General features: G+C 49.4%; 1 protein-coding gene across 1 annotated transcript; it reads right to left on the reverse strand.

Moving 5' to 3' along the window:
- Window positions 1-29,770: 29,770 nt before the first annotated feature.
- Window positions 29,771-52,070, reverse strand: LOC149428588 (putative G protein-coupled receptor 174). The gene is made up of 2 exons (XM_089667226.1): window positions 51,962-52,070; window positions 29,771-32,398 (listed from the first exon to the last, which is right to left on the reverse strand). Exon 2 carries the CDS (start codon window positions 32,168-32,170, stop codon window positions 31,184-31,186), a length of 987 nt encoding a protein of 328 aa, XP_089523352.1. The 5' UTR covers window positions 32,171-32,398; window positions 51,962-52,070; the 3' UTR covers window positions 29,771-31,183.
- Between the last annotated feature and the right edge of the window lie 9,037 nt (window positions 52,071-61,107).

The raw sequence follows: 61,107 nt of genomic DNA on the forward strand, positions 1-61,107 counted from the left end.
CCCCCACAGTAACATCAGTCTCCGTACCAGAGGAGCTGACGCTCGAATGTCCCCTCCCCCACAGTCCCATCGGTCTCCGTACCAGAGGAGCTTACGCTCTAATGTCCCCTCCCCCGCAGTCCCATCAGTCTCCGTACCAGAGGAGCTTACGCTCTAATGTCCCCTCCCCCGCAGTCCCATCGGTCTCCATACCAGAGGAGCTTACGCTCTAATGTCCCCTCCCCCGCAGTCCCATCAGTCTCCGTACCAGAGGAGCTTACGCTCTAATGTCCCCTCCCCCACAGTCCCATCGATCTCTGTACCAGAGGAGCTTACACTCTAATGTCCCCTCCCCCGCAGTCCCATCAGTCTCCGTACCAGAGGAGCTTACGCTCTAATGTCCCCTCCCCCGCAGTCCCATCGGTCTCCATACCAGAGGAGCTTACGCTCTAATGTCCCCTCCCCCGCAGTCCCATCAGTCTCCGTACCAGAGGAGCTTACGCTCTAATGTCCCCTCCCCCGCAGTCCCATCGGTCTCTGTACCAGAGGAGCTGACGCTCTAATGTCCCCTCCCCCGCAGTCACACATACATGTATATAGCTCTGACATACACCGTGGCGCAGTACAGAGGCCCATCCTTCAGGGCTGATCTCCTGGTTCCGGTCTCCATGGTTGCTCTGGGTTGGGATGGTGAAGGAAGATCAGGGTGGCAGCCGCCATATTTCTCTCCTCTATCCTGTCGGTAAGTACATGAAGGATGGCCGCTCCGGGAGAACGTACAAACTCCATGCAGACGCTGTGGGAGGCGGGTCCAGGGCTCCAGCACTGAATTTCCCTCTGCGGGCCCTTCCTATGTATGCAGAACGTGGCCCCGTACAGATCTCGCCGTTGGAAGTGGAACAGCCCAGAAATAGCTGAGCGTTTGGGCGCCACAAAGCGCAATTCTGACGCAAATGACGCTAGAAAAAGTGATCTCGCTGAGCAGGAGCTGCTATTGGGCGGCAAATGTGCATTGCAGTGAATGGGGTGACGTGTCTGATGAATGGAGGAGGATGAACAATGTGCTGGGGGGGGGGCAGGGGGTGTGACCGATTCCCCTGGAATGGATGGAGGACCAATAGAGGGTGGTCTGCAGCTCCCCCACATTCCCGATTCTGGGGGTGAACGAAACATCGAGTGATGGCAGAAAAAGAGGGGGGGGTTCCATGGAGTCCGCCCTTCTGTGTGTTGGGGGGGGGGGGGGTATTTTTGTTTTTATTGTCTTTTTCTTTGTTTCTCTCTTCTCTTTTTTTGTTTTTTTCTTAACTTTTGGTTTGCGTGATTTATAAAAGGAGGAGCGCCAGCCTCATGACTGCTCCAGAAATACTGGCTGACATGTTTCAGGGGTTGGGGGACGGCTTCATCGGAGCTTGTATAATGCTGAGAATAGGAAGGTCGGGACACAGAAAAGCGAATTTCTAGGGGAAGTCATACGCCGCACTTTTACCTCCCAGTTGTAGCCAAACCTGTTTAACTGCAAACAACCCCCCCCCCCCCTCCCCCCTCCAGGAATTCTGACTTCTGTCTGTCTCTCTCCCAACCCCAACCCCTCGTCTGACATCCATTGGACTGACACATACAGGCGCTCCTCTGTGTACAAACGTGTCCGTGTACCAATTTGTGTCACAATCCGAGCAGATTGATTGGTTTTCAATGCATTTAAAAATGTTGTTTTTTTTAATACTGTCCCTGTATAGTATTTATGGCTTTAACCCCTCCCTGCCCACCGGGCACTTCTACCCCCTCCCTGCCCACCGGGCACTTCTACCCCCTTCCTGCCTACAGGACACTTCTACCCCCTTCCTGCCTGCAGGACACTTCTACCCCCTCCCTGCCCACCGGACACTTCTACCCCCTTCCTGCCTACAGGGCACTTCTACCCCCTTCCTGCCTACAGGACACTTCTACCCCCTTCCTGCCTACAGGGCACTTCTACCCCCTCCCTGCCTACAGGGCACTTCTACCCCCTCCCTGCCTACAGGGCACTTCTACCCCCTCCCTGCCTACTGGACACTTCTACCCCCTCCCTGCCTACTGGACACCTCTACCCCCTTCCTGCCTACAGGACACCTCTACCCCCTCCCTGCCTACAGGACACCTCTACCCCCTCCCTGCCTACAGGACACCTCTACCCCCTCCCTGCCTACAGGACACCTCTACCCCCTCCCTGCCTACAGGACACCTCTACCCCCTCCCTGCCTACCGGACACTTCTACCCCCTTCCTGCCTACCGGACACTTCTACCCCCTTCCTGCCTACAGGGCACTTCTACCCCCTCCCTGCCCACCGGGCACTTCTACCCCCTCCCTGCCCACCGGGCACTTCTACCCCCTCCCTGCCTACAGGGCACTTCTACCCCCTCCCTGCCTACAGGGCACTTCTACCCCCTCCCTGCCCACCGGGCACTTCTACCCCCTCCCTGCCCACCGGGCACTTCTACCCCCTCCCTGCCTACAGGACACTTCTACCCCCTCCCTGCCCACCGGACACTTCTACCCCCTTCCTGCCTACAGGGCACTTCTACCCCCTCCCTGCCCACCGGGCACTTCTACCCCCTCCCTGCCCACCGGGCACTTCTACCCCCTCCCTGCCCACCGGACACTTCTACCCCCTCCCTGCCTACAGGGCACTTCTACCCCCTCCCTGCCTACTGGACACTTCTACCCCCTCCCTGCCTACTGGACACTTCTACCCCCTCCCTGCCTACTGGACACTTCTACCCCCTCCCTGCCTACTGGACACTTCTACCCCCTCCCTGCCCACCGGGCACCTCTACCCCCTTCCTGCCTACAGGACACCTCTACCCCCTCCCTGCCTACAGGACACCTCTACCCCCTCCCTGCCTACAGGACACCTCTACCCCCTCCCTGCCTACCGGGCACTTCTACCCCCTTCCTGCCTACAGGGCACTTCTACCCCCTTCCTGCCTACCGGGCACTTCTACCCCCTCCCTGCCCACCGGGCACTTCTACCCCCTCCCTGCCCACCGGGCACTTCTACCCCCTCCCTGCCCACCGGGCACTTCTACCCCCTCCCTGCCCACCGGGCACTTCTACCCCCTCCCTGCCCACCGGGCACTTCTACCCCCTCCCTGCCCACCGGGCACTTCTACCCCCTCCCTGCCCACCGGGCACTTCTACCCCCTCCCTGCCCACCGGACACTTCTACCCCCTCCCTGCCTACTGGACACTTCTACCCCCTCCCTGCCCACCGGGCACCTCTACCCCCTCCCTGCCTACCGGACACTTCTACCCCCTTCCTGCCTACAGGGCACTTCTACCCCCTTCCTGCCTACAGGACACTTCTACCCCCTTCCTGCCTACCGGGCACTTCTACCCCCTTCCTGCCTACCGGGCACTTCTACCCCCTCCCTGCCCACCGGGCACTTCTACCCCCTCCCTGCCCACCGGGCACTTCTACCCCCTCCCTGCCCACCGGGCACTTCTACCCCCTCCCTGCCTACAGGGCACTTCTACCCCCTCCCTGCCTACTGGACACTTCTACCCCCTCCCTGCCCACAGGACACCTCTACCCCCTCCCTGCCCACAGGGCACCTCTACCCCCTCCCTGCCCACAGGGCACCTCTACCCCCTCCCTGCCTACCGGGCACTTCTACCCCCTTCCTGCCTACCGGGCACTTCTACCCCCTTCCTGCCTACCGGGCACTTCTACCCCCTTCCTGCCTACAGGGCACTTCTACCCCCTCCCCCCCACTTTGACAATTGCGCGGTTATGCAACATTGTACACATATGACATTTTTGTCATTTTTTTTTTGAGACAGCTTTATTTTGGTGGTACTTAATCACCTCTGTGGGGTTTTTTATTTTTTTGCTAAACAAACCAAAAACAACTGCAAATTTAAAAAAAAAAAAAAACTTTTTTTTTTTCTTAGTTTCTGTCATAAAATTTTGTAAATAAGTGATTTTTCTCCTTCACTGATGTGTGCTAATGAGGCTGCAGTGATGGGCTGCACTGAGGAGGAGGCACTGGTCGGTGGTACTGATGGCTATTGACAGACATCACTGATGGGCACTGAAAGGTGGGACTGATGAGGTGGCACTGATGGCCATTGACAGGCATCACAGATGGGCACTGAAAGGCGGCACTGATGGCCATTGACAGGCATCACAGATGGGCACTGAGGAGGAGGCGGCACTGGTCGGTGGTACTGATGGCCATTGACAGGCATCACTGATGGGCACTGAGGAGGAGGCGGCACTGGTCGGTGGTACTGATGGCTATTGACAGACATCCCTGATGGGCACTGAAAGGTGGCACTGATGGCCATTGACAGGCATCACAGATGGGCACTGATGAGGAGGCACTGATGGCCATTGACAGGCATCACGGGCACTGAAAGGCGGCACTGATGGCCATTGACAGGCATCACAGATGGGCACTGATGAGGAGGCACTGGTAGGTGGCACTGATGGGCATTGACAGGCATCACTGATGGGCACTGAAAGGCAGCACTCATATATGGCACTGATAGGCGGCACTGCTGGGGCCACACTGATCATTAGAGCACTGATCATCAGTGTAGATGTCCCCTCTGAGGAATGCGATTACCGGCTCTCCTCTCCTCACCAGCTGTCAGTGTGAGGAGAGGAATGCTGATAATCGGCATTTCTTTATTGAAATGCGATCGCTGTGATTGGACACAGCTGATCACATGACTGAGTCGGCGTCATTGGCTCTTTCCGTTGATCCGCTGTATCCGAGGGACACCGCGCACCACCGATCGCCGCGCTGCACGCCCCCGGGGGTGCGCACACACAGAGTGGGAGGACATCATATGACGTCCTCCGAGAACGAGGAACCGCCGCCCCGCCTGTCTTTTCCTCATAGGGCGGACGGCAAGCGGTTAAAGTGCACCTTATGAGTTTTGAACAGATAAAATGTTTTTTTACTTTTTTCTGACCTCCGGAATGGATTAATTGGTTTTCAATACATTCCTATGGAAGACCGCGTTTCGGTTGACGCATTTTTCACCATACGTCCCGCGGAACGCATTACATTCGTAAACCGAGGTACGCCTGTATAGGGAATATTCTACATGTGCAGTACCCCAAACGTTCCATGAGGTGGCAGCAGTGCACAATGCACACTATATACTAGGTATATATAGATCGATGTACAGTATATATATATATATATGTATATATACATACAGTGGGGATGGAAAGTTTGGGCACCCCAGCTAAAAATTTGTATTAATGTGCATAAAGAAGCCAAGGAAAGATGGAAAAATCTCCAAAAGGCATCAAATTACAGATTAGACATTCTTATAATATGTCAACAAAAGTTAGATTTTATTTCCATCATTTACACTTTCAAAATAACAGAAAACAAAAAAATGGCGTCTGCAAAAGTTTGGGCCCCCTGCAGAGTTAATATCTTGTACTGCCCCCTTTGCCAAGCTGAGACCTGCCAGTGTCATGGATTGTTCTCAATCATCGTCTGGGAAGACCAGGTGATGTCAATCTCAAAGGTTTTAAATGCCCCGACTCATCTGACCTTGCCCCAACAATCAGCACCATGGCTTCTTCTAAGCAGTTGTCTAGAAAACTGAAACTGAAAATAGTTGACGCTCACAAAGCTGGAGAAGGCTATAAGAAGATAGCAAAGCGTTTTCAGATGTCAATATCCTCTGTTCGGAATGTAATTAAGAAATGGCAGTCATCAGGAACAGTGGAAGTTAAAGCAAGATCTGGAAGACCAAGAAAAATATCAGACAGAACAGCTCGCAGGATTGTGAGAAAAACAATTCAAAACCCACGTTTGACGGCACGATCCCTCCAGAAAGATCTGGCAGACACTGGAGTTGTGGTCACTATTCCACTATAAAGAGATACTTGTACAAATATGGTCTTCATGGAAGAGTCATCAGAAGAAAACCTCTTCTACGTCCTCACCACAAAATCATCGTTTGAACTTTGCAAATGAACATATAGACAAGCCTGATGCATTTTGGAAACAAGTTCTGTGGACCGATGAGGTTAAAATTGAACTTTTTGGCTGGAATGAGCAAAGGTACGTTTGGAGAAGAAGGGGCACAGAATTGAATGAAAAGAACCTCTGTCCAACTGTGAAGCATGGGGTTGGATCAATCATGCTTTGGGGTTGTGTTGCAGCCAGTGGCACAGGGAACATCTCACGAGTAGAAGGAAAAATGGATTCAATAAAATTTCAGCAAATTTTGGATGGTAACTTGATGCCATCTGTGAAAAAGCTGAAGTTAAAGAGAGGATGGCTTCTACAAATGGATAATGATCCTAAACACACCTGGAAATCCACGGGGATTACATCAAGAGGCGTAACTGAAGGTTTTGCCATGGCCTTCACAATCTCCTGACCTCAACATCATTGAAAATCTATGGATAGACCTTAAAAGAGCCGTGCGTGACAGACAGCCCAGAAATCTCAAAGAACTGGAAGACTTTTGTAAGGAAGAATGGGCAAAGATACCTCAAACAAGAATGGAAAGACTCTTGGCTGGCTACAAAAAGCGTTTACAAGCCGTGATACTTGCCAAAGGGGGCAGTACAAGATATTAACTCTGCAGGGGGCCCAAACTTTTGCAGACGCCATTTTTTTGTTTTCTGTTATTTTGAAAGTGTAAATGATGGAAATAAAATCTAACTTTTGTTGACATATTATAAGAATGTCTAATCTGTAATTTGATGCCTTTTGGAGATTTTTCCATCTTTCCTTGGCTTCTTTATGCACATTAATACACATTTTTAGCTGGGGGGCCCAAACTTTCCATCCCCACTGTATATATATATACTCACACACAGTATATATTATATAATGGGGCGGTTGCAGCACTCAGGGCAGCGGTGGCTCACAGTGTGCGATGGTTTCACGCTTACATCAGCTCTTAATATTCACTCCGGAAATCCATCTGATTACAAAGCATGCGGCCAGCAATGTCCTCAGGAAGAGGAAGCCGAGCGATTTCAATGGAACTTCAGAGAACAAAACCAGCGAACTGCAATATGACAGATAATGTGCAGAGAAGTCACACAGCGTCCGGAACCACCGCCAAAAAAAAAAAATGGACTAATTCTTATCTCAGGGCTGCAGTGTATGGGGGTGAATGTATCTATGCCCCTCCCCCTCTGCACAGAAATGTGGTCGGTATTCATGAATGTAAAGTGGAGCTCCGCCCTCTCACTCATCATGGACTGTCTGTATGCTGCGTTAGGAAATAGGAAGGTCGATTATATTTACTTGATTTAAACTTCCTGGTTTCTTGCCTAGGCCGACATGATGTCATACATTTATTCCAGGTACTTGTACAGCGCCGTCAGTTTACTCAGCACTTTACATATGTATACCTTAGATTGTATGCTCCTCGGGGGCGGGGACTGATGGGAATGTTCAGTATTTTAACATTGACATGAAATAGTTGAAAGTTCTGTGAGATGATCAGAGTTACATTTACTGTAATATATATATACAGGGGGGAGGAGATATATATATATATACAGGGGGGAGGAGATATATATATATATACAGGGGGAGGAGATTATATATATATATACAGGGGGGAGGAGATAGATATATATACAGGGGGGAGGAGATATATATATATACAGGAGAAACGGGAACAATGAGAATCTGGTGCATTCATTCATTCATTCATTCATTTATTTCAGGGCAGCAACTTAAAAGGTGACACTAATATATGAGACTCATTCCATGCAAAGCAAGATAGTTCCAGCCGTGATTTGTCATCATTGTGATGATTATGGCTTACAGCTCATGAAAACCCCAAATCCACAATCTCAGAAAATGAGAATATTGTGAAAAGGTGGAATAATCTCGGCTCAAAGTGTCCCACTCTAATCAGCTCATTCAGCCATAACACCTGCAAAGGGTTCCTGAGCCTTTCAATGGTCTCTCAGTCTGGTTCAGTAGGAATCCCAATCATGAGAAAGACTGCTGACCTGACACCATCACTGACACCCTCCATAAGGAGGGAAAGCCTCAGAAGGGAATTGCAGAAGAAGTTGGATGTTCCCAAAGTGCTGTATCAAAGCACATTAATAGAAAGTTATGTGGAAGGGAAAAGTGTGGAAGAAAAAGGTGCACAAGCAGCAGGGATGACCGCAGCCTGGAGAGGATTGTCAGGAAAAGGCCATTCAAAAGTGTTGGGGACTTTCACAAGGAGTGGACTGAGGCTGGAGTCAGTGCATCAAGAGCCACCACACACAGACGGATCCTGGACATGGGCTTCAAATGTCGTATTCCTCTTGTCAAGCCGCTCCTGAACAACAAACAACGTCAGAAGCGTCTTACCTGGGCTAAAGAAAAACAGACCTAGTCTGGTGCTCAGTGGTCCAAAGTCCTCTTTTCTGATGAGAGCAACTTTTCCATCTCATTTGGAAACCAAGGACCCCGAGTATGGAGGAAGAATGGAGAGGCCCAAGGACCCCGAGTATGGAGGAAGAATGGAGAGGCCCGAGGGCCCCGAGTATGGAGGAAGAATGGAGAGGCACAAGGACCCCGAGTATGGAGGAAGAATGGAGAGGCCCAAGGACCCCGAGTATGGAGGAAGAATGGAGAGGCCCAAGGACCCCGAGTATGGAGGAAGAATGGAGAGGCCCAAGGACCCTGAGTATGGAGGAAGAATGGAGAGGCCCAAGGACCCCGAGTATGGAGGAAGAATGGAGAGGCCCGAGGACCCCGAGTATGGAGGAAGAATGGAGAGGCACAAGGACCCCGAGTATGGAGGAAGAATGGAGAGGCCCGAGGGCCCCGAGTATGGAGGAAGAATGGAGAGGCACAAGGACCCCGAGTATGGAGGAAGAATGGAGAGGCCCGAGGACCCCGAGTATGGAGGAAGAATGGAGAGGCCCGAGGGCCCCGAGTATGGAGGAAGAATGGAGAGGCCCAAGGACCCCGAGTATGGAGGAAGAATGGAGAGGCCCAAGGACCCCGAGTATGGAGGAAGAATGGAGAGGCCCGAGGGCCCCGAGTATGGAGGAAGAATGGAGAGGCACAAGGACCCCGAGTATGGAGGAAGAATGGAGAGGCCCAAGGACCCCAAGTATGGAGGAAGAATGGAGAGGCCCAAGGACCCCGAGTATGGAGGAAGAATGGAGAGGCCCAAGGACCCCGAGTATGGAGGAAGAATGGAGAGGCACAAGGACCCCGAGTATGGAGGAAGAATGGAGAGGCACAAGGACCCCGAGTATGGAGGAAGAATGGAGAGGCCCAAGGACCCCGAGTATGGAGGAAGAATGGAGAGGCCCAAGGACCCCGAGTATGGAGGAAGAATGGAGAGGCCCAAGGACCCCGAGTATGGAGGAAGAATGGAGAGGCACAAGGACCCCGAGTATGGAGGAAGAATGGAGAGGCACAAGGACCCCGAGTATGGAGGAAGAATGGAGAGGCACAAGGACCCCGAGTATGGAGGAAGAATGGAGAGGCACAAGGACCCCGAGTATGGAGGAAGAATGGAGAGGCACAAGGGCCCCGAGTATGGAGGAAGAATGGAGAGGCCCAAGGGCCCCGAGTATGGAGGAAGAATGGAGAGGCACAAGGACCCCGAGTATGGAGGAAGAATGGAGAGGCACAAGGACCCCGAGTATGGAGGAAGAATGGAGAGGCACACACTACAAGATGCTTGAAGTCCAGTGTGAAGTTTCCACAGTCGGTGTTGATTTGGGGAGCCATGTCATCTGCTGGTGTTGGTCCTCTGTGCTTCATTAAGTCCAGGGTCACCGCAGCCGTCTACCAGGAGATTTTGGAGCACTTCATGCTTCCTTCCACAGACCAGCTTTATGGGGATGCTGACTTCATTTTCCAGCAGGACTTGGCTCCGCCCACACTGCCAAAAGCACCAAAACCTGGTTCAATGACCGTGGGATTACTGTGCTTGATTGGCCAGCAAACTGGCCTGACCTGAACCCCATAGAGAATCTATGGGGCATTGCCAAGAGAAAGATGAGAGACATGAGACCGAACAATGCAGAAGAGCTGAAGGCCGCTATTGAAGCATCCTGGTCTTCCATAACACCTCAGCAGTGCCACAGGCTGATAGCTTCCATGCCACGCCGCATTGAGGCAGTAATTGCTGCAAAAGGGGCCCCAACCAAGTACTGAGTACATATGCAGCTTCTACTTTTCAGAGGTGCGATATTGTTCTATGTACAATCCGTGTTTTATTGATTGCATGGAATATTCTCATTTTCTGAGATTGTGGATTTGGGGTTTTCATGAGCTGTAAGCCATAATCATCACAATGATGACAAATCACGGCTGGAACTATCTTGCTTTGCATGGAATGAGTCTCATATATTAGTGTCACCTGTGTATGTCCTGGACCTGGCTGTGCTGTCTGGCAGGGTTCTGGGATCACAAGGCTGACCGCACAGAGTCCTGATGATATATATATACTGTATGTATGTGGCTGTTCCCTGTCGGATGTGGTGGGGCCCTGTGTCAGATTTGTGTCCCCGCTCACGCAGCGCCTCCTTCCCTCGCCAGCTGCTGTTCTATATCTGGACACGGCAGGAAGTGGTTGGTGAGGTGTCATGGCGGACGGGGGATTCACTGACAGCTCGTGTGGGTTCAATGTGGAAATAACCGTTCGGGGCGAGAACCGTCGGCGACTTTCTACAGAGGAGGGGGGAGGAGCTGTGACACGATAAGAGGGGAAGTCCAGCCGAGATAATTCCACCGCCAACCCAGAACTGAAAAAAAGAAAAAAACGGCAGCGAGCTAAAAATATTTCCATCATCGCGGCAATCCGAGCCGAGCGACAGCGGATCGGGACGTTTCGTGTGAAATCCGAGCGATGCGATTTCCTTTCATGTAACATGACAAAAAAAATGACCAAAAATATGAATGAAAAGGGTTTTTATGCTCCAAATCCCACCAAGAGGCGTCCCTCGGGGAGCAGAACGTACAGAGCCCGGGGAAATCGCACACAGAGGGCGGCTGGAGCGCGGGGAAATCGCACACAGAGGGCGGCTGCAGCGCGGGGAAATCGCACACAGAGGGCGGCTGGAGCCCGGGGAAATCGCACACAGAGGGCGGCTGGAGCCCGGGGAAATCGCACACAGAGGGCGGCTGGAGCCCGGGGAAATCGCACACAGAGGGCAGCTGTAGCCCGGGGAAATTGCACACAGAGGGCGGCTGGAGAGCGGGGAAATCGCACAGAGAGGGCGGCTGGAGCGCGGGGAAATCGCACACAGAGAGCGGCTGGAGCGCGGGGAAATCGCACACAGAGAGCGGCTGGAGCACGGGGAAATCGCTAACGGAGGGCGGCTGGAGCGCGGGAAAATCGCACACAGAGGGCGGCTGGAGCCTGGGGAAATCGCACACATAGGGCGGCTGGAGCGCAGGAAAATCGCACACATAGGGCGGCTGGAGCGCGGGGAAATCGCACACAGAGGGCGGCTGGAGCCCGGGGAAATCGCACACAGAGGGCAGCTGTAGCCCGGGGAAATCGCACACAGAGGGCGGCTGGAGAGCGGGGAAATCGCACACAGAGAGCGGCTGGAGCGTGGGGAAATCGCTAACGGAGGGCGGCTGGAGCGTGGGGAAATCGCTAACAGAGGGCGGCTGGAGCGCGGGAAAATCGCACACATAGGGCGGCTGGAGCGCGGGGAAATCGCACACATAGGGCGGCTGGAGCGCGGGGAAATCGCACACAGAGGGCAAATGGAGCGCGGGGAAACTGCTAACAGAGTGCGGCTGGAGCCCGGGGAAATCGCACACAGAGGGCGGCTGGAGAGCGGGGAAATCGCACACAGAGAGCGGCTGGAGCGTGGGGAAATCGCTAACGGAGGGCGGCTGGAGCGTGGGGAAATCGCTAACAGAGGGCGGCTGGAACGCGGGGAAATCGCACACAGAGGGCGGCTGGAGCGCGGGGAAATCGCACACACAGGGCGGCTGGAGCGTGGGGAAATCGCACACTGAGGGCAAATGGAGCGCGGAGAAATCGCACACACAGGGCGGCTGGAGCCCGGGGAAATCGCACACAGAGAGCGGCTGGAGCCCGGGGAAATCACACACAGAGGGCGGCTGGAGCCCGGGGAAATCGCACACAGAGGGCGGCTGGAGCCTGGGGAAATCGCACACAGAGGGCGGCTGGAGCGCGGGGAAATCGCACACAGAGGGCAGCTGGAGCGCGGGGAAATCGCACACAGAGGGCGGCTGGAGCCCGGGGAAATCGCACACAGAGGGCGGCTGGAGCCTGGGGAAATCGCACACAGAGGGCGGCTGGAGCGCGGGGAAATCGCACACAGAGGGAGGCTGGAGCGCGGGGAAATCGCACACAGAGGGCGGCTGGACGCGTCAGCAACTTTGTGTTCATATAAACGATGGAACAATGGAAAAGCAACAATGTATTGAGGATGGAAAGGAAGTTGCAGGCGGGGGCTGGGCTCATTCTCCAGATGGAGGAAGTCAATGAGTTTTCTCGAGAAACGACGGCCATTATGTCATGTGACCCCCTGAAAGCTCCCCCAGTATTAGCTCCGCCCCTGGCCAATCGTGCTGTCAGTGTGCAGGGTGCGATAAATGCCGAGCGACATCTGAAGGGAACTACAAGGCAACCCGAGGAGAATGTCGTCATCTGATGATTGCACCACATTATTCCACAACATGCAATTACCTCTTGTGAACACCGGGGGCGCTACACACATCCACAAATGTCCGGACCTTCTGCCCCACAACCATAGAGAGATACAAACTAACATTGTTTATAAACATCGATCAGACGGGAGATAGAGAGATACAAAGTAACATTGTTTATAAACATCGATCAGATGGGAGATAGAGAGATACAAAGTAACATTGTTTATAAACATCGATCAGACGGGAGATAGAGATACAAAGTAACATTGTTTATAAACATCGATCAGACGGGAGATAGAGAGATACAAAGTAACATTGTTTATAAACATCGATCAGACGGGAGATAGAGATACAAAGTAACATTGTTTATAAACATCGATCAGACGGGAGATAGAGATACAAAGTAACATTGTTTATAAACATCGATCAGACGGGAGATAGAGAGATACAAAGTAACATTGTTTATAAACATCGATCAGACGGGAGATAGAGAGATACAAAGTAACATTGTTTATAAACATCGATCAGATGGGAGATAGAGAGATACAAAGTAACATTGTTTATAAACATCGATCAGACGGGAGATACAAAGTAACATTGTTTACAAACATCGATCAGATGGGAGATGGAGAGATACAAAGTAACATTGTTTATAAACATCGATCAGACGGAGATGGAGAGATACAAAGTAACATTGTTTATAAACATCGATCAGACGGGAGATGGAGAGATACAAAGTAACATTGTTTATAAACATCGATCAGACGGGAGATAGAGAGATACAAAGTAACATTGTTTACAAACATCGATCAGATGGGAGATGGAGATACAAAGTAACATTGTTTATAAACATCGATCAGACGGGAGATGGAGAGATACAAAGTAACATTGTTTATAAACATCGATCAGACGGGAGATAGATACAAAGTAACATTGTTTATAAACATCGATCAGACGGGAGATGGAGAGATACAAAGTAACATTGTTTATAAACATCGATCAGACGGGAGAGAGATGCAAAGTAACATTGTTTATAAACATCGATCAGACGGGAGAGAGAGATACAAAGTAACATTGTTTATAAACATCGATCAGACGGGAGATGGAGAGATGCAAAGTAACATTGTTTATAAACATCGATCAGACGGGAGATGGAGATACAAAGTAACATTGTTTATAAACATCGATCAGACGGGAGATGGAGAGATACAAAGTAACATTGTTTATAAACATCGATCCTGGTTGAGAATTGCCCCTCTAAACTGATGGCAGCAGTGACAACAGACCAGACCTGATTTCCTCACCACTTCAGTTGGCTGGAGGCCGGGATGTCCCCCCCCCCCCCCTTTTATTTGGATCATAACTCTGGAACTGTTAGGATCGATCAAGACATCACAGGTGTCTCCGGAACTTCGGGGATCCATCAATCTGGGGCTCCCCCGGGTGGATGTTTCATCTCCTGCCCCAACACTTCTCATACATTATGAGCTCCTCACAGTAGACGGTCATTATGGAGCTTCCACCACGACAGGCATTTTCCATTCCATTGGGTCGTACACCAGGTCATACAGATGGGTACCGACACCAGAACCGACCCGTGTGATCTCTGCTCTGCAGTCCTCATCCCACCTCTATAGGATCCAGGAACCTTTAGGAGATGAAGAACCACTTTGGATCCTGGTGCAGGCTTACCCCGAGCCGGTTCGGTAGATGGAAATCCCTCCATATTGTTATCCCACATAGTGGACCTGTTACAGGCCCTGCTGGTCAGGTGACCTCCAAGATTCTTCCCACAGCTTCCATCCATGTGTGGAGCATCATGTGAACCCGCAAAGCTCCCAGAATGAAACATTTGTACCCCAACAGTAGTGGTGGCGTAGGGCCACAAGAACCATCACCTCACCAAGACCGTCCACCGGTACTGTAGTGAGGACTCCAAACAGGGACTCCCCATCCTGGCTTTAGGATTACCATGGATGCCCTCACCTTCTGAGGTCCTGGCCAACCCAAACCTGGTAAGTACCATTCAATCTTCTGCCCTTTCTCCATCCCCCCTAACCCCAACAATCAGGAACCGTCTTCACCCCCGGATATGGGTAACAGAACCCCTCCCAGCCTGTCTGCAGATTCCAACTGATTGACTTCCTTCACCATGGAATTGGCTGAGTCAAGTGGAAGGTGGGGCCATTATTGATCCACCATTGGATTTCTGGAGCACATGCCAGCTCAGATGCTTCCTGGTCACCTCAGAGGTATGGGGATTGCTTTCTGTACTCAGTACATACATTGGGGTTCCCATTAGTCCGCATAGTGTGGGATTGGTCCCCAGGAGCCTGGCCTAAATCTTGTGTAGGCACCAAGTGTCAATCACAATGACAGCCTGCGCATGGACCGCATGGACCCCAAACTAGGCTTCCACGCATGCGCAGGCCGTGCTATTTTCAATTGCCATTTCCATGGCGAGGCCAAGTTGTCACCTGAGTACTGCAAGATTTAGGCAGCAATTCCAGGATCCCAGATATGATGCCGGGGGTGCCTGCAATACAGAGGGAGGGTAACAGAAAGATTCCGGGAACTTCCCATGGGGGGAAACTCTGTGCGATACTTATTCCTGACCCCTGCACTCTGTGCGTTACTTACTCCTGACCCCTGCACTCTGTGCGTTACTTATTCCTGACCCCTGCACTCTGTGCATTACTTATTCCTGACACCTGCACTCTGTGCGTTACTTACTCCTGACCTCTGTCCTCTGCTTTACATATTCCTGACCCTGCGCTCTGTGCATTACTTATCCCTGACCCCTGCACAATGTGCGTTACTTATTCCTGACCCCTGCACTCTGTGCGTTACTTATCCCTGACCCCTGCACTCTGTGCGTTACTTATCCCTGACCCCTGCACTCTGTGCATTACTTACTCCTGACCCCTGCACTCTGTGCGATACTTATTCCTGACCCCTGCACTCTGTGCATTACTTATCCCTGACCCCTGCACTCTGTGCGTTACTTACTCCTGACCCCTGCACTCTGTGCGTTACTTACTCCTGACCCCTGCACTCTGTGCGTTACTTACTCCTGACCCCTGCACTCTGTGCGTTACTTACCCCTGACCCCTGCACTCTGTGCGTTACTTACTCCTGACCCCTGCACTCTGTGCGTTACTTACTCCTGACCCCTGCACTCTGTGCGTTACTTATTCCTGACCCCTGCACTCTGTGCGTTACTTATTCCTGACCCCTACACTCTGTGCGTTTCTTATTCCTGACCCCTACACTCTGTGCGTTACTTATTCCTGACCTCTGCACTCTGTGCGTTACTCCTGACCTGTGTACTCTGCTTTACATATTCCTGACCCCTGCACTCTGTGCGTTACTTATTCCTGACCCCTGCACTCTGTGCGTTACTTACTCCTGACCTCTGCACTCTGTGCATTACTTACTCCTGACCTCTGCACTCTGTGCGTTACTTATTCCTGACCAATGCACTCTGTGCGTTACTTACTCCTGACCCCTGCACTCTGTGCGTTACTTATTCCTGACCCCTACACTCTGTACGTTACTTATTCCTGACCTCTGCACTCTGTGCGTTACTTATTCCTGACCCCTACACTCTGTACGTTACTTACTCCTGACCCCTGCACTCTGTGCGTTACTTATTCCTGACCCCTACACTCTGTACGTTACTTATTCCTGACCTCTGCACTCTGTGCGTTACTCCTGACCTGTGTACTCTGCTTTACATATTCCTGACCCCTGCACTCTGTGCGTTACTTACTCCTGACCTCTGCATTACTTACCCTTAACCCCTGCACCATCTACATTACACATTCTTGACCTATTGCAGTGTAGGCTCAGGTTTTATTTAACCTGAAGTCGCTCCGCTCTGTGGGGGTGTGTGACCTGGGGGGGTGAGTGTGACCTGGGGGGGTGAGTGTGACCTGGGGGGGTGGACCTGGGGGGTGACCCCGCTGTCATCATATTCCCATATAAAAGAACCCCCCCAGCTGTAGGTGATGGAAGAGATGTTTGTGACTGCTGTGCACACCCAGATGCTGGGAGACGGAGGAGCTCGAGGAGTGTTCACTCAGCAGAGAGTAACCAATGGTGTGCCAGGAAAAAGAATGGATTCACCGACACAGGATTGGATGATTGAGGTCAGCAGAGCTTCACCACATTCCCTAAGCTAGGTGACCATAGGGCACTATTCCTCCCACTGACACCAATGATGGGGCACTATTCCTCCCACTGACACCAATGATGGGACACTATTCCTCCCACTGACACCAATGATGGGGCACTATTCCCCCCACTGACACCAATGATGGGGCACTATTCCCCCCACTGACACCAATGATGGGGCACTATTCCCCCCACTGACACCAATGATGGGGCACTATTCCCCCCACTGACACCAATGATGGGGCACTATTCCTCCCACTGACACCAATGATGGGGCACTATTCCTCCCACTGACACCAATGATGGGACACTATTCCCCCCACTGACACCAATGATGGGGCACTATTCCTCCCACTGACACCAATGATGGGACACTATTCCCCCCACTGACACCAATGATGGGGCACTATTCCTCCCACTGACACCAATGATGGGGCACTATTCCCCCCACTGACACCAATGATGGGGCACTATTCCTCCCACTGACACCAATGATGGGGCACTATTCCTCACACTGACACCAATGATTGGGCACTATTCCTCCCACTGACACCAATGATGGGGCACTATTCCTCCCACTGATACCAATGATGGGGCCCTATTCCTCCCACTGACACCAATGATGGGGCACTTTCTACTCCCACTGACACCAATGATGAGGCACTATTCCTCCCACCGACACCAATGATGGGGCACTATTCCTCCCACCGACACCAATGATGGGGCACTATTCCTCCCACCGACACCAATGATGGGGCACTATTCCCCCCACCGACACCAATGATGGGACACTATTCCCCCCACTGACACCAATGACGGGGCACTATTCCTCCCACTGACACCAATGACGGGGCACTATTCCTTCCACTGACACCAATGATGGGGCACTATTCCTTCCACTGACACCAATGACGGGGCACTATGCCTCCCACTGACACCAATGACGGGGCACTATGCCTCCCACTGACACCAATGACGGGGCACTATTCCTTCCACTGACACCAATGACGGGGCACTATTCCTCCCACTGACACCAATGACGGGGCACTATTCCTCCCACTGACACCAATGATGGGACACTGTTCTGTGTCTGTGTTCTGTATATCTACAATGTGAGATCATCATTGCCTCTGACTGCAGGTGTCTCCAGATCTGGAGTGATATTTGGTGGTGTCACTACTGTTCTGCTCTCTGTTCTCCTTGCTGGAGAGGAAGTTGTATCTGAGGACCTGCAGTGCCAGGATCTCTCTGCTTCAGTTACATTGGGCTCTGTGCTTCATCCTCCTCTGCCATTCCTCCACCAAACATCAGGAAGCAAAGCCCCGCCTCTACCAAGATGGCCACCTCCCAGTGACACAATGCATTACAAGGCATGGTGGATCAATGATGGGGAGAGGATCAGCTGTGGAGGGGGGGGGGTTGGCCGCAGACCATGCTGATCATTAACTCTTTGCTTGTCTTTTTGGGCACAACCTCCGGAGTTCCTGTTTAGGATGGAGTATCCGCACTGTTACATGTGACGGGTTCTCCTTAAGCTCCTGCAGATCTATGTGGATCCACGTCTCCTCCCAGGTTCCTGTAGAGCTGGGTGGAGCGGCATGTATGTTGGCACTGGTCTGAATTTCCAGAATTTGCCGTCCATTCTCCACAGCCGAGAAAGGCCATTGGCCGGTCTACAACGTCTTCTATACCAGGGGCTATGACGGCGTTTTGTCTGTCTGCTTCAACAGTCGAGAAAAGACACTGGTCAGTCTACAACGTCTTCTATACCTCGGCTATGATGGTGCCGTGTCCTCCACAGCCAAGAAAGGCCATTGGCCGATTTACAATGTCTTCCATACCTCGGCTATGATGGTGCCGTGTCCTCCACAGCCAAGAAAGGCCATTGGCCGATCTACAACGTCTTCCATACCTCGGCTATGATGGCGCCGTGTCCTCCACAGCCAAGAAAGGCCATTGGCCAATCTACAACGTCTTCCATACCTCGGCTATGATGGCGCCGTGTCCTCCACAGCCAAGAAAGGCCATTGGCCAATCTACAACGTCTTCCATACCTCGGCTATGATGGCGCCGTGTCCTCCACAGCCAAGAAAGGCCATTGGCCGATCTACAACGTCTTCCATACCTCGGCTATGATGGCGCCGTGTCCTCCACAGCCAAGAAAGGCCATTGGCCGATCTACAACGTCTTCCATACCTCGGCTATGATGGCGCCGTGTCCTCCACAGCCAAGAAAGGCCATTGGCCGATCTACAACGTCTTCCATACCTCGGCTATGATGGCGCCGTGTCCTCCACAGCCAAGAAAGGCCATTGGCCGATTTACAATGTCTTCCATACCTCGGCTATGATGGCGCCGTGTCCTCCACAGCCAAGAAAGGCCATTGGCCGATCTACAACGTCTTCCATACCTCGGCTATGATGGCGCCGTGTCCTCCACAGCCAAGAAAGGCCATTGGCCGATTTACAACGTCTTCCATACCTCGGCTATGATGGCGCCGTGTCCTCCACAGCCAAGAAAGGCCATTGGCCAATCTACAACGTCTTCCATACCTCGGCTATGATGGCGCCGTGTCCTCCACAGCCAAGAAATGCCATTGGCCGATCTACAACGTCTTCCATACCTCGGCTATGATGGCGCCGTGTCCTCCACAGCCGAGAAAGGCCATTGGCCGGTCTACAACGTCTTCTATACCAGGGGCTATGACGGCGTTTTGTCTGTCTGCTTCAACAGTCGAGAAAAGACACTGGTCAGTCTACAACGTCTTCTATACCTCGGCTATGATGGCGCCGTGTCCTCCACAGCCAAGAAAGGCCATTGGCCGATTTACAATGTCTTCCATACCTCGGCTATGATGGCGCCGTGTCCTCCACAGCCAAGAAAGGCCATTGGCCGATCTACAACGTCTTCCATACCTCGGCTATGATGGCGCCGTGTCCTCCACAGCCAAGAAAGGCCATTGGCCAATCTACAACGTCTTCCATACCTCGGCTATGATGGCGCCGTGTCCTCCACAGCCAAGAAAGGCCATTGGCCAATCTACAACGTCTTCCATACCTCGGCTATGATGGCGCCGTGTCCTCCACAGCCAAGAAAGGCCATTGGCCAATCTACAACGTCTTCCATACCTCGGCTATGATGGCGCCGTGTCCTCCACAGCCAAGAAAGGCCATTGGCCAATCTACAACGTCTTCCATACCTCGGCTATGATGGCGCCGTGTCCTCCACAGCCAAGAAAGGCCATTGGCCGATCTACAACGTCTTCCATACCTCGGCTATGATGGCGCCGTGTCCTCCACAGCCAAGAAAGGCCATTGGCCGATCTACAACGTCTTCCATACCTCGGCTATGATGGCGCCGTGTCCTCCACAGCCAAGAAAGGCCATTGGCCGATTTACAATGTCTTCCATACCTCGGCTATGATGGCGCCGTGTCCTCCACAGCCAAGAAAGGCCATTGGCCGATCTACAACGTCTTCCATACCTCGGCTATGATGGCGCCGTGTCCTCCACAGCCAAGAAAGGCCATTGGCCGATTTACAACGTCTTCCATACCTCGGCTATGATGGCGCCGTGTCCTCCACAGCCAAGAAAGGCCATTGGCCAATCTACAACGTCTTCCATACCTCGGCTATGATGGCGCCGTATCCTCCACAGCCAAGAAATGCCATTGGCCGATCTACAACGTCTTCCATACCTCGGCTATGATGGCGCCGTGTCCTCCACAGCCAAGAAAGGCCATTGGCCGATCTACAACGTCTTCCATACCTCGGCTATGATGGCGCCGTGTCCTCCACAGCCAAGAAAGGCCATTGGCCGATCTACAATGTCTTCTATACCTCGCCTATGATGGCGCCGTGTCCTCCACAGCCAAGAAAGGCCATTGGCCGATCTACAACATCTTCCATACTTTGGCTATGATGGCGCCGTGTCCGTCTGCCTCCACAGTCAAGAAAGGCCATTGGCCGGTCTACGCCTTCTATACCTTGACTATGATGGCGCCGTGTCCGTCCACCTCCACAGCCGAGAAAGGCCATTGGCCGTTCTACAACTTCTTCTATATCTCAGCTATGATGGCGCCGTGTCCATCTGCCTCCACAGCCTTGAAAGGCCATTGGCCAATCTACAACGTCTTCCATACCTCGGCTATGATGGCATCATGTCCTTCCGCCTCCACAGCCAAGAAAGGCCATTGGCCAGTCTACAACGTCTTCAATAGCTGCTATGACGGCGCCGTGTCCATCCACCTCCACAGCCAAGAAAGGCCATTGGCCAGTCTACAACGTCTTCTACACCCTGGCTATGATGGCACCATGTCCTTCCGCCTCCACAGCCTTGAAAGGCCATTGGCCAGTCTACAACGTCTTCTACACCCCGGCTATGATGGCACCATGTCCTTCCGCCTCCACAGCCTTGAAAGGCCATTGGCCAGTCTACAACGTCTTCTACACCCCGGCTATGATGGCACCGTGTCCTTCCGCCTCCACAGCCTTGAAAGGCCATTGGCCAGTCTACAACGTCTTCTATACCTCGGCTATGATGGCGCCGTGTCCATCCGCCTCCACAGCCGAGAAAGGCCATTGGCCAGTCTACAACGTCTTCTATACCTCGGCTATGATGGCGCCGTGTCCATCCGCCTCCACAGCCAAGAAAGGCCATTGGCTGGTCTATAAAGTCTTCTACACCCCGGGTATGATGGTGTCCAGTCCTGCGTCTATCTCCTATGAAAGCTGAACCTCAGCCAATCGCCAAGAACACATCCACGAGGACCACTTTGTAATACTGTTCAGCTGGTCTTGTGATCCAACCACCCCTGCCAGACTGCAGCCAGATCCGGGACCTTCCTACAGACTACACTGCTATCATTCATTTCAGAGCGGTGTCAGCCCCAACCCTCTGCCCCGGGCACCACGCCGGGCCACCCTTCCTGAGCAAATGCTCGACAGCCTGAGCTCCACCATCCCACCTGGTGTCTGTGGAACGGGGAGCTGGATCAGCACTCAACCTGGGCGGACAGAGATCCCTTAACTGGGCTGTGGATGCTGCACTGAGCCTCTCCCACCCCCTCGCTGACCCGATAGAGCCGGGTATTGCCTGCACAACCCCCCCCCGTCCGCAGCCCTGCTGGCCAATAGAAGGAGGGCGGGGGGGGGGATCTAATTGCCCCACCAATGACTGGAGAGAAGGACGGGGAGCCTTCATTCCACTAACCACCAATCATTGGGGAGAGGGGGAGTCTTCAATCCACTAGACAACCAATCATGGGGAGAGGGGGAAGGGAGGGGGAATCTTCATTCAACTGACCACCAATCATTGGGGAGAGGAGGACGGGAGGGGGAATCTTCATTCCACTGACCACCAATCATTGGGGAGAGCTGGAAGGGAGGGGGAATCTTCATTCCACTGACCACCAATCATTGGGGAGAGCTGGAAGGGAGGGGGAATCTTCATTCCACTGACCACCAATCATTGGGGAGAGCTGGAAGGGAGGGGGAATCTTCATTCCACTGACCACCAATCATTGGGGAGAGGGGGAAGGGAGGGGGAGCCTTCATTCCCCTGACCACCAATGCTTTAGGAAACGGAAGGAAATCTAATTTCAAATGACCACCAATGTTGTATGTTACATACTCCTGACCCCTGCACTGTATATACTATGTTGTATGTTACATACTCCTGACCCCTGCACTGTATATACTATGTTGTATGTTACAAATTCCTGACTCCCACACTGTATATACTATGTTGTATGTTACATATCCCTGACCCCTGCACTGTATATACTATGTTGTATGCTACATACTCCTGACCCCTGCACTATATATACTATGTTGTATGTTACATACTCCTGACCCCTGCACTGTATATACTATGTTGTGTGTTACAAATTCCTGACTCCCACACTGTATATACTATGTTGTATGTTACATATCCCTGACCCCTACACTGTATATACTATGTTGTATGTTACATATCCCTGACCCCTGCACTGTATATACTATGTTGTATGTTACATACTCCTGACCCCTGCACTGTATATACTATGTTGTATGTTACAAATTCCTGACTCCCACACTGTATATACTATGTTGTATGTTACATATCCCTGACCCCTGCACTGTATATACTATGTTGTATGTTACATATCCCTGACCCCTGCACTCTATATACTATGTTGTATGTTACATATCCCTGACCCCTGCACTCTATATACTATGTTGTATGTTACATATCCCTGACCCCTGCACTCTATATACTATGTTGTATGTTACATATCCCTGACCCCTACACTCTATATACTATGTTGTATGTTACATATCCCTGACCCCTGCACTGTATATACTATGTTGTATGTTACATATCCCTGACCCCTGCACTGTATATACTATGTTGTATGTTACATATCCCTGACCCCTACACTCTATATACTATGTTGTATGTTACATATCCCTGACCCCTGCACTGTATATACTATGTTGTATGTTACATATCCCTGACCCCTGCACTGTATATACTATGTTGTATGTTACATATCCCTGACCCCTGCACTGTATATACTATGTTGTATGTTACATATCCCTGACCCCTGCACTGTATATACTATGTTGTATGTTACATACTCCTGACCCCTGCACTGTATATACTATGTTGTATGTTACAAATTCCTGACTCCCACACTGTATATACTATGTTGTATGTTACATATCCCTGACCCCTGCACTGTATATACTATGTTGTATGCTACATACTCCTGACCCCTGCACTATATATACTATGTTGTATGTTACATACTCCTGACCCCTGCACTGTATATACTATGTTGTGTGTTACAAATTCCTGACTCCCACACTGTATATACTATGTTGTATGTTACATATCCCTGACCCCTACACTGTATATACTATGTTGTATGTTACATATCCCTGACCCCTGCACTGTATATACTATGTTGTATGTTACATACTCCTGACCCCTGCACTGTATATACTATGTTGTATGTTACAAATTCCTGACTCCCACACTGTATATACTATGTTGTATGTTACATATCCCTGACCCCTGCACTGTATATACTATGTTGTATGTTACATATCCCTGACCCCTGCACTCTATATACTATGTTGTATGTTACATATCCCTGACCCCTGCACTCTATATACTATGTTGTATGTTACATATCCCTGACCCCTGCACTCTATATACTATGTTGTATGTTACATATCCCTGACCCCTGCACTCTATATACTATGTTGTATGTTACATATCCCTGACCCCTACACTGTATATACTATGTTGTATGTTACATATCCCTGACCCCTGCACTGTATATACTATGTTGTATGTTACATATCCCTGACCCCTGCACTGTATATACTATGTTGTATGTTACATATCCCTGACCCCTGCACTGTATATACTATGTTGTATGTTACATATCCCTGACCCCTACACTCTATATACTATGTTGTATGTTACATATCCCTGACCCCTGCACTGTATATACTATGTTGTATGTTACATATCCCTGACCCCTGCACTGTATATACTATGTTGTATGTTACATATCCCTGACCCCTGCACTGTATATACTATGTTGTATGTTACATATCCCTGACCCCTGCACTGTATATACTATGTTGTATGTTACATATCCCTGACCCCTACACTGTATATACTATGTTGTATGTTACATATCGCTGACCCCTGCCCCTGGATTCCTTCAGCCTCCACTGTCCTCCAGTGTACTCCTCTGGCATCCAGAAAACTGACTTCCATAGAAGTCACACCATAGAAATCATACCATAGAAATCATACCATAGAAGTCACACCATAGAAGTGACACCACAGAGGTGATCCCATAGAAGTGACACCAGAGTAGTCCCACCATAGAAATGACACCATAGAAGTCACACCCCTTGTGACATAAATGTACAGATTTGAGTAGCTGAGATGTGACCTGTAGCAATATGTAATCGTAAATGTAGTTTCATTCCTTGTTATTAAAGAAATATTCAGTCATTGGTACTCAGAGACAGATGGTCATCCATTAGCATCTGAAGGGACAGAGCTTCCTCAGGCTGGAAGTGACACCTTGGCGCCAATATGATTTTGTCACTTATATGTAATCAGACTCGGCCATCTTCCTGAAGCTTAATAGAGAAACGCAGACGTTTCGTCTTCATGACACCAGGGGGCCCGATCTGTCTAGGGAGCTCTAAAAGTATATACACAGATCACAGGAGTATGTTTCATCCCTCATAAAAGCTAAAATATTAGTTGCAGAGAGATGAAAATACTTCCTTCTGATTGGACACTCTGTGGGCTACATCAGCATATAAAAACTATATTTGTGGCCAATGTAGAATGCCAGGAAAATGCAGGAAATGGTTATGTGGCGCTGGAGTGCGATAGTGGAACAGTGATTGGTACTGTCGCGATCGGACTGATGCGCTGGTGTCGGAAATCCAATCCTCGACTTGGTGATTCAAGCCGGTCTTGGTCCAATTGACTTTGGGCAGTTCAGCACCCAGAACAGCCTGTGAGCGGGTACAGGAACACCCCCCAGAGTCAATTGGCCAAGAACTAATGTCCCGCCTACATCCATATCCCCATAAATGTGGTACCCGGACACTGGGACATTTGTGATTCGTATGGAGCCGGTTCGATCGACTGACGAATTGCTGACTTTCCCTGACTTGCTCCAGTCGCAGGATAAATCTCGGTAAAAGTTTTATTTCTGTTTTATTCCCTTTTATTTTATAGTGAAGTCATTTGTGTGTCTTCTTGTAGTTTTTGTATTTTCTGTAACTTGTTCTACTTTGTACATATTTTATGCTCCGCCCACTTTCGGGAAATTAAATCATAAAATTAATTAGTGACTTCTGTGTATTGAAGCTCGGGGTCAGATCTCCGGAGAGACTAGATCAGAGAGATCAGATTGGAGAGATTGGATTGGACAGATCAGATTGGAGAGATCAGATTGGAGAGATCAGATTGGAGGGATTAGATTGGAGAGATCAGATTGGAGAGATCGGATTGGAGGGATCAGATTGGAGGGATTAGATTGGAGGGATTAGATTGGAGAGATTAGATTGGAGAGATCGGATCGGAGAGATTAGATTGGAGAGATCGGATCGGAGAGATTAGATTGGAGAGATTAGATTGGAGGGATTGGATTGGAGAGATTAGATTGGAGAGATTAGATTGGAGAGATTAGATTGGAGATATTGGATTGGAGAGATCGGATCGGAGAGATCGGATCGGAGAGATTAGATCGGAGAGATTGGATTGGAGGGATTAGATTGGAGAGATCGGATTGGAGAGATCGGATTGGAGAGATCGGATTGGAGAGATCGGATTGGAGAGATTAGATTGGAGGGATTAGATTGGAGGGATTAGATTGGAGGGATTAGATTGGAGGGATTAGATTGGAGAGATTAGATTGGAGAGATTAGATTGGAGAGATTAGATTGGAGAGATCAGATTGGAGAGATTGGATTGGAGAGATTGGATTGGAGGGATTAGATTGGAGAGATTAGATTGGAGAGATCGGATCGAAGACATTAGATTGGAGAGATTGGATTGTATTGTATTTTAGTGCCTTTAAACGCTCAGTCAAGCTCATTGCCAATCTGTATGCAATTGCACTGTGTGTGGGCAGATTGCGTGCAGATTGTAAAGGTAACAGATCTGCCAGACGGAGATCTGTGTGTGTGGGGTGTCCCAGCAGACCGTTCTGTGGATAAACTGTTGGGTGGTGGCAGGCTACCGTTTGTGGTGTGTCTGGTGCGGGGGAGGGGGGACAGTGGAGGGGTGATAACACCGGGGTTCAAGCTGTAGGATAGCTGTAGAGATCCTAGAAGGGTGTGATTGCTAAGCTGCTCCTCAACCCTAGTTAGTGCACCAGATTGTATGTAAGATTTGTATCTGCCAGTGTGTGGTCAGCCAGCTGGATTGTAGTGGAGTCTCCCTCCGGTGGTGGGCAGAGGTAGTGCGGGCTGTGGAAGGATATCACGGCTGGTCTTATATGCGGTTTTATATATTCGAAGTTGAGTCCCCTTTATTCCCTCGTACCCCAAGTCACGGCCACACGTGTGCTCCTCGGTTAGCTAGTCGCTGTGGGCGTGGCGTGTGGGGGATCTGTGACACCCTCCCGTGTCTCGGGGGACAGAGGAGTCACAGCGGGAGTGGAGGGTGCGATATTCTGTGAGAAGAAGCTCCACGCTTTGCATTTACAGAAACCACATGAAACAGCTGCAGGAAAACCAAGCCGAGAATCAGTCGGATGAACCGAAACTTCACAGCAGTGAGGGGAACCGGAACCTCGATCATCGACTTCTTACCGGCATACACAGCAGGCCCCGCCCTCATAGGGCTCCCTAATGCACATACATGGGCCAATGCAGACGGGAGCCCAGTGTGGCCCAACGAACCTCCCAGCATGTCCTCGGAGTGTAGGAGCCCAGAGCACCTGGAGGAACCCCACGCATGCAAACTCCATGCAGGTGGTGTCATGGCTGAGATTCAAACCCCAGAGCTGCCAGGCAGAAGTGCTGACCACTGCGCTGCCCCCGACATCCCGACTATAAATCTGCGACAGATCTGCAATGCTGATGGCTGACATGCGGGTCCAGGGGCGGAGCTACAAATCATGGGGACCCCATCACAAAATACTGATATGGCCCCCAGCCACCTCTCCCTGGGGCCCCTGGCAGTGTCATTGATCTTCACACAAAGTATGTCTAGTGCCCGGTCGTACCGCTGCGATTTCAGGTGCGACTTGCGAATTTAAATCACATCTAATGAATGTCGCATCTTAACAAGCGCGATTTGCTGCGATTTCTAAAGTGGTTCTTGCGTGACTTTTTCTGCAGTTTATTGCGATTTCACAATTGGAGAGATTGGATTGTATTTTAGTGCCTTAACAAATCGGCCAGACGGAGATCTGTGTATGTGGGGTGCCCCAGCAGACCGTTCTGCGGATGTTGGGTGGTGGCAGGCTACTGTTTGTGGTATATCTAGTGCGGGGGGGGGGAGGGGGTGTGGACAGTGGAAGGGTGATAACATCGGGGTTCAAACTGTAGGATAGCTGGAGGGACCCTAGAAGGGTGTGATTACTAAACTGCTCCTCAACCCTAATCAGTGCACCAGATTGTATATAAGATTTGTATCTGCCAGTGTGTGGTCAGCCAGCTGGATTGGAGTGGAGTCTCCTCCGGTGGTGGGCAGAGGTAGTGCAGCTGTGGAAGGATATCACGGCTGATTTTATATACGGCTTTATATATTCAAAGTTCAGTCCCCTTTATTCCCTCGTACCCCAAGTCACGGCCGCACGTGCACCTCGGTTAGCTAGTCACTGTGGGCGTGGCGTGTGGGGAATCCGTGACAGGGCCCCTCCCCACCACCTCCATAATGGGGCCCCTTCCACCCCCAGATCCTATAGCAAGCACACCGGCTTCTATGACTATAGTTACTTCAGATATATATTCTACTATCACTGTAATAAGTCTGAGTCATGTGACACCAGTGACATCACCGCCCTCCAGATATAAGATATATTATACAGAGTGACATCACCGCCCTCCGGATATAAGATATATTATACAGAGTGACATCACCGCCCTCCGGATATAATATATATTATACAGAGTGACATCACCGCCCTCCAGATATAAGATATATTATACAGAGTGACATCACCGCCCTCCAGATATAAGATATATTATACAGAGTGACATCACCGCCCTCCGGATATAAGATATATTATACAGAGTGACATCACCGCCCTCCAGATATAAGATATATTATACAGAGTGACATCACCGCCCTCCGGATATAAGATATATTATACAGAGTGACATCACCGCCCTCCAGATATAAGATATATTATACAGAGTGACATCACCGCTCTCCAGATATAAGATATATTATACAGGAGTGACATCACCGCCCTCCAGATATAAGATATATTATACAGAGTGACATCACCGCCCTCCAGATATAAGATATATTATACAGAGTGACATCACCGCCCTCCAGATATAAGATATATTATACAGAGTGACATCACCGCCCCCTGGATATAAGATATATTATACAGAGTGACATCACCGCCCTCCAGATATAAGATATATTATACAGGAGTGACATCACCGCTCTCCGGATATAAGATATATTATACAGAGTGACATCACCGCCCTCCAGATATAAGATATATTATACAGAGTGACATCACCGCTCTCCGGATATAAGATATATTATACAGAGTGACATCACCGCCCTCCAGATATAAGATATATTATACAGAGTGACATCACCGCCCTCCAGATATAAGATATATTATACAGGAGTGACATCACCGCCCTCCAGATATAAGATATATTATACAGAGTGACATCACCGCCCTCCAGATATAAGATATATTATACAGAGTGACATCACCGCCCTCCGGATATAAGATATATTATACAGGAGTGACATCACCGCCCTCCGGATATAAGATATATTATACAGAGTGACATCACCGCCCTCCAGATATAAGATATATTATACAGAGTGACATCACCACCCTCCGGATATAAGATATATTATACAGAGTGACATCACCGCCCTCCGGATATAAGATATATTATACAGAGTGACATCACCGCCCTCCAGATATAAGATATATTATACAGAGTGACATCACCGCCCTCCGGATATAAGATATATTATACAGGAGTGACATCACCACCCTCAGGATATAAGATATATTATACAGAGTGACATCACCGCCCTCCAGATATAAGATATATTATACAGAGTGACATCACTGCTCTCCGGATATAAGATATATTATACAGGAGTGACATCACCGCCCTCCAGATATAAGATATATTATACAGATTCTGGGTAGATGGATGTGGATTGTCGTATAACGAGGACGATGTATAATACACAGGCAGATATTTCTCCATATATACAGATCTCTTCCAGACAAATAAATACAAATATTTTATTTTCTGACATTTTACTATAAAAATAAATATTTGCAGATTTTCCCACAGGGAAGACTGGATGAGTGCATCGGGGGAGGGGGGCACCGAGGGGCTGTCACATGCTGTATGCAGGGAGGTATACAATGTATCACAGGATTGGAAGGGAAATTAGCAAGGAGTGGGTGGAGCTTGGCTCCTCAGGGGTGGGACATGTCAGGGCAATAGCAGCCGACACAGCAATCAGTTCATGTACATCGCTTGTCAAATGTGCAAAATATTTATATAAAACAATATTACAAATATACAGATCTGTGTACAGCGCCTTCCTCGCCAGGTTCAGGGCGGAGTATAGCGCCTTCCTCGCCAGGTTCAGGGCGGAGTATAGCGCCTTCCTCGCCAGGTTCAGGGCGGAGTATAGCGCCTTCCTCGCCAGGTTCAGGGCGGAGTATAGCGCCTTCCTCGCCAGGTTCAGGGCGGAGTATAGCGCCTTCCTCGCCAGGTTCAGGGCGGAGTACAGCGCCGTCCTCGCCAGGTTCAGGGCGGAGTACAGCGCCTTCCTCGCCAGGTTCAGGGCGGAGTCAGTAATTGGAAAATGGCGACAAAATTATCTACTAAATATATTTCTGTAAATTGTTTTCATCGAATCAAAAACCTGAGTGCAGAATCTCCATAAATGGGTAGAAGTTACTGAATTTCCTTCAAGTGTACAGAAACCAACGGAAACTTTGTATCGTATGTCATCCCCGTCCCCGGGGAGGAGGCCCATGTGAATGATCTTTGGCCTCCTTTGTTTTGTATGTCATCCCCATCCACGGGGTTCCTCTGGGAGCTGTGAAGAGAGAAGGCCCATGTCAACCCTCTTTGGCCTCCTTTGTGTTGTATGTCATCCCCTTCCACGGGGTTCCTCTGGGAGCTGTGAAGGGAAGGAGGCCCATGTTAACCTTCTTTGGCCTCCTTTGTGTTGTATGTCATCCCCATCCACGGGGTTCCTCTGGGAGCTGTGAAGGGAAGGAGGCCCATGTCAACCCTCTTTGGCCTCCTTTGTGTTGTATGTCATCCCCTTCCACGGGGTTCCTCTGGGAGCTGTGAAGGGGAGGAGGCCCATGTCAACCTTCTTTGGTCTCCTTTGTGTTGTATGTCATCCCCATGCACAGGGTTCCTCTGATAGCTGTGAAAGCGAGGAGGTCCAAGTGAACCCTCTTTGGCCTCCTTCATGTTGTATGTCATATCCATCCTCGGGGTTCCTCTGAGAGCTGTGAAGGGGAGGAGGCCCATGTGAACTCTCTTTGGCCCCCTTTGTACAGGATGTCATCTCCATCCTTGGGGTTCCTTTGAGAGCTGTGAAGGGGAGGAGGCCCATGTCAACCCTCTTTGGCCTCCTGGCAGCCCATTGGCCAGGACTTGGCAGGAAGCAAGTTATGAAGCATTGTTGAACATTTCCAGCTCCGTACAGTCCACAATGTCCTGCCGGGAAAGTCGTCTCTTGAACTCATCGGTGGTGAAGTAGTAAATGACGGGATCCAAGCAGCAATTCATACTGGCCAGGCACAGCGCCACCGGATGGAAGGTCAGGATGGCCTTCTTGTACCGACACCGCTGGATCTTGTTGGCCTTGGCCAGGAAGTCGAGGGGAAAGCTGAGGTGGTAAGGAGCAAAGCAGAGGAGGAAGACGAAGGCGCAGGTCAGGATCATCTTCAAGGCCTTCTTCTTCTCTCCAAGGTCATGAGAAGCCGAGTGCGGCTCCTTCAGCGACATCACCGTCCTCCAGGAGCAATAGCCAACTACGGCCAGCGGCGTGATGAAGCCAAAGAGCTCGGCAAAGGTGACGGCCAAGATGGAGTTGGTGGTCCCGATGTCCAGCAGCGGCAGATCGGCGAAGCACTTATTTTCGGCATCGCTGTCGGTGGAGTTATTTCCGATTCTCAAGAGGGGAAACGGGAGGCAGCTGACGCAGACGAGGATCCAACCGACGACGCTCACATACACGTCGGACGCGCGCTTCCTGTCCGTGAACTTGAAGGGGTAGATCAGGTAGAGGAAGCGCCTGACGCTGATGCAGACCAGGAAGACGATGCTGGCGTACATGTTGACGTATTTCAGGTAGAAGCAGAACATGCACATGAATCGGCCGAACGGCCACGACTTGTTCAGGTAATAGAATATGCGCAGCGGGAGGGACAGGACCTGCAGGAGGTCGGCGATGGCCAGATTGATCATAAAGATGACGGCTCTCTTGGTCTCCTTCATGTAGGCGTAGAACACCCAGAGAGCCAAGACGTTCCCGATCAGTCCAGGGATCAGGATGACGGCGTAGGTGACGGCGTACAGATACTGCATGAACTGCTCGTCCACTTTACATTCCGTGACGTTGTCACCACTGAACATCTCCTGCTCCGCCGCCATCCAAGGGACACAAGATGAACGATAGGAGCATCAATGGTAGACGTCCTTCATGGGCCACCTCATTGCCACCACTCCAAAGTCCTCACAGCTGTGCCGATTGGCCCATCAGGGGGCAGCATTCAAGGGGGGGTCCATCTAGGGGGCTACAAGGTGAACGCCACAATGGAACGTTTCCCCGGAATCTTCATGATGGGAGACGTTGTGACTCCGCCGTCCGAGAAGATCGACCTGAAAGGAGAATAAATGGGAATAAATGATCTGCAACAGGAAAAAGTGTCAATACGCAGCGTACCCCAATATACCCGACCTCTGCGATCAATCCGAACAAACAGTGCACCCCAATATACCCGACCTCCAGGATGAATACGCAGCGTACCCCAATATACCCAACCTCCGAGATCAATCCGAACAAACAGCGCACCCCAATATACCCAACCTCCAGGATGAATACACAGGGTACCCCGATATACCCAACCTCCGAGATCAATCCGAACAAACAGCGCACCCCAATATACCCAACCTCCAGGATGAATACGCAGGGTACCCCAATATACCCAACCTCCAGGATGAATACGCAGGGTACCCCAATATACCCAACCTCCAGGATAAATACACAGAGTACCCCAATATACCCAACCTCAAGGATGAATACACAGAGTACCCCAATATACCCGACCTCTGCGATCAATCCGAACAGTGCACCCCAATATACCCGACCTCCAGGATGAATACACAGGGTACCCCGATATACCCAACCTCCGAGATCAATCCGAACAAACAGCGCACCCCAATATACCCAACCTCCAGGATGAATACACAGAGTACCCCAATATACCCAACCTCAAGGATGAATACACAGAGTACCCCAATATACCCAACCTCCAGGATGAATACGCAGCGTACCCCAATATACCCGATCTCCAGGATGAATACGCAGGGTACCCCAATATACCCAACATCCAGGATGAATACACAGAGTACCCCAATATACCCAATCTCCAGGATGAATACACAGGGTACCCCGATATACCCGACCTCCAGGATGAATACACAGAGTACCCCGATATACCCAACCTCCAGGATGAATACACAGGGTACCCCGATATACCCAACCTCCAGGATGAATACACAGAGTACCCCGATATACCCAACATCCAGGATGAATACACAGAGTACCCCAATATACCCAATCTCCAGGATGAATACACAGGGTACCCCAATATACCCAATCTCCAGGATGAATACACAGAGTACCCCAATATACCCAACCTCCAGGATGAATACACAGGGTACCCCGATATACCCAACCTCCCGGATGAATACACAGGGTACCCCGATATACCCAACATCCAGGATGAATACGCAAAGTACCCCGATATACCCAACCTCCAGAATGAATACACAGGGTACCCCGATATACCCAACCTCCAGGATGAATACGCAGAGTACCCCAATATACCCAACCTCCAGAATGAATACACAGGGTACCCCAATATACCCAACCTCCAGGATGAATACGCAGAGTACCCCAATATACCCAACCTCCAGAATGAATACACAGCGTACCCCGATATACCCAACCTCCGAGATCAATCCGAACAAACAGTGCACCCCAATATACTCAACCTCCAGGATGAATACACAGCGTACCCCAATATACCCAACCTCCAAGATGAATACACAGTGTACCCCAATATACCCAACCTCCAAGATGAATACACAGTGTACCCCAATATACCCAAACTCTTGGATGAATACACAGGGTACCCCAATATACCCAACCTCCAAGATGAATACACAGTGTACCCCAATATACCCAACCTCTTGGATGAATACACAGCGTACCCCAATATACCCAACCTCTGAGATGAACCTGAATATACAGTGTACCCCAATATACCCAACCTCCGAGATCAATCTGAACAAACAGCGCACCCCAATATACCAAACCTCTGAGACTAAGCTGAATACACAGTGTACCCCAATATACCCTACCTCCAAGATCAACCCGAATACACAGTGTACCCCAATATACCCAACCTCCAAGATCAAGCAGAATGCACAGTGTACCCCAATATACCAAACATCCAAGATCAAGCAGAATGCACAGTGTACCCCAATATACCCAACCTCCAAGATCAAGCAGAACAAACAGTGCACCCCAATATACTCAACATCTGAGACTAAGCTGAATACACAGCATACCCCAATATACCTAACCTCCAAGATCAAGCTGAACACAAAGTGTACCCCAATATAACCAACCTCCGAGATCAAGCTGAACACAAAGTGTACCCCAATATAACCAACCTCCGAGATCAAGCTGAATACACAGTGTACTCCAATATTCCCAACCTCAGAGATCAAGCCGAATACACAGTGTACCCCAATATACCCAACCTCCAAGATCAAGCTGAACACAAAGTGTACCCCAATATAACCAACCTCCGAGATCAAGCTGAATACACAGTGTACTCCAATATTCCCAACCTCCGAGACCAAGCCGAATACACAGTGTACCCCAATATACCCTACCTCCAAGATCAAGCCGAATACACAGTGTACCCCAATATACCCAACCTCCAAGATCAAGCCGAATACACAGTGTACCCCAATATACCCAACCTCCGAGATCAAGCCGAATACACAGTGTACCCCAATATACCCAACCTCCAAGATCAAGCCGAATACACAGTGTACCCCAATATACCCAACCTCCGAGATCAAGCTGAATACACAGTGTACCCCAATATACCCAACCTCCGAGATCAAGCTGAATACACAGTGTACCCCAATATACCCAACCTCCGAGATCAAGCTGAATACACAGTGTACCCCAATATACCCAACCTTCGAGACCAAGCCGAATACATTGTGTACCCCGAGATTCCCAGCCTCCAAAATCAAGCTGAACACACAGAATGCCCCAAGATTCCCAATCTCTGAAATCCCTCGAGATTCTAAAACCCCAGAGATTGGGACAGAGAAACGTGTAGTCCAAGATTTCCAACATTCAAGATCAGCCAAATACATGGAATTACCCAGAATTCCCAAACCTGACATCAGAGAACATGTTCAGGATATGGAGTACATTCTAATAGAGTAAATGATGGGTGGAGCTTCCTTATCATGGAATGGGTGGGGGCCTCCTTATCATGGAATGGGTGGGGGCCTCCTTATCATGGAATGGGTGGACCTTCCTTATCATGGAATGGGTGGACCTTCCTTATCATGGAATGGGTGGAGACTCCTTATCATGGAATGGGTGGAGCCTCCTTATCATGGAATGGGTGGGGGCCTCCTTATCATGGAATGGGTGGACCTTCCTTATCATGGAATGGGTGGACCTTCCTTATCATGGAACGGGTGGAGACTCCTTATCATGGAATGGGTGGAGCCTCCTTATCATGGAATGGGTGGGGGCCTCCTTATCATGGAATGGGTGTAGCCTCCTTATCATGGAATGGGTGGGGGCCTCCTTATCATGGAATGGGTGGGGCCTCCTTATCATGGAATGGGTGGGGGCCTGCTTATCATGGAATGGGTGGGGCCTCCTTATCATGGAATGGGTGGGGGCCTCCTTATCATGGAATGGGTGGGGGCCTGCTTATCATGGAATGGGTGGGGCCTCCTTATCATGGAATGGGTGGAGCTTCCTTATCATGGAATGGGTGGGGCCTCCTTATCATGGAATGGGTGGGGGCCTCCTTATCATGGAATGGGTGAGGGCTTCCCTATCATGGAATGGGTGAAGCCTCCTTATCATGGAATGGGTAGAGCCTCCTTATCATGGAATGGGTGGGGGCTTCCTTATCATGGAATGGGTGGCGGCTTCCTTATCATGGAATGGGTGAGGACTTCCTTATCATGGAATGGGTGGAGCTTCCTTATCATGGAATGGGTGGGGGCCTCCTTATCATGGAATGGGTGAGGACCTCCTTATCATGGAATGGGTGAGGACCTCCTTATCATGGAATGGGTGGATCTTCCTTATCATGGAATGGGTGGGGGCCTCCTTATAATGGAATGGGTGGAGCTTCCTTATCATGGAATGGGTGGAGCTTCCTTATCATGGAATGGGTGAGGACCTCCTTATCATGGAATGGGTGGAGGCCTCTTATCATGGAATGCGTGGAGCCTCCTAATCATGGAATGGGTGGGGGCTTCCTTATCATGGAATGGGTGGAGCCTCCTTATCATGGAATGGGTGGGGGCTTCTTTATCATGGAATGGGTGGGACTTCCTTATCATGGAATGGGTGGGGACCTCCTTATCATGGAATGGGTGGAGCTTCCATATCATGGAATGGGTGGGGCCTTTTTATCATGAAATGGGTGGAGCCTCCTTGTGGAATGAGTGGGGACCTCCTTATCATGGAATGGGTGGAGCCTCCTTATCATAGAATGGGGGAGACAGAAATTCTCCAGCATGCTGAGCAGCTTTAGCTTTACCTACCCTCCTTCATAAACATATCTGAAATACGACACTGACAGAGGCTTTGTGAATTATACTGTCAGTCAGAACCTGAATACAGGAAACAAGTCATGCAAAATCAATGCCTGTATCTATAATTATCCAGCTGAGGAAATCCCAACCAATGATGAAAAGGCAAATTCCTCCTATGTGACCTGTGAAAGAGGGGAAGCCCCCCGCCGAGAATGGGAACAGAAAATACAGAAGTAGCAGCTGCAGAATGAGTGAGAAGCAGAAGGAGAGGAGTTATAGAGGAAGGAGAGGAGTCCTCCAGCAGAGCAGAGTATTTCAGGAGAGGAGTTATAGAGGAAGGAGCGGAGTCCTCCAGCAGCGCAGAGTATTTCAGGAGAGGAGTTATAGAGGAAGGAGCGGAGTCCTCCAGCAGCGCAGAGTATTTCAGGAGAGGAGAGTTATAGAGGAAGGAGCAGAGTCCTCCAGCAGTGCAGAGTATTTCAGGAGAGGAGTTATAGAGGAAGGAGCAGAGTCCTCCAGCAGTGCAGAGTATTTCAGGAGAGGAGTTATAGAGGAAGGAGCAGAGTCCTCCAGCAGTGCAGAGTATTTCAGGAGAGGAGTTATAGAGGAAGGAGCGGAGTCCTCCAGCAGTGCAGAGTATGTCAGGAGAGGAGTTATAGAGGAAGGAGAGGAGTCCTCCAGCAGCGCAGAGTATTTCAGGAGAGGAGTTATAGAGGAAGGAGCGGAGTCCTCCAGCAGTGCAGAGTATTTCTGGAGAGGAGTTATAGAGGAAGGAGCGGAGTCCTCCAGCAGTGCAGAGTATTTCTGGAGAGGAGTTATAGAGGAAGGAGAGGAGTCCTCCAGCAGCGCAGAGTATTTCAGGAGAGGAGTTATAGAGGAAGGAGCGGAGTCCTCCAGCAGCGCAGAGTATTTCTGGAGAGGAGTTATAGAGGAAGGAGAGGAGTCCTCCAGCAGGGCAGAGTATTTCAGGAGAGGAGAGTTATAGAGGAAGGAGAGGAGTCCTCCAGCAGGGCAGAGTATTTCAGGAGAGGAGAGTTATAGAGGAAGGAGAGGAGTCCTCCAGCAGGGCAGAGTATTTCAGGAGAGGAGAGTTATAGAGGAAGGAGAGGAGTCCTCCAGCAGGGCAGAGTATTTCAGGAGAGGAGAGTTATAGAGGAAGGAGAGGAGTCCTCCAGCAGTGCAGAGTATTTCAGGAGAGGAGTTATAGAGGAAGGAGCGGAGTCCTCCAGCAGTGCAGAGTATTTCAGGAGAGGAGAGTTATAGAGGAAGGAGCGGAGTCCTCCAGCAGTGCAGAGTATTTCAGGAGAGGAGAGTTATAGAGGAAGGAGAGGAGTCCTCCAGCAGGGCAGAGTATTTCAGGAGAGGAGAGTTATAGAGGAAGGAGAGGAGTCCTCCAGCAGAGCAGAGTATTTCAGGAGAGGAGAGTTATAGAGGAAGGAGCGGAGTCCTCCAGCAGTGCAGAGTATTTCAGGAGAGGAGAGTTATAGAGGAAGGAGAGGAGTCCTCCAGCAGTGCAGAGTATTTCAGGAGAGGAGAGTTATAGAGGAAGGAGAGGAGTCCTCCAGCAGTGCAGAGTATTTCAGGAGAGGAGAGTTATAGAGGAAGGAGAGGAGTCCTCCAGCAGTGCAGAGTATTTCAGGAGAGGAGAGTTATAGAGGAAGGAGAGGAGTCCTCCAGCAGTGCAGAGTATTTCAGGAGAGGAGAGTTATAGAGGAAGGAGAGGAGTCCTCCAGCAGTGCAGAGTATTTCAGGAGAGGAGTTATAGAGGAAGGAGAGGAGTCCTCCAGCAGTGCAGAGTATTTCAGGAGAGGAGTTATAGAGGAAGGAGAGGAGTCCTCCAGCAGTGCAGAGTATTTCAGGAGAGGAGTTATAGAGGAAGGAGAGGAGTCCTCCAGCAGCGCAGAGTATTTCAGGAGAGGAGTTATAGAGGAAGGAGCGGAGTCCTCCAGCAGCGCAGAGTATTTCAGGAGAGGAGTTATAGAGGAAGGAGAGGAGTCCTCCAGCAGTGCAGAGTATTTCAGGAGAGGAGTTATAGAGGAAGGAGAGGAGTCCTCCAGCAGCGCAGAGTATTTCAGGAGAGGAGTTATAGAGGAAGGAGCGGAGTCCTCCAGTAGCACAGAGTATTTCAGGAGAGGAGTTATAGAGGAAGGAGCGGAGTCTTCCAGCAGAGCAGAGTATTTCAGGAGAGGAGTTATAGAGGAAGGAGAGGAGTCCTCCAGCAGAGCAGAGTATTTCAGGAGAGGAGAGTTATAGAGGAAGGAGCGGAGTCCTCCAGCAGCGCCGAGTATTTCAGGAGAGGAGTTATAGAGGAAGGAGAGGAGTCCTCCAGCAGTGCAGAGTATTTCAGGAGAGGAGTTATAGAGGAAGGAGCGGAGTCCTCCAGCAGAGCAGAGTATTTCAGCAGAGGAGTTATAGAGGAAGGAGAGGAGTCCTCCAGCAGTGCAGAGTATTTCAGGAGAGGAGAGTTATAGAGGAAGGAGCGGAGTCCTCCAGCAGCGCAGAGTATTTCAGGAGAGGAGTTATAGAGGAAGGAGAGGAGTCCTCCAGCAGTGCAGAGTATTTCAGGAGAGGAGTTATAGAGGAAGGAGAGGAGTCCTCCAGCAGTGCAGAGTATTTCAGGAGAGGAGAGTTATAGAGGAAGGAGAGGAGTCCTCCAGCAGTGCAGAGTATTTCAGGAGAGGAGAGTTATAGAGGAAGGAGCGGAGTCCTCCAGCAGTGCAGAGTATTTCAGGAGAGGAGAGTTATAGAGGAAGGAGAGGAGTCCTCCAGCAGTGCAGAGTATTTCAGCACCTGAGTGGTAAATCTGGGATGATACAACAGACGTCATTTCTCGGATTCTTCATCTTTCTGATTGGCTCTCTCTGGGACACAAAGGGGGTTAATTATGTTGCTGTTTTGTTTTTGTAATGGAACAGAATTTTTTGTTGAATTTGTTCTGTAATCCTCTTTTCTTTATTTGGTTGTTTTGCTCTGATTGGCAGATTTCCACATTACAGATTTGTTGACAGCTGTGGGAAATCTTCAGACATTTCCCTCATGTACGATAAGCGAGGGGGAATGAGCAGTCAGAGGAGATTCGGGTGTTTTTCATGTTGTGGGGAAAATCTCAGATATATATATATATAGCAAATCTCAAATGATGGGAAATAGAGAGATACAAAGTAACATTGTTTATAAACATCGATCAGACGGGAGATAGAGATACAAAGTAACATTGTTTATAAACATCGATCAGACGGGAGGTAGAGAGATACAAAGTAACATTGTTTATAAACATCGATCAGACGGGAGATGGAGAGATACAAAGTAACATTGTTTATAAACATCGATCAGACGGGAGATAGAGAGATACAAAGTAACATTGTTTATAAACATCGATCAGACGGGAGATGGAGAGATACAAAGTAACATTGTTTATAAACATCGATCAGACGGGAGATAGAGAGATACAAAGTAACATTGTTTATAAACATCGATCAGACGGGAGATGGAGAGATACAAAGTAACATTGTTTATAAACATCGATCAGACGGGAGATAGAGATACAAAGTAACATTGTTTATAAACATCGATCAGACGGGGATAGAGAGATACAAAGTAACATTGTTTATAAACATCGATCAGACGGGAGATAGATACAAAGTAACATTGTTTATAAACATCGATCAGACGGGAGATGGAGAGATACAAAGTAACATTGTTTATAAACATCGATCAGACGGGAGATAGAGATACAAAGTAACATTGTTTATAAACATCGATCAGACGGGAGATAGAGATACAAAGTAACATTGTTTATAAACATCGATCAGACGGGAGATGGAGAGATACAAAGTAACATTGTTTATAAACATCGATCAGACGGGAGATAGAGATACAAAGTAACATTGTTTATAAACATCGATCAGACGGGAGATAGAGATACAAAGTAACATTGTCAGACAAGGATAAGGTCTGAGGCCAGGATAGAGGGCCACCTTATTGTCAGACATAGATGAAGTACAAGGCTGGGCCTGACACCTTCCCCTCAAATAGAGATTACATCTAAGGTCGGGGCTGAAGGCCACCTTCCTGTTAGATGAGGTTTGATGATGAGGATTGAGGCCTGGGCTGAAGGCCACCTTCCTATCAAATTAAGGATGACATCTAAGCCAGGTCCAAGGCTGGGGGTCACCTTCCTCTGAGACAGGGATGAGGTTTGAGGCTTGAGTGGAGGTTCACCTTCTCATTGAACAAGGATGAGGTTGGAGGCACAAATACAAGGATGAGATCTGAGGCTGCGATGGAGGGTCACCTTCCTTGTGTTGGAGAAGTATGAGGTCTGAGGCCAGGGGGAAGGGTCACCTTCCTATTGGAGAAGGATGAGGTTGGAAACCAGGGTGAAAGGTACATTCCTCCTGTCAGACAAGGATAAGTTCTGAGATCAGGGAAGAAGGTCACCTTCTCATAGGACAAAGGTGAGGTCTGAGGCCAGGGCAGAGGGTCACCTTCTTGTTGGATGAGGTCTGAGGCCAGGGGGAAGGGTCACCTTCCTGTTGGAGAAGGATGAGGTTGAAGACCAGGGTGAAAGGTACATTCCTCCTGTCAGACAAGGATGAGTTCTGAGATCAGGGAAGAAGGTCACCTTCTCATAGGAAAAAGATGAGGTCTGAGGCCAGGGCAGAGGGTCACCTTCTTGTTGGATGAGGTCTGAGGCCAGGGGGAAGGGTCACCTTCCTGTTGGAGAAGGATGAGGTTGGAGACCAGCGTGAAAGGTACAGTCCTGTCAGACAAGGATGAGTTCTGAGATCAGGGAAGAAGGTCACCTTCTCATAGGACAAGGATGAGTTCTGAGATCAGGGAAGAAGGTCACCTTCTCATAGGACAAGGATGAGTTCTGAGATCAGGGAAGAAGGTCACCTTCTCATAGGACAAAGATAAGGTCTGAGGCCAGGGCAGAGGGTCACCTTCTTGTTGGATGAGGTCTGAGGCCAGGAGGAAGAAGCCCCTTGTTGCTGGAATAGGATCTAAAGCACAGGCAGAGCTACATACAAGAACCTGAGAATATTTGAAGTCTAGGCTCCTCAACCATCCACAACCAACCAGATCAACCCCTGGTCTGGTTGGTTGTGGATGGTTGAGGAGCCCAGACTTCAAAGATATTTACCGCAAGGCAAACGAGGCATTTGCCTAGGGTGGAATTTTCAGGGGGGGCGGTGGCGCCCCCTGGAGGAAGGGGCACACGCACCATGGGGACCAGGTGAGATCCCAAAGAGGCTGCGGGCTGCTTGACGATGTATTCAGAGCCTGACTCTCATTCCCGGGGATTTCTGGAGCTATAAAAGGTGGCCCAAAGCCTAAATACACCACTGAACCAGACTGAACATGAGCAACTGTGAGAAGAATGGGGAAAACTGCCAGATCCAGATGTGCATCTCCAGCTACATCCAAAGGTTCTTCTTCCAAGGTCGGGGGAAGGGGAATAATTTTGTAACCAACATACTTTTGTGTTTTCTGGCACATAAAAAAAAAAAATTGCAACTTCAAACTGTTAATGTTTTGTAAATCAAGTAGTAAAAATCCAAACGACTGTAAATCCATTTTACTTTCAAGTCTCCGAACATAAAATTGGAGGAAAGGTCCAGGAGGGGGGGCAGGTCCTGCAAAGTTCTGTATGGAGAATATAAGGAATGCTCACGGAGTATATACAGATCACAGGTAGGAAAAAGGAAACCGCTAGAAAAAAAAATATATAGTTTTTTGTAATTGATTCTGTGTGTTGAACGCGCTGTCAATGTACAGAGACCTCCTGGGTGGGATCTCAGTGTCAATGTACAGAGACCTCCTGGGTGGGATCTCAGGGTCAATGTACAGAGACCTCCTGGGTGGGATCTCAGGGTCAATGTACAGAGACCTCCTGGGTGGGATCTCAGGGTCAATGTACAGAGACCTCCTGGGTGGGATCTCAGGGTCAATGTACAGAGACCTCCTGGGTGGGATCTCCGTGTCAATGTACAGAGACCTCCTGGGTGGGATCTCCGTGTCAATGTACAGAGACCTCCTGGGTGGGATCTCAGTGTCAATGTACAGAGACCTCCTGGGTGGGATCTCAGGGTCAATGTACAGAGACCTCCTGGGTGGGATCTCACGGTCAATGTACAGAGACCTCCTGGGTGGGATCTCACGGTCAATGTACAGAGACCTCCTGGGTGGGATCTCACGGTCAATGTACAGAGACCTCCTGGGTGGGATGTCAATGTACAGAGACCTCCTGGGTGGGATCTGAGGGTCAATATACAGAGACCTCCTTGGTGGGATCTCAGTGTCAATGTACAGAGACCTCCTGGGTGGGATCTCAGGGTCAATATACAGAGACCTCCTTGGTGGGATCTCAGTGTCAATGTACAGAGACTTCCTTGGTGGGATCTCAGTGTCAATGTACAGAGACCTCCTGGGTCGGATCTCAGGGTCAATGTACAGAGACCTCCTGGGTGGGATCTAACTGTCAATGTACAGAGACCTCCTGGGTGGGATCTCACTGTCAATGTACAGAGACCTCCTGGGTGGGATCTCACTGTCAATGTACAGAGACCTCCTGGGTGGGATGTCAATGTACAGAGACCTCCTGGGTGGGATCTAACTGTCAATGTACAGAGACCTCCTGGGTGGGATCTCACTGTCAATGTACAGAGACCTCCTGGGTGGGATCTCACTGTCAATGTACAGAGACCTCCTGGGTGGGATGTCAATGTACAGAGACCTCCTGGGTGGGATCTCAGTGTCAATGTACAGAGACCTCCTGGGTGGGATCTAACTGTCAATGTACAGAGACCTCCTGGGTGGGATCTCACTGTCAATGTACAGAGACCTCCTGGGTGGGATCTCACTGTCAATGTACAGAGCTCCTGGGTGGGATGTCAATGTACAGAGACCTCCTGGGTGGGATCTCAGGGTCAATATACAGAGACCTCCTTGGTGGGATCTCAGTGTCAATGTACAGAGACCTCCTGGGTCGGATCTCAGTGGAAATGTACAGAGACCTCCTGGGTGGGATCTCAGGGTCAATGTACAGAGACCTCCTTGGTGGGATATCAGTGTCAATGTATTGAGACCTCCTGAGTGGGATCTTAGAGTCATTGTACAGAGACCTCCTGGGTGGGATTTAACTGTCAATGTGCAGAGACCTCCTGGGTGGGATCTCACTGTCATTGTACAGAGACCTCCTGGGTGGGATCTCGCTGGAGTACAGAGACCTCCTGGGTGGGATCTCACTGTCATTGTACAGAGAGCTCCTGGATGGGACCTCAGTGTCATGATGTACAGATACTCCAAGTGTGGGAATCACTATGGAAGTATGAGGTCCTGCACTGCCAGCATGGTGACACCATTTTTTTATGACTAAAACTCTGAATCTATCCCCCCCCCCTTCCTTAAGCCTTCTTTTCTATTCAGCCCCCAGTGCCTGAAATCCTGTAGGGCTGGCAGGACTGTGCTAAGCATTAGAGGCTGGTTCACAGTACCTGACCTCTCCCAGCTTGGCAATGCTCCTGTGCATGGGATTGTGGGAAGATAATACAAGTACGGATCTCATGCAGGTATACTAGCAGTAGAAATAAAATGCAAGTCGTGAAATGAACAACGGAGGGAGTTTTTTCTTTCTTTTTTCATTCCGCTTTGAGTGCAGTTTTTGTTTTCACACATCGCAGCCTGAGAAGCGACTGATCTCTGTCACCTGCCGGAAGTGGTCAGGAGGACGTATCTGATGCAGTTTTGGTTCCCCTCGCAGGGGAGCCGACATCAAACTCACATTATATTCACAATGCGGGGGTGGGGGAGGGTTAGGACTGGGGGGGGGGGGTTACTAGATGAATATAACGATCAACCCCATGAAGTTGCAGAACGAGGTGAAAGTCGTCCGATTCCCTCTGAGGTTCATGAGTTCATTATGGATGATGTAATATTGACAATGCGGATCGCATGAGCTCTGACCCAATGGAGCTCCTGTGTTGTCACATCCATTTCTCACAACCTGAACAAGAAAACACAAAACAGACGCAATTCACAAACCTAACAAACAGGATAAGGATCTTTTTTTTTAAAAAAAAAGTGACAGTTATTTTCAGCCACCAATGAGATTTGAGAATGACGGTCACATGGCTGAAAATAACGATCCTTATTCTTGTGAATTGAGCTTGTTATGGACACCTTGCCTACTGTACACAGAGATGGGTATGAGGGGCCCCCCAGGATATAGCCACCGACAGCCTGACAAAGTGGTAACATCCTAAATAAGAATTTATAGACACCATATGGACCCCCATTCTATGATGGAGTTCAGGTGTCTTCAGTGAAGGGTTCTGCTAACACTCCATCATACAAAGACATTGTAGAGAATTGTACTCTTCCAACCTTGTGGTAACAGTTTGAAGCGGGCCCTTTTTTTTTCCCCATGACTGTCCCCTGTGTACAAAGCCAGCTCCATAAAGACATGGTTTGACCAGTATGGACCAACTCCATAGAGACAAGGGTCAACCAGTTTGGACCAACTCCATAAAGACATGGGTTGACCAGTTTGGACCAGCTCCATAAAGACATGGGTTGACCAGTTTGGACCAGCTCCATAAAGACATGGGTTGACCAGTTTGGACCAGCTCCATAAAGACATGATTGACCAGTTTGGACCAACTCCATAAAGACATGGGGTTGACCAGTATGGTCCAGCTTCACAAAGACATGGGTTGACCAGTTTGGACCAGCTCCATAAAAGACATTGGTTGATCGGTATGGTCCAGCTCCATAAAGACATGGATTGACCAGTATAGGCTAGCTCCATAAAGACATGGTTTGCCCAATTTGGACTAGCTCCATAAAGACATGGTTTGATCAGTTTGGACCAACTCCATAAAGAAAAGGTATGAACAGTTTGGACCAGCTCCATAGACATGGATTGAGAAGTTTGGACTAGTTCCATAAAGACATCGGTTGACCAGTTTGGACCAGCTCAATAAAGACATGGTTTGACCAGTTTGGTGTGGAGGAACTCCAATGTCCTGCACAGAATCCTGACCTCAACCCTACTGAACACCTTTGGAATAAATTGGAATGCCGATGGTGAGCCAAGTTTTCTCACCAACATCAATACCTGACACCACGAACAGTACAAATTCCCATAGACACCCTCCAAAACCTTGTAGGAAGTCTTCTTGGAAGAGTGGAGGATGGTATAGCCACAAAGAAAGCCAACTCATTATGAAGTGTAGAGCTAACTCTATAAAGACATGGGTTGACCAGTCTGGACCAGCTCGATAAAGAACATAGGTTGACCAGTCTGGACCAGCTCCATAAAGACATGGGTTGACCAGTCTGGACCAGCTCCATAAAGACATGGGTTGACCAGTTTGGTGTGGAGAAACTCGAGTGTCCACCACATACCCCTGGACCTCAACCCTCCTGAACACCTTTGGGATAATCTGTAACACTGAGAGCCAGGTCTTCTCATCCAACATCTGTATCTGACCTCACAAATGCTCTTCAGGCAAAATGTTGGAAAAAGGCCTTCCCAGAAGAGTGAAGACTGATATACCCACAAAGGGGGGGGGGGGGTACTACATAGCAATGCCTACTGGCAACAGCATATTAACTGAATGAGGGGGTGGGGGTGGGGGTGTGAGGCAACTCTATATTAATGTCCATGATCGGGGGAAATGGACCAACTCCACAATAATGACCGGGGGGGGGGGGGGGACAACTCCATACATGCAATCCTATCCCTCTCAGAGATAAAATGAAGTCATGATGCAGAGTGACCCCTAATATTTCACATACAGATGTCCCACCAGCAATGAGAGGCATTCTGATTGGTTTCTATTGGTCAACTTTATATGAAACTAAGTCTCCTGCACCACTCCCAGGAATACGGAGATATGATTGGAGGACGGGGATGTGTGTAGTTACATTGTAATCTCCATTAGATATCCTCTGTTATATCTTCACCAATCATTACATCACAGCGAGTATTCCTACATAATGATGATGACTAGAAGAAACATCCTCTTGTCACACAGAATAACCCATCCCACATATGGAGCCATACAGACCCCCCCACATATGGAGCCATAAGACCCCCCCACATATGGAGCCATAAGACCCCCCCACATATAGAGCCATACAGACCCCCCCCCATATGGAGCCATACAGACCCCCCCACATATGGAGCCATACAGACCCCCCCACATATGGAGCCATACAGACCCCCCCACATATGGAGCCATAAGACCCCCCCACATATAGAGCCATACAGACCCCCCCCCATATGGAGCCATACAGACCCTCCCCCCCATATGGAGCCATACAGACCCCCCCCATATGGAGCCATACAGACCCCCCCCCCATATGTACTATCCAGGTATACAGGACCCTTCATACAGTATACATGGGGGCCTACCGTACAAATATTGTCTATAGATCCCAGGATGTCAATAGATCATTCCAGAGTACAGTTCATATTTCAGATATATACACACAGCCCCATACATATATATATATACAGATATATACACAAAGCCCCATATATATATATATATATATACAGATATATACACACAGCCCCATATATATATATATATATATACAGATATATACACACAGCCCCATACATATATATATATATATATATACAGATATATACACACAGCCCCATATATATATATATATACAGATATATACACACAGCCCCATATATATATATATATATATACAGATATATACACACAGCCCCATATATATATATATATACAGATATATACACACAGCCCCATATATATATATATATACAGATATATACACACAGCCCCATATATATATATATATACAGATATATACACAAAGCCCCATATATATATATATATATATACAGATATATACACACAGCCCCATACATATATATATATATATACAGATATATACACACAGCCCCATATATATATATATATACAGATATATACACACAGCCCCATATATATATATATATATATACAGATATATACACACAGCCCCATATATATATATATATACAGATATATACACACAGCCCCATATATATATATATATATATATATATACAGATATATACACACAGCCCCATACATATATATATATATACAGATATATACACACAGCCCCATATATATATATATATATATATATACAGATATATACACACAGCCCCATACATATATATATATATACAGATATATACACACAGCCCCATACATATATATATATACAGATATATACACACAGCCCCATACATATATATATATATATACAGATATATACACACAGCCCCATACATATATATATATATATACAGATATATACACACAGCCCCATACATATATATATATATACAGATATATACACACAGCCCCATATATATATATATATATATATATACAGATATATACACACAGCCCCATACATATATATATATATACAGATATATACACACAGCCCCATACATATATATATATACAGATATATACACACAGCCCCATATATATATATATATATACAGATATATACACACAGCCCCATATATATATATATACAGATATATACAGATATATACACACAGCCCCATACATATATATATATATATACAGATATATACACACAGCCCCATACATATATATATATATATACAGATATATACACACAGCCCCATACATATATATATATATATACAGATATATACACACAGCCCCATACATATATATATATATACAGATATATACACACAGCCCCATATATATATATATATATACAGATATATACACACAGCCCCATATATATATATATACAGATATATACACACAGCCCCATATATATATATATACATATACAGATATATACACACAGCCCCATACATATATATATATATATACAGATATATACACACAGCCCCATACATATATATATATATATACAGATATATACACCCAGCCCCATATATATATATATATACAGATATATACACACAGCCCCATATATATATATATATATATATATACAGATATATACACACAGCCCCATATATATATATATATATATATATATATATACAGATATATACACACAGCCCCATATATATATATATACATATATATATACAGATATATACACACAGCCCCATATATATATATATATACAGATATATACACCCAGTCCCATACATATATATATATATATACAGATATATACACACAGCCCCATATATATATATATATATACAGATATATACACACAGCCCCATATATATATATATATACAGATATATACACACAGCCCCATATACATATATATATATATATATATACACAGATATATACACACAGCCCCGTACATATATATATATATACAGTCATGGCCGAAATTGTTGGCACCCTTGATATTTCTCCAGGAAATCATGTATTTCTCACGAAACGTATTGCATTAACACATGTTTTGCTATACACATGTTTATTCCCTTTGTGTGTATTGGGACAAAACAAAAAAAGGGAGGAAAGAAAGCAAATTCGACATAATGTCACACAAACCTCCAAAAATGGGCTGGACAAAAGTATTGGCACCCTTTCACAACTGCGGATAAATAAGAATGTTACAAGCATGTGATGCTCCTGTAAACTCACCTGGGGCAAGTAACAGGTGTGGGCAATATAGAAATCACACCTGAAAGCAGATAAAAAGGAGAGACGTTCACTTAACCTTTGCATTGTGTGTCTGTCTGTGCCACACTAAGCATGGACAACAGAAAGAGGAGACGAGAACTGTCTGAGGACCTGAGAACCAAAATTGTGGCAAAATATCAACAATCTCAAGGTTACAAGTCCATCTCCAGAGAACTAGATTTGCCTTTGTCCACAGTGCGCAACATTATCAAGAAGTTTGCAACCCATGGCACTGTAGCTAATCTCCCTGGTCGTGGACGGATGAGGAAAATTGATGAAAGATTGCAACGCAGAATAGTCCGGATGGTGGATAAGCAGCCCCAAACATGTTCCAAAGACATTCAAGCTGTCCTGCAGGCTCAGGGAGCATCAGTGTCAGCGCGAACTATCCGTCGACATTTAAATGAAATGAAACGCTATGGCAGGAGACCCAGGAGGACCCCACTGCTGACACAGAGACATAAAAAAGCAAGACTACAGTTTGCCAAAATGTACTTGAGTAAGCCAAAAGCCTTCTGGGAAAACGTCTTGTGGACAGATGAGACCAAGATAGAGCTTTTCGGTAAAGCACATCATTCTACTGTTTACCGAAAACGGAATGAGGCCTACAAAGAACAAAACACAGTACCTACGGTAAAATATGGTGGAGGTTCAATGATGTTTTGGGGTTGTTTTGCTGCCTCTGGCACTGGGTGCCTTGACTGTGTGCAAGGCATCATGAAATCTGAGGATTACCAAAGGATTTTGGGTCGCACTGTAGGGCCCAGTGTCAGAAAGCTGGGTTTGCGTCCAAGATCCTGGGTCTTCCAGCAGGACAATGACCCCAAACATACGTCAAAAAGCACTCAGAAATGGATGGCAAAGAAGCGCTGGAGAGTTCTGAAGTGGCCAGCAATGAGCCCAGATCTAAATCCCATTGAACACCTGTGGAGAGATCTTAAAATTGCTGTTGGGAAAAGGTGTCCTTCCAATAAGAGAGACCTGGAGCTGTTTGCAAAGGAAGAGTGGTCCAAAATTCCGGGTGAGAGGTGTCAGAAGCTTATTGATGGTTATAGGAAGCGACTGATTTCAGTTATGTTTTCCAAAGGGTGTGCAACCAAATATTAAGTTAAGGGTGCCAATACTTTTGTCCAGCCCATTTTTGGGGTTTTGTGTGACATTATGTCATATTTGCTTTTCTGCCTCTGTTTTATATTTGTTCCAATACATACAAAGGGAATAACACATGTGTATAGCAAAACATGTGTTAATGCAATACCTTTTTTGTGTGAAATACTTGATTTTCAGGAAAATATCAAGGGTGCCAACAATTTCGGCCATGACTGTATATACAGATATATACACAGCCCCATATATATATATATATATACAGATATATACACACAGCCCCATATATATATATATATATATACAGATATATACACACGCCCAATATATATATATATATATATACAGATATATACACACAGCCCCATATATATATATATATATACAGATATATACACACAGCCCCATACATATATATATATATATATATATATATATACAGATATATACACACAGCCCATATATATATATATATATATATATATACAGATATATACACACAGCCCCATATATATATATATATACAGATATATACACACAGCCCCATATATATATATATATATATATATATACAGATATATACACACAGCCCCATATATATATATATATATATATATATATACAGATATATACACACAGCCCCATATATATATATTATATATATATATATACAGATATATACACACAGCCCCATACATATATATATATATATACAGATATATACAGATATATACACACGCCCCATATATATATATATATATATATATATATATATATATATATATATACAGATATATACACACAGCCCATACATACATATATAACAGATATATACACACAGCACATATATATATATATATATATATATATATATATATATATACAGATATATACACACAGCCCCATACATATATATATATATACAGATATATACACACAGCCCCATATATATATATATATATATATATACAGATATATACACACAGCCCCATACATACATATATATACAGAGTATATACACACAGCCCCATACATATATATATATATACAGATATATACACACAGCCCATATATATATATACAGATATATACACACAGCCCCATACATATATATATATATATACAGACATATACACACAGCCCCATATATATATATATATATATACAGACATATACACACAGCCCCATACATATATATATATATATATATATATATATATATATATATATATATATACAGATATATACACACAGCCCATACATATATATATATATATACAGACATATACACACAGCCCATACATATATATATATACAGATATATACACACAGCCCCATACATATATATATATATATATACAGATATATACACACAGCCCCATACATATATATATATATACAGATATATACACACAGCCCCATATATACATATATATATATACAGATATATACAACAGCCCCATACATATATATATATATATATACAGATATATACACACAGCCCCATACATATATATATATATATACAGACCGATGTTCTGCACGTCTCCTCCCACCGTGTGTCGTCCTCGGTGTCAGATGTGGTCTGTTGGTGTCAGTGGCGCTCGTCGCCCGTCACGCACATCTCTGCTCACCATTTCCTTCTCTCAGGCGGGGAAATTTTGTCTCTAACGTCTGCAGAGTGACAACCCCCGGAGGTCTGAGCCAGAACCCTGGGTGACTACACTGCTCCTCCACAGATACAGTGCAGTGAGCGTTGTCACCCTAGGACAGGACTACAGAAATACCTCCCCTTATGTATTGGAGACAGAGAAGAGAAGGGGGAGGTGTTCTGTAGCCCAGTCCTAGGGTGGCAACACTGCTCCTCCACCGATACAGTGCAGTGAGCGTTGTCACCCTAGGATAAGACTACAGAACACCTCCCCTTATGTAATGGAGATGGGAGGTGCTGTATCTGCTCTTCCGCAGATACAGTGCAGTGAGCGTTGTCACCGTGGAACAGGACTACAGAACACCTCAATTATGTAATTGAGAAGAGGAGGGGGAAGATGTTCTGTAGTCCTGTCCTAGGGCGACAACGCTCACTGCACTGTGTCTGTGGAGGAGCAGTGTTGGTCACCTGAGGACATGACTACAGAACACCTCCCCTTATGTAATGGAGAAGGAGAGGGGGAGGTGTTCGGAAGTTCAGTTCTAGGGTGACAACACTGTTCCTCTAGAGATACAGAGCAGTGAGCGTTGTCACCATGGGACAGGAAGTGTGCTATTGGCGGGGTCGCCGGGTAAGAATGAAGGCAGCTGCCCCCACTAAGGACAGGTGAGCTGTAATGTCCACCCCTCCACCAATCACAGCAGAGATTACACGGCAATGGGTGACTACTGAGGGGGGCTCATGTACAAATGCGGCCATCTTGGCCTCCCCTCTAAAAAGCCATCCCCGGTGTGAAAATCCCCAACTTCAGTGTTGTCACCGGAACAGGAAGAGAGGAGAAATCCTCCAATGGGGACACCTGACTGAGGATCTAACACCCCCTCCTCCTTCCTCTCAGACACAGCAATGTGATAATGATGTCCCGCCATGGAGATCCCTGTGCAGCCACTTCCTGTGAATTGGTGACAACGCTTAGACCCTGATTCATAATGTGCTTCTGCGTTGTCACCCTCTCACATACACCACAGAGGTCACTTCCTGCTATAGGGTGACCCTTCCTCTGTACCCCCCCAGAGATCGCACACAATGCGACTGACCTTCATCCATACCCCCCCCAGACATCGCACACAATGCGACTGACCCTTCATCCGTACCCCCCCCCCCAGAGATCGCACACAATGCGACTGACCCTTCATCCGTACCCCTCCCAGACATCACACACAATGCGACTGACCCTTCATCCGTACCCCCCCCCCCCCCCAGAGATCGCACACAATGCGACTGACCCTTCATCCGTACCCCTCCCAGACATCACACACAATGCGACTGACCCTTCATCCGTACCCCCCCCCCCCCAGAGATCGCACACATTGCGACTGACCCTTCATCCGTACCCCCCCCCCCCCCCGAGATCGCACAGAATGCGACTGACCCTTCATCCGTACCCCTCCCAGACATCGCACACAATGCGACTGACCCTTCATCTGTACCCCCCCCCAGACATCACACCCAATGCGACTGACCTTTCATCCCTACCCCCCCCCCCCCCAGAGATCGCACACAATGCGACTGACCCTTCATCCGTACCCCCCCCCCAGACATCGCACACAATGCAACTGACCCTTCATCTGTACCCCCCCCCAGAGATCGCACACAATGCGACTGACCCTTCATCCGTACCCCCCCCCCAGACATTGCACACAATGTGACTGACCCTTCATCTGTACCCCCCCCCCCAGACATCGCACACAATGCGACTGACCCTTCATCTGTACCCCCCCCCAGACATCACACACAATGCGACTGACCCTTCATCTGTACCCCCCCCCCCCCCAGAGATCGCACACAATGCGACTGACCCCTCATCTGTACCCCCCCCCCAGAGATCGCACACAATGCGACTGACCCTTCATCTGTACCCCCCCAGAGATCGCACACAATGCGACTGACCCCTCATCTGTACCCCCCAGAGATCGCACACAATGCGACTGACCCCTCATCTGTACCCCCCCAGAGATCGCACACAATGCGACTGACCTTTCATCCGTACCCCCCCCCCCCCCCCAGAGATCGCACACAATGCGACTGACCCTTCATCCGTAGCCCCCCCCCCCAGACATCGCACACAATGGCAACTGACCCTTCATCTGTACCCCCCCAGAGATCGCACACAATGCAACTGACCCTTCATCTGTACCCCCCCAGAGATCGCACACAATGCAACTGACCCTTCATCCGTACCCCCCCAGACATTGCACACAATGTGACTGACCCTTCATCTGTCCCCCCCCCCCCCAGAGATCGCACACAATGCGACTGACCCCTCATCTGTACCCCCCCCAGAGATCGCACACAATGCGACTGACCCTTCATCTGTACCCCCCCCCAGAGATCGCACACAATGCGACTGACCCCTCATCCTGTACCCCCCCAGAGATCGCACACAATGCGACTGACCCTTCATCCGTACCCCCCAGAGATCGCACACAATGCGACTGACCCCTCATCTGTACCCCCCCAGAGATCGCACACAATGCGACTGACCCCTCATCTGTACCCCCCCAGAGATCGCACACAATGCGACTGACCCCTCATCCGTACCCCCCCAGAGATCGCACACAATGCGACTGACCCTTCATCCGTACCCCCCCAGACATTGCACACAATGTGACTGACCCCTCATCTGTACCCCCCCCAGAGATCGCACACAATGCGACTGACCCTTCATCCGTACCCCCCCCCCAGAGATCGCACACAATGCGACTGACCCTTCATCTGTACCCCCCCAGACATCGCACACAATGTGACTGACCCTTCATCCGTACCCCCCCCCCCCCCAGAGATCGCACACAATGCGACTGACCCTTCATCTGTACCCCCCCCAGACATCGCACACAATGTGACTGACCCTTCATCCGTACCCCCCCCCCCCCCAGAGATCGCACACAATGCGACTGACCCTTCATCTGTACCCCCCCCAGAGATCGCACACAATGCGACTGACCCTTCATCCGTACCCCCCCCCCCCAGAGATCGCACACAATGCGACTGACCCTTCATCTGTACCCCCCCCAGACATCGCACACAATGTGACTGACCCTTCATCCGTACTCCCCAGAGATCACACACAATGCGACTGACCCCTCATCCGTACCCCCCCCCTAGAGATCGCACACAATGCGACTGACCCTTCATCCGTACCCCCCCAGAGATCGCACACAATGCGACTGACCCTTCATCCGTACCCCCCCAGAGATCGCACACAATGCGACTGACCCCTCATCTGTACACCCCCCATAGAGATCGCACACAATGCGACTGACCCCTCATCCGTACCCCCCCAGAGATCGCACACAATGCGACTGACCCCTCATCCGTACCCCCCCAGAGATCGCACACAATGCGACTGACCCCTCATCTGTACCCCCCCAGAGATCGCACACAATGCGACTGACCCTTCATCCGTACCCCCCAGACATTGCACACAATGTGACTGACCCCTCATCTGTACCCCCCCCAGAGATCGCACACAATGCGACTGACCCCTCATCCGTACCCCCCCAGAGATCGTACACAATGCGACTGACCCTTCATCCGTACCCCCCAGACATTGCACACAATGTGACTGACCCCTCATCTGTACCCCCCCAGAGATCGCACACAATGCGACTGACCCTTCATCCGTACCCCCCCCCCCAGAGATCGCACACAATGCGACTGACCCTTCATCTGTACCCCCCCAGACATCGCACACAATGTGACTGACCCCTCATCTGTACCCCCCCCAGAGATCGCACACAATGCGACTGACCCTTCATCCGTACCCCCCCCCAGAGATCGCACACCATGCGACTGACCCTTCATCTGTACCCCCCCCAGACATCGCACACAATGTGACTGACCTTCATCCGTACTCCCCAGAGATCACACACAATGCGACTGACCCCTCATCCGTACCCCCCCCTAGAGATCGCACACAATGCGACTGACCCTTCATCCGTACCCCCCCAGAGATCGCACACAATGCGATGACCCTTCATCCGTACCCCCCCAGAGATCGCACACAATGCGACTGACCCCTCATCTGTACACCCCCCATAGAGATCGCACACAATGCGACTGACCCCTCATCCGTACCCCCCCAGAGATCGCACACAATGCGACTGACCCCTCATCCGTACCCCCCCAGAGATCGCACACAATGCGACTGACCCCTCATCCGTACCCCCCCAGAGATCGCACACAATGCGACTGACCCTTCATCTGTACCCCCCCCAGACATTGCACACAATGTGACTGACCCTTCATCTGTACCCCCCCAGAGATCGCACACAATGCGACTGACCCCTCATCTGTACCCCCCCCCAGAGATCGCACACAATGCGACTGACCCTTCATCTGTACCCCCCCCCAGAGATCGCACACAATGCGACTGACCCTTCATCTGTACCCCCCCCCCAGAGATCGCACACAATGCGACTGACCCTTCATCTGTACCCCCCCCCCGAGATCGCACAGAATGCGAAGGACATGTCATTGGCTCACCTCATTGTCGGTTACTCACCAGTCTTGTGGATTTGGCCCCTGTGGCCCCCCAGCGGCCCCCAGCCTCGTGCTGGGATACAGACGGACGCGGCTCCCCCTGCAGATCCAGCGACATGGAAGGTCCGGGCTGAGCGCAGACGGGGGGGGGGGATTATTGATCGGGGTCTCAGCAGAGATGGGGCCGGATGGGGCCCCGCCGCGCTCTGTAAACTGTTTATAATGACCCCTCACTGACCCGCTGGCAGCGATTGGAGGAGATCACCGAAAGTCATGACTTCCCGCACTATGTAAATATTATGGACACGTCCCAGGGAAGTTCCCTGCTGATGGGCGGAGCAGTCTCACTCCTGACGCTGCAATTATCGCAGGGTGTGGGCGTGGCCAGGAGACATTTAACAGGTAGTGAGGTCCCGCTGAGGGACTGCAGAGATACAGACACTGCTGACCGGCCTCTGAAAATGCTTTCACACCAACCAGGGGCGGACTAACCATTCGGAAACTCGGGCACTGCCCAAGGGGCCCGGGGTCAGTAGGGGCCCCCTGAGATGTCCCTGGTACCTTTTTCATAGGCCTTTTTTGAGTTTGGGCAAGGACACAGGGGCCCCATGATCCCCTATTGCCCGGGGGCCCCATGAGTTGTCAGTCCACCCCTACACTATACCAATGGCTGCCATCACCCCAGAGCAAGCATGCAGCCAGTGAAGTCACACTGCCTCATTGCCATTCCTCCCAAGAATATTCTCCCTCCCCCCCCCCCCGAACATGCTAATTAATCCTTCCTTCTCATTGTATACACCCACTGATGTCCTTACTAGGTCTCTGTGCTTCTCTATGCAATGCAGGGAGATCATGGCTGGTGGGAGGGACATGCAGGGTTCCTGTACCTGTTTATGCCAGTCTAGAGAAGTGGGCATTCCTTGGTGTACTTACACCCAGACCACCCTAGGTACTGGAACATGTGATGCTGAGCCGCCATGATCCTAACAAGTGAAAGCCAATGAATGAGGATAGAGAACAGAGGCCAGACAGGGATGGTGGGAACCCCTCATAATGGGCACAGCGGGCGTACAGACCCGGGAACTCAGCACAGGGATGGTGGGAACCCCTCATAATGGGCACAGGGATGGTGGGAACCCGCATAATGGGCCCAGGGATGGTGAGAAGCCTCATAATGAGCACAGGGATGGTGGGAGCTCCTCATAATGGGCACAGGGATGGTGGGAACCCCTCATAATGGGCACAGGGATGGTGAGAAGCCCTCATAATGAGCACAGGGATGGTGGGAGCCTCCTCATAATGGGCACAAGGGATGGTGGGAACCCCTCATGTCTGTCAGGTGGTTTATTCTCTATCATGGAGAAAACTCCGAATTATTAGTTCTGGGTGGAGTCAGCTTTGAATTCTGCAGATTCACTTTTCTATTGGTTTGTGCTGCCACCTGCTGACAGACTTTGTTATGACAGCCTGGAAATGATCCTGTAGAACCTGGAGGAGGAGATTCGGCAACAGGAATGGACAGTCTGAGGTGCAACCTGGGGGCGTCGGATGGCCCGGAACATGACATCCCAGAGGGGTTCTATTGGATTTAGGTCAGGTGAGCGTGGGGGCCATTCAATGGTATCAATTCCTTCATCCTCCAGGAACTGCCTGCATACTCTCCACGTGGGGGAGGCATTGGCGTGCATCGGGAGGAACCCGGGACCCACCGCACCAGGAGGAACCGGGACCCACCGCACCAGGAGGAACCCGGGACCCACCGCACCAGGAGGAACCCGGACCCACCGCACCAGGAGGAACCCGGGACCCACCGCCACCAGGAGGAACCCGGGACCCACCGCACCAGGAGGAACCCAGGACCCACCGCACCCAGGAGGAAGGCCCCCTGCACCAGCGTAGGGTCTGACAATGGGTCCAAGGGATTTCATCCCCATACCTAATGGCAGTCAGGGTGCCATTGTCTAGCCTGTAGAGGTCTGTGTGTCCCTCCATGGAGATGCCCCCCCAGACCATCACTGACCCACCACCACAACAGTCATGCTGAACCATGTTACAGGCAGCAGAACGTTCTCCACGGCTTCTCCAGACCCTTTCACGTCTGTCACATGTGCTCAGGGGAACCTGCTCTCATCTGTGAAAAGCACAGGGTGCCAGTGGTGGACCTGCCAATTCTGAGGTTCAATGGCCAATGCCAATCCAGCTCTATGGTGCCGGGCAGTGAGCACAGGGCCCACTAGAGGACGTCGGGCCCTCAGGCCACCCTCATGAAGTCTGTTTCTGATTGTTTGGTCAGAGACATTCCCACCAGTGGCCTGCTGGAGGGTCATTTTGTAGGGCTCTGGCAGGGCTCATCCTGTTCCTCCTTCCACAAAGGAGCAGATACCGGTCCTGCTGATGGGTTAAGGGCCTTCTACTGCCCTGTCCAGCCCTCCTAGAGGAACTGCCTGTCTCCTGGAATCTCCTCCATGCTCGGACCTCCATTCTCGTCTCCCTGGAACCTCCTCGTGCTCTCGTCTCTGGAATCTCCTCCGTGCTCTCGTCTCCCGGAATCTCCTCCGTGCTCTCGTCTCCCGGAATCTCCTCCGTGCTCTCGTCTCCCCGGAATCTCCTCCGTGCTCTGTCTCCCGGAATCTCTCTCCCGGAATCTCCTCCGTGCTCTCGTCTCCCGGGAATCTCCTCCGTGCTCTCGTCTCCCGGAATCTCCTCCGTGCTCTCGTCTCCCGGAACCTCCTCCATTCTCGTCTCCGGAACCTCCTCAGTGCTCTCGTCTCCCGGAACCTTCCTCCATGCTCTCGTCTCCCGAAACCTCCTCCATCATGCTCTCGTCTCCAGGAACCTCCTCAGTGCTCTCGTCTCCCGGAACCCCCTCCGCGCTCCGCCTCCCGGAACCTCCTCTATCCTCTCGCCTCCAGGAATCTCCTCCGCGCTCCCCGTCTCCCGGAATCTCCTCCATGCTCTTCTCTCCCGGAATCTCCTCCATGCTCTCGTCTCCCGAATCTCCTCCATGCTCTTCTCTCCCGGAATCTCCTCCATGCTCTTCTCTCCTGGAATCTCTTCCATGCTCTTGTCTCCTGGAATCTCCTCCATGCTCTCGTCTCCCGGAACCTCCTCCATGCTCTCGTCTCCTGGAATCTCCTCCATGCTCTCGTCTCCTGGAATCTCCTCCATGCTCTTGAGACTGTGCTGGGAGACACAGCAAACCTTCTGGCAATGGCAGGTAATGATGGGCCATCCTGGAGGAGTTGGACTGCCTGTGTGACCTCTGTAGGGGTCCAGGTATGGCCTCATGGTACCAGTAGTGACACTGACCCGAGCCAAATGCAAAGCGAGTGAAAAATAGTCAGAAAAGATGAGGAGGTGATAAATGTCAGTGACCTCCACCTGTAAAACCATTCCTGTTTTGGGGGTCGTCTCACTGTTGCCCATCTAGTGCACCTGTTCATTTCATGACCACCAAAGCAGCTGAAACTGATTACCGCCCCCCTCTGCGACTTACCTGACCAGATCCATATCCCGGGAGGATCTGTATAAATATAATTCAGATGTTTTCTATATCCTCTCCGGTGTCAGAACTATTACCCAGAATGCTCTATGAGTCTCACTTGTTGCCATCGGTTACCAATACAGGAATGTCGCCATATTTGCACAGTACAGTGGAATGCGGCTCCCACATGGACGGCGACCTCTCCGCGTGACAACACAGGGAACAGGTGAATCATTGACTCAATGAGCCCGGGGGAGGGGGGGAGGGGCACAAAGGGCAAATAGCCTTAGGCCCAGGAGATAAATGTGACCCTTCGCTTTCCTATCTGGCCCCTTTGGGGGCACTATTCCTTCCACTGACACCAGTGACGGGGCGCTATTCTCCCACTGACACCGATGACGGGGCACTATTCCTCCCACTGACACCAATGATGGGGCCACTATTCCTTCCACTGACACCATGACGGGCGCTATTCCTCCCGCTGACACCAGTGACGGGGCGCTATTCCTCCCGCTGACACCGATGACGGGGCGCTATTCCTCCCGCTGACACCAATGACGGGGCCCTATTCCTCCCGCTGACACCAATGACGGGGCACTATTCCTCCCGCTGACCACCATGACGGGGCACCTATTCCTCCCGCTGACCACCAATGACGGGGCACTATTCCTCCCGCTGACACCAATGACGGGGCACTATTCCTCCCGCTGACACCAATGACGGGGCACTATTCCTTCCACTGACACCAATGACGGGACACTATTCCTCCCACTGACACCAATGATGGGGCATTATTCCTCCCCCTGACACCAATGATAGGGCACTATACTTCCCACTGACCCCAGTGATGGAGCACTTTTCCTTCCACTGACACCAATGATGGGGCACTATTCCTCCCACTGACACCAATGATGGGGCACTATTTCTCCCACTGACACCAGGATGGAGCACTTTTCCTTCCACTGACACCAATGATGGGGCACTATTCCCCCCACTGACA

This window comes from Staurois parvus, unplaced genomic scaffold (genome assembly GCF_062004578.1).
Source record: "Staurois parvus isolate SC_StPar_1 unplaced genomic scaffold, SC_StPar_1.0 ptg003110l, whole genome shotgun sequence".
NCBI lineage: Eukaryota > Metazoa > Chordata > Amphibia > Anura > Ranidae > Staurois > Staurois parvus.

Bases quoted from the DNA above. Each gene is read 5' to 3' on its own strand.
- LOC149428588 (XM_089667226.1), bottom strand. From the start codon at position 32,170: ATGGCGGCGGAGCAGGAGATGTTCAGTGGTGACAACGTCACGGAATGT.